Source organism: Pseudophryne corroboree, chromosome 1 (assembly GCF_028390025.1).
Source record: "Pseudophryne corroboree isolate aPseCor3 chromosome 1, aPseCor3.hap2, whole genome shotgun sequence".
Classification (NCBI taxonomy): domain Eukaryota; kingdom Metazoa; phylum Chordata; class Amphibia; order Anura; family Myobatrachidae; genus Pseudophryne; species Pseudophryne corroboree.
In genome coordinates, this window is record NC_086444.1 from 553,893,240 (window position 1) to 553,965,328 (window position 72,089).

The window sequence follows — 72,089 nt, forward strand, 5'->3', positions numbered from 1 at the left end:
ATGGCTATCAGCCCGGCACCCACCGCCCAGGGGTGCTGGGGACAGCCTCGGGCTTCACCTCTGGCCCTTGGGTGCCTGGAGGGGGGGGGACCTCTTGATTTAAGGGGTCCCCACTCCTCCAGGGAACCCCGGCCAGGGGTGACTAGTTGGGGGGGTAATGCCATGGCCGCAAGGACCTACATGAATGTGTCCCCCGGCTGTGGCATTATGTCCCTGGCTAGTGGAGCCCGGTGCTGGTTTTAAAAATATGGGGGACCCCTACATCTTTTGTCCCCCATGTTTTTGGAACCAGGACCGGACTGAGCCCGGTGCTGGTTGTCTAAATACGGGGAACCCCTGTCCAATTTTTGTTCCCTGTATTTAAACAACCAGGACCGGCTCAAAGAGCCCGAGGCTGGTTATACTTAGGAGGGGGGACCTCACGCATTTTTTTTCCCATTTTTTAAATCATTCAGACCCTTTTCCATTAAGTTAATGGAAGCCCTGGACAGCAAAATTGCATTCATGTCCTCCTCCCACTCCCTTCCCAGTCCCAAACACTAATTTTATTTTTTTTCTATAAAAAAGTACAATATATCACAAGTATGATGAGCAGGCAGGCAGCGGGCATTGGCGTCATCAGACTGAGATGCAAATTAGTGGCGGAGGGCTGGGTCAGTTGATGGTGGGCGAGTTTGTAAGCCATTGGTGGTGGCAGCGGGCATCGGCTCAGGGGCAGTAGTGGGCATTGGCTCGACGGCGGTAGGGGTCATCGACAGGATTTGGCGGACATTATGGCTGTAGTGCCTCACCAGCCACTGACCTCACCGCACGCCACTGCTAGAAACGGAATGGACTTGACTTCAAAGACGCATTTCTCTAATTTGCAATAGAGATGATTGACACGGAGACGGGACAGAACCTCTTTAACCCAAAAACGATGTTCCTCTAAATCGTTGGCAAAAATGAGGATATCGTCTAGATAGACCACGACATGACGGTATAGAATGTCTCTGAAGATCTCATTGACAAAATGCTGGAAGACAGCTGGAGCATTGCTCAATCCGAAGGGCATGACGAGGTACTCATAATGTCCGTCACGGGTGTTAAAGGCGGTCTTCCACTCGTCCCCCTCACGGATCCGGATGAGATTGTATGCACCTCTCAAGTCCAGCTTTGTAAAGATGGTAGCTCCGCTAACTCTGTCAAAGAGCTCAGTAATCAGGGGTAAAGGATAACGGTTCTTGATGGTAATGTCGTTCAAACCTCTGTAGTCGATGCACGGCCGCAGACCACCATCTTTCTTTTTTACAAAAAAGAAGCCTGCGCCGGCTGGGGAAGAAGAAGGTCGAATGAACCCCTTTGCTAGGTTCTCTTTAATGTATTCCTCCATAGAATGCGTCTCAGGCAGAGACAACGGATAAGTTCGGCCTCGAGGTGGAACCTTCCCTGGAACGAGATCAATCGGGCAGTCCCATTCTCTATGAGGAGGAAGGATATCAGCAGAAGCTTTACTGAACACATCCGTGAAATCTTGATATGGAGGAGGTGGAACATCAGACGACCTGTGGGAGGAAGAACAGACAGGCAATACTTTAAACAAACATGTCTCAGCACAGGAGGAACCCCATGCCAGGATTTGCGTAGTCGTCCAATCAATTGTAGGATTGTGAAGACGGAGCCATGGAAGGCCCAGGACCACAGGATGTGTGGCTCTTGGAATCACTAAAAAAGAAATAAGTTCGGAATGAAGAACTCCCACTCTCAGACGAACTGGTAGAGTCCTTAAAGAAATAACTGCATCAAAAATTTTTCTGCCATCCACGGCAGTTAAAGAAATGGACGAAGGAAGTCTCTCGGTGGGTAGGGACCACCGTTTAACATAGGCTTCGGTAATAAAGTTCCCAGCTGCTCCGGAATCAAGGAGGGCAATGACGTTCCGATAACGTTGAGCAACTTGAAGCGAGACTGGGAGATTACAATCTTGAGGAGATGGAGAGGAGATCATTACTCCTAGCCGGCCCTCTCCTTGGCGAGCTAGGATTTGGAGTTTCCCGGACGTTTGGGACAGGCAATAATGGTGTGAGACGGAGCTGCACAATAAAGACAGAGAGACTCGGAGAGACGTCTTCGGCGCTCAGCAGGAGTTAAACGGGAACGGCCAATTTGCATGGGCTCATCTTTAGTTGGTGACAGTTGGCGAGGAGGAGGAGCAGAAGATTTTGGAGCAGATGATCTTCCACGCTCAGTTGCTCTCTCTCTGAAACGTAAATCAACTTTCGTGCAGAGTGAGATTAGCTCATCTAACTTAGAGGGTAAGTCTCTGGTAGCTAACTCATCTTTAATACGCTCAGATAAGCCATGCCAGAATGCAGCATACAGGGCCTCGTCGTTCCATGCCAGTTCGGATGCCAGGATCTGGAACTGTATCAGATATTGTCCTACAGTACGTGACCCCTGGCGTAAACGGAGAATCTCGGATGAAGCTGAGGTTACCCGGCCTGGCTCGTCGAAGATGCGCCTGAATGTTGACACGAAGGCAGTGTAGGAAGATAGCAGGGTGTCGGACCTCTCCCATAACGGTGATGCCCAATCAAGGGCTGAGCCACTGACAAGAGAAATAATGCAGGCAATTTTTGTACGGTCACTGGGAAAATTGCCAGGTTGTAGCTCAAACTGAATCTCACACTGGTTGAGAAATCCCCTGCAGAATCTTGGAGATCCGTCAAATTTTGCTGGCGTTGGAAGATGAAGACATGGAGCAGAAATGGGTAAGGTGGGTGGGGTTATAGCTGGAGTCACTGTGGTTGACGCACCAGACGCGCCTGATCCACGGAGAGTTGTCTGAATCCCATCCACCCGAGTAGAGAAATCCTGGAGACAGCGGATGATGTGGCCCTGTGCAGCCTCCTGATGTTCTAGTCGGGCTGCCAGTTCTTGCATCGGCCTGGCCGCTTGATCCTGGTCTCCGGCTGGATTCATTAGGTCAGTGCTTACTGTCACAACTGAGGGCCTGAGCTGACGGGAGGCAGCCTCAGTTGTAGGGGCTGAGATGTACCGGAACCTGGGAGGTTGTATCAGACCCCTGGACATGTAAGTAACATGAATAATAACTGCCCGAAGGCGTGACCACGACAACTTGGATAAAAGTCAATGATGTTTATTATGACAACTCCGCAACACAGCAGCAGTAAAAGAAAACATAAAAGTCAGCAAAGAATAAATACAGTTCCTGGGTACTACAGGGTGGCAGGAGCCACAGGGCACTGGTAGTGTGAGATAGTTCTTATAATCTTCTAGATGGAAAGTCCTTACCAGGCCCGACTGTAGCAATGGAGATAACCCAGGATTGTACCAGCTGGTGTTCCAGGAAAAGCTGGGTTGCTGAAGATAAAACGGCTGCTGTGGATACTGGCTGGAACCAGACTGTTGTTAGCACGGAGTGGATACTGGCTGGAACCAGTTAAATAATAAATGAAGCTTGAGAGCGATGCAATATGAATGAAATGTAGAACTTGAGAGCGGAGAAATAATAATACCGGTGGAGAGTGGTAAAGTGTAGAAAGGACACCGGCCCTTTAAGAGAAGCTGTACTCTGCTGGAAGCTGGGCTGGAAGCAGGTAATGTTGTAGCTGGAAACAGATGAATCCACAATGGATCGGAGAGTCAGGCTACACCGCAGGTGGAATGCTGGTGCGGGTCTCTATGGTGGAAGTCTTGAGACAGGAGCTGGAACCTGGAAGACAATCACAGGAGAGAGACAAACAGGAACTAGGTTTGACAACCAAAGCACTGACGCCTTCCTTGCTCAGGCACAATGTATTTATACCTGCAGCAAGGAAGGGATTGGCTAGGCAATTATGCAGATTAACAATACTGACAACAGATTGGAGGAAATGATCAGCTGACAGAATCCAAGATGGCTGCGCCCATGCAGACACTTGGAGGGAAGTTTGGTTTGTAATCCATGTGGTAATGAAAACAGTAATGGCGGCGCCGGCCACTGGAGACAGGAGACGCCAGGCTGACAAGTGCACATCCAACCACGCGGACACAGCGGAGGCCGCGGCTGACGTAATCGCCACTCTGACACTCTGCATGCAGAAGCTCAGGGACGGCGGCGGAGGCCGCGGGAGACGCCATGCCAGATGTAATAAGGCGTTACTGTGACAGCGTCTCAGAGAGACAGGAGAGGATGCAGGAATGTGAACATTAGGATAACAGATGGGATCCGGTCCTGGAGCGCTGAGCCAGCCTTAGGAGGCATCTGATGGGTAAGAAATGGCGTCCAGATACCCGGATCGTGACACAGTGGTATACGCTGCTGCTATATGTCCACTGCTGCCATATAATAATAATAACAACAACAAGTCCCTTACAGTGTTGCTGTGTTGTGCTGCATCAGACCAGTGGTAGTGTCGTGGCCATCAGTCATTCCAGTGACCAGGCAGTCACAGTGGTGTACGCTGCTGCTATATGTCCGCTGCTGCTGTATAATAATAATACCAACAACAACAAGTCCCTTACAGTGTTGCTGTGTTGTGCTGCAGCAGACCAGTGGTAGTATCCTGTGCATCAGCCATCAGTCATTCCTGTGCTGCATATTGTGTTATATAACTCCAGAAAAATAAGGGAGAACAAAAATTTGGAGGATAAAATAGGGAAAGATCAAGAACTACTTCCTCCTAGTGCTGAAGCTGCTGCCACTAGCCATGACATAGATGATGAAATGCCATCGTCGTCTGCCAAGGTCGATGCCCAATGTGATAGTAAAGGGCATGTAAAATCCAAAGAGCCAAAGTTCAGTAAAAAGACCCAAAAAAAGATATGTAAATGGTCTGAGGAGAAATGTAAACTTGCCAATATGCCATTTACGACACGGAGTGGCAAGGAACGGCTGAGGCCCTGGCCTATGTTCATAACTAGTGGTTCAGCTTCACATGACGATGGAAGACCTCATAACTGAGGCCTTGACACTTATGTTGGTGTTAGACGTGCATCCGGTATCCACCATTAGTGCAGTGGGATTTAGACAATTGATGGAGGTATTGTGTCCCCGGTACCAAATCCCATCTAGATTCCACTTCACTAGGCAGGCGATACAGAGATTTTACCATTTAATTTAAGTGATTTGGATGTATAATTCCAGTGATTTTGCAATTTGATTCCAGTGATTTTGCCATTTAATTCCAGCAGGGGCGGATTGGGAACAAAAAGCGGCCCTGGAAAAATTTGTACTAGTGGCCCCACATGGGTAAGGTCTAGCCATGGGCCATGACAGCAGCACCCTCCCCCCAAGACTTTCTAGATGGTGGGCATGTCCAGCATCAAGGGGGAAGTTAAAAATAAATAAAATTAAATATTATGAGCACATTGGCCCTCATTCCGAGTTGTTCGCTCGCTAGCTGCTTTTAGCAGCATTGCACCCGCTAGGCCGCCGCCCTCTCGGAGTGTATCTTAGCATAGCAGAATTGCGAACGAAAGATTAGCAAAACTGCTACTAAATAATTATTTGCTGTTTCTGAGTAGCTCCAGACCTACTCACAGATTGCGATCAGCTCAGTTCGTTTAGTTCCTGGTTTGAAGTCAGAAATACGCCCTGCATTTCCCCGTTTCTCCAGACACTCCCGCGTTTTTCCCTGACACACCTGCGTTTTTTAGCCAACGCCGTAAAAACGCTGAGTTGCCGCCCAGAAACGCCCCTTTCCTGTCAATCATTTACCGAACAGCAGTGTTAGGGGTGTCACGATCTGGGTAACTAGACGCCGTTTCTTACCGGTTAGGTGCCTCCTGGGGTTGGCTCAGTGAGCCAGGGCCGGGCTGTAGCTACGTTTGGCCTGTAGCGCTGGTTTTAGCAGGCCTCTTCAGTGTTTGCACTTGCGGTGATACGGCGCTCTCAGTCCCATCGCGGCTGTCACTGCCGCGCCTGTGGTTTCCTGCTGCCTGTGGTCCTCTGTGTATCCTGGCCGCTGCTTCCATCCCCGTGTCCACTGTGCGCATCTGGGCGCATGGAATTCTGCTGCTGCAGCCTCTGCCGCCATTGTTGTTCGACACATGGTGCTTAATTCCCCTTCAGTCTCTATCGGCGTCCACCAATCCCTGCCATCCTACTGCTATAAATATCTGGTTCCAGCACTTAGAAGTTGTCAGTGCTTCAATTGTCTCCAGCGATTCAAGTGTGACTCTCCCTGCATTAGCCTGACTCCCTGGTGCATTTCCTCTCTGGTGGTATTCTAGTTTGCTTTGTCCATTGCCTGTGGTGCAACCCGTTTCCATTATTCCTGCACCCAGCACTAACAGCATTTCATGCTCCGGCTTCCCAGCAGCCACTTCTCAGTGTTTCACAGTTTTCCAGCGAACCCCAGCTTCACTTACAGTTTTCCAGCAAACCCCAGCTTCACTTACAGTTTTACAGCGAACCCCAGCTTCACTTACAGTTTTCCAGCGAACCCCAGCTTCACTTACAGTTTTCCAGCGAACCCCAGCTTCACTTACAGTTTTACAGTGAACCCCAGCTTCACTTACAGTTTTCCAGCGAACCCCAGCTTCACTTACAGTTTTACAGCGAACCCCAGCTTCACTTACAGTTTTCCAGTGAACCCCAGCTTCATTTATTGTTTATCCACAAACCCCAGTATTGTTGACAGTTTCACCTACTATTCCCAGCATCACATTATTTCCTCACGTGGGTCCCCAGGCGTTATACAGAACTTTCCCTCACATTCCGGATTACTGGTCCCAACCAGTTGTGCTTTTAATAATCACTTGTGACGTTTATTATTCTTTTTGCAGCTTAAATGACTTTTATTTAATAAAACTCCAGAAAGATACTTCCAGTTGTCGTGGTCACGCCTTCGGGCATTTCTTTGCTACTGTCTTAGCGCATGTCTATGAGTCTACTCACACCACCCAAATTGCGGTATCCCTTAGCCCCTACAACTGAGGCTTCCAGATACCCTCACCAGCGCTCAGTTGTGACAAGGGGCTTCTTTAGCATCCACCCAAAAGCGTTAGTTGAGAATGAGTGTACCTTTAAAGAATATATTGTACGAATATTCTGATATATCTTCCGGTCACTGACTGCGCTGTGATATAGATATATAGATATAGATATATAGATATATATACTAGTCCAGTGCAGCTTTATTGTGATAATAATTTCTGCATTGCCTGTGACTGTGTGCCTGTATCTGCTGTGTGGTTTCACTCTCAGTGTTTCCCAGATGTCACTATATTCTGTAACTCGGGCTCGGTGCATCTGGGTCTTGTAATATAGTATTGCATAGTATTTATCTACTAAGTATATTCTACTGTGTTACTGTCATGTAATACCAGGTTTTATCCGCAGGTATTGTTTTGTCTGGCTTAATTGTACTATAATTGCCCTGTTGTTGCATATATATCATAATGTCTAACAGAAAGGGAAGTAAATCTGTGGAAGATCCTGCTTCATACAGAGCATGCTCCAAGGATTTACAAGAGGGGGAAGCATTATATGATGGTCTGTGTATTACCTGTCATGCATCTCCCAATCAGTCCGCAGCTCTTGCACCCACACAGGAGCCACCCTGGGCTGCATTCACCACCATGCAGGGTACTCTGGTGGAACCCCTATGGGACCACCGGTGCCACTACCACCACAAATTGTCCCTATGGTTAATCCACCTTGGGCGGAAATTTTGTCTAACTAAATGCAGCAACTAAATAAGTCTCTGGTTGGACAGACATCTACCTCAAGTCACTCCCATGCCCCTGGGCCCTCTAAGCGAACTGCTTCCTTGTCACAATCTACAAACCTCTCTCATGTTTCATCTGAAGAGGAGGGAGAGAATATGGTCCTGTTAGACACTGAATCCTGTGTTACTGATGAGGATTCTCCCTTGCAAATTGATGTCCCAGCCTTGGTGGTTGCCCTTAAGTATATCCTGCAAATAACTGATGAGGATGATTCCACTATCGTGGCTAAGAAAACTGATAAGTTTAAACAGCAGAAGATGGTGATCATCTAGTGGACAATCAGGCGGGAACCCTGGTCTAAACAAGGAAAAAAAATCCCTCTGCCTAAACAGGCCTTGGCTCGCTATCCTTTCCCTGCAGAGTTGTGTAACAAATGGGAGACTCCACTGCCGGTGGACTCTCATGTCACCCGCCTTGTGGTGTCGCCCACTCTACCTGTCACCACTGTCACCTCGCTGAAGGAACTGACAGATAAGCATGTGGAGGGATGCCTGAACTCTATATACTACCTTACAGGGGCTGTTCATATACCCACTATTGCTGCATCTAGGGCAGCGAAAGATATTGAGGCGTGGGTTCAGGCATTAGAGGAAGAGCTGCCCGAGGATATTTCTGACAATGCCAGACAATGCCTGTCTCACATTACCACTGCTTCCTATTACATTCAGGAGGCATCCACTGAGGTGGGCATATTGGCAGCCAAGGCATCATCTATGTCTGTCCTGGCTCGTCACATACTGTGGTTGAGGTCGTGGAAAGTGGACCTGAACTACAAAAAAACTTTGGAGTTACTCCCCTTCAGTGGGGACATTTTATTTGGGAAAGACCTAAATAAAATTGTGTCTGAATTGGCTGCTGCTAAGACAGCTTTTCTCCCTACTGCTAATCCTTCTGCACAGAAAGCAAACGGTGCTACTTTTCGTTCCTTTTGGCCTCAAGGGAAAGCAAAGGGTCAGTCATACCCAAACAATCTTGTGCTCCCAAAACCATCAAGCCCAAGATGAAACAGTCCTGGGCAGCCCGTCAGCCTGCTTCAAAACATGACAAGCCTGCTGTATGATGGGGCGGGTCTTCCCCTGGGGGACCCCAGGGTGGGAGGCACACTTCTACAGGGTCGCCCAGGTTTGGTTAAAGACCACTTCAGATGCATGGGTACTAGAAGTTGTCTCTCATGGGTATGCTGTCGCCTTCAAGAGATGTCCCCCTAGCCAGTTCTACACTACAGCTCTCCCTTCGGATCTGTTAAAGGCGCAAGTTCTACAAACGGCTGTAGGTTTTCTCCTGAGTACAGAAGTGGTTGTGCTGGTTCCTCAGTCCCAGAGGGGCAGAGCTTACAGCTCAACTCTGTTTCTGGTCCCGAAACCCAATGAATCCTTCTGGCCTATACTCAACCTCAAATCTCTAAACAAATTTGTCAGAGTATCCAGGTTTCATAGGGAAACACTGCGCTCAATTGTGCTGACTTTGAAACTCGATGACAATATGGTATCTCTGGATATACAGGATGCATATCTGCATATTCTTATTGCCATGTCACATCAGCAGTTCCTGCAGTTTGCAATTGGCAACCTTCACTACCAATTCCAGGCTCTGCCATTTGGACTAGCTACTGCTCCTTGGATCTTCACCAAGGTCATGGCCATGATGACGGCCCATCTCCGTCACAAAGGAGTCAGAATTCTGCTGTACTTGGATGACCTACTGATTCTGGCAAATTCCCACAAAGTCCTCCTCAGTCATCTGCAACTGACGGTGAGGTTTCTACAAGCCTATGGGTGGCTAATGAATTGGAAGAAGTCCTCGCTGGTCCCAGCTCAGAGAATGGTGCACCTTGGAGCACTCTTGAACACACAAAGTCAAAGACTGTTCCTGTTCCAGACAAAGTGCTGAAGGTTTTGGCCAGGATAAGATGCTTCCTTTCTCGCCCCAGAGTGTCGATACACTTGGCGATGAAAGTACTTGGCCTGATGGTGTTGGCCTTCGACATTTCATTCCTGCTCTCTGCAGCAGTTAATCCTTTCCAAGTGGGATGGCCTACCTCATCAGATCAGATCTCAAATTATGTCTTTGACTCCGGAGGTTCATCTGTTACTGACCAGGTGGCTCCAGGACCAGCAAATGAGCGGGGAAGGGGCCGTCCCTTCTGGATCCCCAACTGGGTTCTACTGATAATGGATGCCAGTCTGAGGGGATGGGGAGTTGTGATAGAACAACACTCTTTTCAGGGTCGTTGGACCAGGAGGAATCACTGCTCCTGATAAACATTTTAGAGCTGAGGGCAGTGTACTGCCTCTGATATGGAACAGGCCTGTTCAGATATGATCAGACAATGCCACCACAGTGGCATACATAAACCATCAAACTATACATAAACCATCAAGGCGGCACTTGATGCTGCATGGCAATGATGGAAGTATCAAAACCCATTATTGGGCGGAACGCCACTTGCCAGCCATATCGGTAGTGTTCATGCCGGGCATCCTAAACTGAGAAGTGGATTTCCTCAGTCGCCAGGACGTGCATGTCAGAGAGTTGAGTCTTCATCCAGAAGTCTTTCAATTCCTAGTGGACAGCTGGGGTCTACCGGACGTAGACCTCATGGCGTCTCAACACAATTACAAGGTTCTGGCAGTTCCATGGAACTTTCGGCTGCCCTACATATTCCCTCCGGTGTCACTCCTGCCCAGGCTCCTACGGAAGTTCAAACAAGAAGGAGGAATGCTACTTCTAATCGCTCCTACATGGCACAGGCGGTATTGGTTCTCAGACCTGCAGGGTCTGTCGACAGGGTGCCCCTTCTACTTCCTCCTCAGCAACCAGACCTCTTTGTACAGGGCCCTTGTCTCTACCCACACCTGGCCAGACTGGCTTTGATAGTGTTGCTCTTGAAGCATCACTCCTGAGGGCCAAAGGATTTCCAGAGGCGGTTATTCAAACTATGCTGAAGGCCCTCAAACCAGCCTTTTCCTGGATTTATTACAGGGTTTGAAATTCTTGCTTCACTTGGTGTGCAGATAAGAATTACGATGCCTATAGAACTTCTAGGATTCTGGCTTTTTCTGCCTGGACTTAGGTCTTCGTCTGACCTCCCTCAAGGTTCACATTTTTGCCTTGTCGGTATGGTTTCAGAAAAAACTTGCGTCTATACCTAACATTTATACTTTCATTAAGGGTATCCTACGGATTCAGCCTCTCTATGTTCCTCCTGTGGCTCCATGGGATCTGTCTGTTGTACTGAGTGCCCTGCAAGAGTCTCCATTTGAACCTCTTGAATTGGTGGGACTTAAATGTCTCACAGCCAAGGTCCTGTTCTTACTGGCTATTGCCCCTGCAAGACGGGTGTCTGCGCTTTGTCCTGTCGTCCACCCTTTCTGATATTCCAACGTGACCAGGCGGTTCTACGAACTCGACCATGTTATTTGCCTAAGGTGGTGTCATCTTTTCACCTTAGCCAAGAGATTGTGGTCCCGGCCTTTATCACTTGGGCTTGTCTCCCAAAAGACCGTTCTTTGGATATGGTTAGGGCTCTCCATATCTATGTGGACAGGACTGCCTTTATCAAGAGGTCGTATACCCTTTTTGTACAGTTTGGTTTCCACAAACGTGGCTGGCCTGCGAACAAGCAAACCTTGGCCAGATGGATTAGAATGGTGATTGCACAAGCTTATGCACAGGCTGGACTCCCAGCTTCTGCTGCTATTAAAGTCCATTCTACTCGGTCTGTTGGACCTTCTTGGGCGGCCCGCCGTGGCGCGACTGCAGAACTATTATTCAAGGTAGCTACGTGGTCCTCAGTGAACATGTTTCGTAGGTTCTATGCCTTTGATACCTTCGCTCCCAGGATGCTTCCTTTGGATGCCGGATTCTCACATCCACTAAAGTGCATCCCCTCCCTTGAGGAACTGCTTTAGGACATCCCCAATGTTTTCCCTGTGGAAACCAATGTAACCTGCTGCAGAAAAGGAGAGTTATGGTAGACTTACCATTCTTAACTCTTTTTCTGCAAGGTACATTGGGTTCCACAGGGCGCCCACCCTGACGCACCTAGCTTCTTTGGGTTGTATGGAATTTGCCGCTGGTACCTTCTCCTGTCATGAGAATGCGGTTCTATGTGACTAACATTTGCCTTCTCTCTTGCCTGCTCCTGCATTGGACTGGTTAATGAAACTGAGCTCTCAGTGCCTTGAGGCGGGGTTATAGAGGAGACCCCTATGCATCCTAGGACAGCTAAAGCTTTAGCCTGTTGGTGCCATTGAATCAAGATCCACTCCATACCCCTGATGTTTTCCCTGTGGAACCCTATGTACCTCACTAAAAGAGAGTGTCCTGATGAGGGTGGAGAGTGCCCCAGAAATGTTGAAGTAAAGCGCTTTATTTTCACCAAGTATACAGTCCTGGAGTGCCGCCTCTGTTGTTTGTACAGTATATCGGATGGGGTTTGCTGGCCTGTGGAGGGCACCCTGGCAGGTTATATATATATTATGTATGTATGTATATGTGTGTATATATATATATATATATATATATATATAAATATTGCATGTGTGTGACTGTGTGTGTGTATATATATATATATTGTGATGAGAGAGACACCAGACGTTGTGAAGTGGAGTACCAGACCAGTCGAAAGGAGCCTCGCAAAAAGGAAATGGGATCCGCAGACTATAGATAAACCCCAGGAAGACAGCAGGAACTATTTTATCTCCTGTAGTTTGGTTTTGTAGAGAACCTTAAGGGTCCCTTGGGGTGGATGTGAGAAGAGGGCGGGCCCCATCCACAAAGGTCAGTCCAGGTCTTGTGAATTCTGCAGCCAGGGTGGCTGAGTAATTGTGCACCTGTAGGATACCTAGAAAGGGCTGAAGCTTTCACAGGCACAGGACCTCTGATGCTGACTAGCAGCCAGAAGCTAGGGCCTGTAAGGGGGCTAGTGTCAGGGGTCTGGAAGACTGCGTATGTCTGAAGGGACTTCAGTATCAGTGGTTCCTGTCAGGACGCATTTCCACTGAAACAGGACGCTGCACCATACTTACCTACATTGTAAGTCTCCTCTCCGGGAGACGCTGCATGTGTCTTTGGGGGGCGGGGCAGGACTGTGACATCACTAAGCCCCGCGATTTGCGTCATTTTAACCCCTTCTCCACCAGACGGACCCGCGAATGCGGGAGGTTATCTCTCTATCCTGCTCGCATCACTAGGGTGCGATCAGGATGCGGGAGACCTGCCCACTCTTCCTGGGGTGCGGGGGGCTACGCATTAGTGACTATAACCCAGGATACTGTGTTGTGAATGTTTATTTGTAGTGCTGTAGTGCTGTAAGCAAAAAGCTTTACACTGCTTGATTCATTGTTTTGGTAGACTGTATGCTGTGTCTATAACCACCTGATGGCTGTGTGATGTTAAACAGCCAGGGAGATTGTTGCTACCCCAAGTTGTGGTGTGAACAACTTGGTTTTGTTTTATGTAGTAAAGACCCTGTGGTCTAGTAAAACTGTTGCTGACACTCATTCACGCATATGAGGAGTGTTTCACAAATATAATTTAAGCGTATCACTCTCTGAGTAGAGGTTAAAAACACTGCTTATTTACACTGTGTACTGGTGACAAACTTGAGCGCTCCTTTCAATATTATATATATATATATATATATATATATATCCACGGTGATCCTGCACTCTCATCCCATAAACTCCAACGTTGCGGGTGCTCCTAATGAACCCTTGCAGATCCACTCGAACAGTAAAATTTCCACTAGGTGGAAGGTGCACTCTCGCAGTAATAAATGAAGTCCGTGTATAAAAAGACTTTTATTAAGAAAGTCCAAAAGCCTTATATGTCGACGTTTCGGTCCGTGTGACGAACCTTTCTCAAGACTATTAGCTTTTAAATTAACATCTTGCATCAAATTATTGTCATGTGTCTGTGAAAAGAATAAAGTGTAGACAAATTCACATATACAGGGAACTACGCCTCCCAGGCCAAGTACCATCTGATAACCTTCCAATAATATAATCACCTAATTAAATATTCCATCTCACCAATTACTAATGTATGTGACCATGCTACTTTTACATGAATCTCACCACCTTCACCTGTGACAGAGCCACCCAAACTCATAGTACCACGTGAAACAGCTCACCTAAGATCAGATCATAGTCATCAACAAATTCCTAGCACAAAAAGGAATAGCATATCCGGACACAGTCTTAAAAATCATAGATGTAGAGGAACGTACATCTAAAATAAAATATCAAACATGGATTATACTCATGGAAAAAATCACTAACATAGTACTTCAGTGAAAACCATTCTCAAACATACCTGATCAAACAGATCCTGCTACCATGATGCAGCTGCAGGGTCACGGTATGCACGGCGTGCTGCATGAATAACAACAAAAACTACATCTATATTGTGCTTCAGTCTGCGTTCAGTGAAAGGTCAATGATACAAAGCAAAAACACTTACAGTGGTTGGGAGGAGAGTAACGCGTCCCTGAGCTGCATGCCAAATGACAGCAACGGGACTGCTATTTAAATATCCAGGACCGGAAGTGGCCGGATACATCATGCGCAACTCTCTAAGGCTTCCCGCCAGTAGGTATTCACGGCTAATACTCTACAAAGTACTCTAACTTCTACATAGATGCGGCTCCCAGGTCGCGCATCACAACAGCCATCAAGGGCCCCTTGCACCAACATCCGCAGCACCTACAACGCGCCCCGGCAGGTCACGGAGCTCCTGCGTTCCACCTGCCGGAAGTGCGTTCCACCGGACCGGAAATGTGCTCACTGACATTTTATGTGATCGTGACATTTTTATGTATTAAACACTGAAGTTGAACTTTTAATGTGTTGAGTATATACCAAATTGATGTGATACACAGTACCATTGTTAAGCGCACTTAGATCTGTATTTTATATTGTTTTCCATTGAGCCTCATCTAACAGGAGGTTCTTCTAAGTTGCAGCTCAGTCCTTTTCCACATAGCGCCTTAGGGTGCCCCCTTTCTTTCGGTATATATATATATATATATATATATATATAATACAGATGTGTCCACCTACACCTAGCCTCCCTGCACGTTAAACAACCTCTGAAGTCACGCCATGCAAGACTTGGTAGTGCCAAGCATATTTTTGTGCACCATCAGTGGGTAAAACTATTGATGGTTCCCTTACAGATGGTTTTACACTATCAAGTTTATCCATCAATGGTACCATCGATGGATGATCAACTGATAGCCATCCTTAGTGCTTCCCTCCCACCAATTCCCCTCATTCATATTCCACTAAGCCCTGCCCTCTTACAGAAAGGGGTGGGGATTCATAGCAGGGGCACCCATCTGGGAATTACCCGAATTCCCAGCTTGCCAATCTCAGCCTGCACACACACATACAACATACATACACATAAACACAAATGCGCAGGAGCAGGAGGTCATTGATGGGGGACTTGACGGGCACTTTTCAACATTAAGTGGGGTTCCGATCACAGGCTGTGGGACTGCATCTGACTTTAAAAAAACTTGCTCTATTAGGGAGGGGATTTCTGGGTACTCATAGCCCCCCCCCCCCCCCCCTCCACCACCACTGCATGAGCAACTGAAACTGTCCATTTCTTGTGCATATTAAACCCATCTTTTTCTCTCCACTGTCAGTCACCTGTTGTGCATATACCCTCCATTGCCATTCAACTTTTGCACAATTACTCCCCTTTGCTACTCACCTGTTCATAGATACCTACTACCATCTGTCAGCAATCTCCTGCAGAGCTGCCAGTAACCTGGTATACAGGCTATCCCTGCTGCACCAGCATTTTACAAAGAAAATAACTACGTTAAGCAGAATGATGAAATTAATGTGCTTTCTTGGAAAATATTTAACAAATTCAAGTGGAAAAAAAACCAGAAGTAGAAATGAATACGGAAATCACAGAGAGAAACTGTAATGAATGAGATGGCAAAAATGTAATTCCATTTGTAACACATGATAATAAAACCATACTATTGCATACTTCACACTTCTTTTTTTTTTTTTTTTTTTTTTCCATTTTGTACAACATTCAACGGATAACAAGTTCTGTGAATAATTAACTGGAGGATGTCCACCCACACTCCGTTCTTTTGTGGTCAATTTCAGTTCCTGAGTTCCTGCCTCCTACGCTCTCCTGATTTGTTTTTATCAATGCCAATGTGACTGCATAATGTTATTTCTTAGTCTCGTAATATACTTTAACACCATCTCAAAAACATTATACATGTATGTCTTTCTTTATTCCTAATAGTAATTATCTATTGTGTTGTGTGAGAACAAGGTTCTTTTATAATATGTGTGAGACTACCTGTACTAATTTACAAACACATTTGGCCATATTAAATGCAAATAGCGTTGATTTCCATCCTAATCTGTGCTGCAGTGCACATGACAATATGCAGACAGACAGCTGAACAATGTATATTATCTTACATACAAAACAACAATAAGTCAGCGCTAGCTGAGATGGATTGTCTGGTTATCAATTCAATAAAATGTAATAAATTTGTAAAAATAACAAAATGATGAATAAAATCAATTAAAAATGAACTAGTCACACTGCGACATATACCCTCTGATCACCATACTTTTGTATCACTTGCTGCTTGTTCCAATATCTCCATAGGACCCGCACAACTGAATGTCAATTATCCTGGGGCTGTAGCACAGTCCCTGGACCGGAAAATGCAGTTTCAACGTTGGAGGATTGTCAGTCCCAATTTTATGGCAGTAAATAGGAAAGTCCTCACCAGTGATGCGTGATTTTGGTAGAAATTCGGACCTTAGTGCATGGATGTTGGTTCAGTGTTGGCGCTTTTGCAGAGTCCACAGTGGTCCAAGCGGTGGTTGATAAGTAGTAGAAAAGGTGACAGGGAGGCTCCCACCTGACGCATTTCACAGCTGACTGCTGCTTTATCAAAGGTCCTAGGTTGGTTATTAATGTCAGAGCCGGCCTTAGGCATAGGCAAACTAGGCAAATGCCTAGGGCATTTGGAATGCTTAGGGGCACCAGCAGCTTCTGCTGATTAAAATGATATGTGGCATGCCTATATTCTGTGTGTGTGTCTGAGGCTGTATCTGCATACGTTACAGTGTATTCCTGGAAATCACTGTAATGTAGCATTTCGTATGCAGATACCGCCGCAGTCGCACACAGAATATAGGCATGCCGCATATCATTTTAATCAGCAGAAGCTGCTTGTGCATCTTAGCCACAAATAATAGGCATTGTCATAAACAAAAGGCGCCCGACGTTAGCAGAGCTGCCACCTGACTCATGCCAGGCATCTCCTGCAGAACTAGCGGCGGTACTAGGGGGCACCAGCCAAAATCTTGCCTAGGGCATCATATTAGTTAGGGCCGGCTCTGATTAATGTATATTATCTGCTTGAAAAAAATGTGCCCATTCCAGATCTGAATACAAACGTGTATAGTTACTACAGAGTAGTCACGATGTGTGTAATCATAGTCTTAAAGTTGATCTGCTATACCAGTCTTAAATTGAGTCATTTTATTTATTTAATTATTACTGTTAAATTACGGTGCTCAACCATATAGTGTAGTTCTGTACAGAGGATATTTAATCATTCAGTTAAGTCCATGCATTTTTTTATTATTAAAGATACTAGTGCTAAATGCACAAAACTATAACTATAATATTAATATAAAGGATATTCCACAGAAATATAAATCCTATATAATAAAAGGCTAGCGTTGCTTCTCACTTCTATGGGGGGAATTCAAGCTTTTCACGCACCAGTGGCCACTAGATGGAGCAATTCAAGTTTTGCTCCATATGGGCGCACAAAGCCGCGGGCACTGACATTACTGTTGTGTTGTGCTGTCATTTTGATGGGCTGGTAATTAATATAATATAAATAACTAGGTACAATCAGGGGTGGGGCAGGGGTGGACGAGCCACAAGTCAGAAATGGCAACCGCCTAGGGCCCAGTGGGTCCTAGTGGACCATCTGCACACTGCCATGGGGATGTATAGAACACAGCGTGTATTTTTTTCTTATAGTAGTTGGTAATGGCAATGAGGAGGATGGTGGTTATACAGTCGTTGCACATATAGTTGTACTGAATTACTACGTCTGCATTGAACTTTCACCAGTCTCCTGGATGTTTATCTAAAATGACACATTCTTGCATGACTGTATTTATTCACAGGGAGGACAACAATTAAGTGGTGACATGCTTAGGACTCCAGCCTGCCAATTCAACAATAGGTAAGTACTGTACCTAGGAAGGGAGCGATTAGTGTTATCTGCGAAGAAGGTGTAAAGTAATGTTATTTGGGAGCTGATATGGGGTGTATTAATGTTGCTAATTACAAACCCTCCAACATGACCCATTCCATTAGGTACAAAATGCTCTGTTCCTGGACTTCCTTTCCAGTGGCAGTTACAGAGGTGGAGCAGCAGCACAGTCCAAAATTCAACTAGGGAAGCCACACCAACTGCTACCCCAAACACTGCCAAACATCACCAGCCAGGACTCAATGGCAGTTGGTGTGGCTCCCCTATTTGAATTTTGGACTGTGCTGCAGCCCCACCTCTGCAACTGCCACTGGCAAAGAAGTCCAGGAACAGAGCATTTTGTACCTAATGGAGCGGGTCATGTTGGAGTGTATGTAATTATACTGAATACAGAACACTGAACAGGTAGAAGCTGGAGTCTAGGGCAGTGGTTTCCAAACTGGGTGCCTTGGCCCAGGAAATTTATAGAAGTAGCCCTAATGGAGGTAGGTGCAACTATGAGTAAATGAGGATCTCATATGGGTAGTCTATAAAGTAATAAATGTCAATATTCTCACTCAGGTTGGTATCCTATTAGCTCCCTCAGGCACGCCAAGCAGATTTCCTGATAGGCAGCCCCAGGAGACCCATTTTTCAGCCGGTCTGGAAACTTATCCTGGAACTCATGTGTTATCGAACGAAAACAGATCATTTACCGCACGGTAAAAATGGGCTATAATTTGATAGCCCTATGTTACTATCAGGCTAATAAACCAGTTTTTACAATACAGTAAATTACTGCATGCAATAGCAGTGCTGTTTTTAGGGCCATGGCCATTGTTTCTTTCAGACAGTATTCTATGTGGTCTGGCTGTTCACATAGAATACTGTTGAAAAAGTCCCACCCAAAATGGCTACCGCTTCAGAAGAGACACTTAAGAAGGTTGCTAGAGGAGACAGCAGCCACGCTATCTATTCTCCCTCCAGGGGGATTGTGGGAGGAGAAGAGGGAGAAAAGGTGTCGGGATTACGGTGCCGGTATACTGTGTGCCGGGATCCCAACAACTGGTATACTGATGTAGCGCCCTAACATAGGAAGACCATGGGAGTTTATTTAGAGGTATGACAAGTTACTATGACCCATTGAATTATACTATGTAATGGTGTATATAAATGAATTCCTGTATTTTCCATTATATATATATTTAACTATGTATGTGGCTGGTAACAATTACATGGTGTACAGGGCTGATACTACTTATGGGACAGCTGGAGAGATTGCTCCAGAAACTGACCCTCACGCTGCTATAACGGTCAAATGGCAGAGACCGCATGAGGAGGAGAGCAGGTGCACAAAAGTCAGTTGGTGCTGGTGACTCAGGAGACTGGATGCAGCTGGGAACTGCTGAACACAGCCAGCCCCGGGAGCAGTGAGAGGAGACAAGTGACAGCCGCTAGGGAGAACCAGCAGATCTTTACAAGGGGGAGCGCGGTGAGAGTGTGACGCAGCCCAGAGAAGATGTGGTCGAGAGCCCGGAGTCTGCACGGTACCTGCCAGCTATCCTTCCAGGCATTGGGAGGAGAGGAGATCACACTGAGGTATGGTGCCGCTGCACGCTGCCCCCGCAAAGTCTTCCAGGCAGGCAGGGGAAGTTGGTGTGACCCGGCGGAGAGCCATCTTAGAGTCCTCTGAGCGGCAGAAGCAGCGGGAGGGGAAGCGGAGGTGGCCAGCGCTATAACAACATAGACGCCAGTAGCAGCCTAGCAACAGCCACACACACCCTAACCCCAGGCCGAGCCACAGAGTGAGGCACCTATAAGCAGTGAAGCGGCCTATGCAAATGGGAGAGGAGGAGTAGGGAGAGCCCCTTACTGCAGCATCAATGGGCGGAGGTGTAAGTGTATTTAAGCAGATATTCATTGTACACTGTATACCAGCAGTACTATCGCTCTAGTCTATGACAGGACTGGGACTGATTATACTAGCGCTAGACAACAGATATAGAGGAGCTGTCTATAGTACAGAGGAATCAAATTTTATTGCATCATTAGTCCAGTGTGGATTGTACAGTATCGGTTCCTGCTCCATCATAAGAAATTAAGAAAGCTGGAAAGTGCTAGAGGGCTATGTATATGTACCTGTGGAACTGTGCCCAAGGACTATAGTAGCGCTGCATAAATATTTCTAGCAGTGTCAGTTACCAGTGTTTCACAGCATCAAATTAGCACTGGTGCAGGCGAATCGGAACATTAAGCAGCCCTGAGGATTAATTTTTGAAGGATAGGACCTGCTAGGTATACAAAGGGTGTCGTTCTGCTTAGGAAACAGTAAGAGCGGAGACCAAGACATTAAGCGCAGCATTTTTTAAAGACAGCAAATAAAAGCAGAGTCAATAGTAAAGAGATAGTCCAAATTAGTCTGCATTTTATAAATAGTTGCTGAACAATTCACCTGTTCCATAAGTACAAGGTGAATAGACTGGTAGTCAGCATATAAAAGAATCTACTGTTATGAGCCAAACTACTTCAAGTACCCCAAGACTGTGATTATATTTCATATATTGCTTCTAACCCGGATATCGCCTAAGGGACAGCTTAAACACTTAAACTCTGCAGGAACATAGAGGACCCCTGTGTTACAAAATACACAGGAATACAGTTGGTTAAGGAGGTACAGCCGCCAGGGATCAGATATACTAACATCCCAAGGAGTACCATGTAAAATACACATCTACTGTGAAGGGAAAAAGCCGATTGTTAGTGTTTGATACATATAAGTTAAGAAGTACCTTCTACTCAGCAGACCACAGAGAAACATTTGTAACATTATATAGGATAGTAACTGTTGCAATAATTTTCCAGACTGAGCCAAGAGGCCTGTCACTAGCTAAAGGGAGAATTGAAGGTTATGGTTTAGTAATGATGTTACATAGTCTGTACTAAATGCTGATGTTTTTATAGGTTTATGGGCCCTATAGTGCACTATCACCCTAAGACTACCCGGGTCACTCAAACACCTATAGGTGTTATTTCAAAGAGTATTTTTTTTTGTAATGCATGCAGTTGGAAATGTATAGTATAGAGTATATAGGATATTCTATGATATAAAGAGATAATCTGAGATAAAGATTTATTACAATATAATTGCAAAGTTATAAGTGAGAGAAGTGGTTGTGTTTTATTTGCCATAAATACTTACCAATAGGGTTAATCGAGAATCCAGTTGATGACCGTTGGAGTGAATCTGAAACACAAGGAAGAACAGACCGTTGTGAAGGTACAGGTCAAAGTGCAACCTAGGGGAAGGGTATTAATACATGCTCTTCATTGGCTTTCCCAAGCAAGCCTAAACTACATAAGTGCTTGAGTGGAGGCACGCCTTAGTAGTCACTGATAGTAACCCCCTCACTGCAGGGAAATAGTGGGTAGGAAAGGGTTACACTAAATACCACCCTTCTCCTCCACATCGTCTTGAATCCTGGACTCCCTATCTCTGAACCATGACTCTTTTAATGTAAGTCCAAGAATCGTAACACATACAAGTACTGTGACGCTACAGATTATACCGCAGTGTAATTTTCATACATGTATTGTGATGCTGCAGCAGTGGCGGAACTAGCGAGCGGTGGGCCCAGGTGCGACAAAATGCTTTGGGCCCCCCCCATCCCATCCAAGTCCACCCCACCCCCCACCCCTGGAGAGGATCTGGTGAGGGGGACCTGCTCAGGGACAGAGAAATGGATACCTAGCAACAGTGCTGTAACTAGACATTTTAGCACTGTGTGCAAGAAACGGCATCGAAGCCCCACCCCTGCATGCAAAACAGGGCCAGTGCGCACCGTAGGCGCGCGCAAAAATACATAGGGGCATGGCCTCTTGGGGAAGGGGTGTGGCCACAAAATAATACCAATTCATAAAACGGTGCACAGTAGTCTCCATTATTCAATTGACGCCGCACAGTAGCACCACTACGACAGATTCCCCTTTTTACACATTAGGGCAGACAGCGTCCCCTTTTTACACATTACGGCAGACAGCGTCCTCCTTTTTACACATAATGGCAGACAGCGTGCCCTTTTTACACATAGCGGCAGACAGCGTGCACTTTTTACACATAACGGCAGACAGCGTCCCCTTTTTACACATAACGGCAGATAGTGTGCCCTTGTTACACATAATGGCAGACAGTGTCCGCTTTTTACACATAACGGCAGACAGCGTACCCTTTTTACACATCACGGCAGACAGCGTCCCCTTTTTACACATCACGGCAGGCAGATTCCCCCTTTTTTACACATTATGTCAGGCAGATTCCCCCTTTTTTACACATTATGGCAAGAAAGAAAGAAAGAAAGAAAGAAAGAAAGAAAGAAAGAAGAAATAATGAATTATACTTACCCTCTCCGCTGGCTCAGTCTCCTCAGTGCAGCTTCTGGCAGATCACGATTCCCGGGCAGGAGAGAAGGAGGAGGAGGGAGCCGCAACAGCGCTGTGTTATTGGTGGAGGCGCTGCTGCTGCTGTCCCTCTGCTTCACTATAGGCTGTTCTGCCGCTGTAAATGCTGGGATGCGCTTCACAGCGGCGGAAGACAGCCTATAGTGAAGCAGAGGGACAGCAGCAGCAGCGCCTCAACCAATAACAGCACTGCTGCGGCTCCCTCCTCCTTCCCCCCGTACCGCTGCGCTCCTCTCCTCTCTCTCCGGGTGGCTATGTGCTGCAGGCAGCGATTGCCCGCAGCACACAGCGTCATGTAATAAGTCAGTTTGACTCATTACATGCTTTGGGCCCCTGGACAGAGGCGGGCCCCAGTGCAATGCACTGGTTGCACTGGCAGCTTAATATTTATTTATACATGTCTTGTGACACTGCAGGTCAGACCTCACTGTAATATTCATACACTTATTGTGACACTGCAGATCAGACCACAGCGTAATATTCAACCAAGTATTGCGATGCTGCAGGTCATACTGCGGTTTAGTATTTATACAAGTATTGGGGTGTTGCAAGTCGTACCACAGCTTAAAATTCATACACATACTGTGACGCTGCAGGCCATAGCCCAGTGTATACATAACAAGTACTGTGATGCTGCAGGCCATACCACAGTGTAATATTCATAGAAGTTCTGTGACACTGCAGGTCATACCCCAGTGTAATATTCATACAATTACTGTTATGTTGCAGGCCATACCGCAGTGTAATATTTATGGTTAATGATTATTTTATTGATAGCATCCAAATAGGCATGTCAGACAGTTCCTTTCACTACTGGCAGGGAAAAAAAAAGGTAATTTAGAGACCCTTGACTTTGCTTTACTTAAGTTGCCCACCTTCCTGTGTGTACTCAGAAAGAGTTTTCAGCGCAGCTGTGAAAGTGATTGGTTTGTTATACTCTGCATGTCTTGTTTAATATATACAACATAAGGGTGGGGGGGGGACGGACCCAAGGACAATTCCATCTTGCACTTCTTTTCTTTATGTGCAGTTTGGAGCATTGATGACTGTCTTCTTGTGTAGACGACAAACATTTTCATAGTTTATTAAACTGCCATCCTGGCTGCCACTGCAGTGCCATTATTTTTCCTAGATGTGCCATGTTGGAAGTTTAAGTGCCACATGTTTGTGCTGCCCACTGCTGTCTCTTAGCTTGCAAACCTTTGGCCTAAACTGAATGAAAATAATATTGTGAGCTGTGAGGTGGTCAAACTTGAATGGAAATGACTGGAAATTAATGTTTTTGAGGTTATTAATACAGTGGGAACAAAAACAGGCCCAAATTATGTGTCTGTTATGATTCCAGCACTCTGGTCAGAGGAGATCTTATGGCAAGGACCGGAGCACTGGAACGGAATGCTGGGGAAGGGAGCAGGACAGGAATATAGCCCCTGGCGCCCTAACTCTGTTGTCTCACCCGTGTTGTCAGAAATCCCCTGCGAGACTATGGTTTCTTGAGCCCTTGGCAGCCGCGTTTGAAGGGCGGATTATGTCTGCCCAACTTCGATGCCCCCCGGTCTTAATGAGAGACAAAGGGAAACCCGCGACAGGGTGATAACAAGAGGCCCTCTAACTAAACAACCAGGCCAGGGGCTAAGCAAACTCAAAACTATAATATGTGCGGAGAAACCGCCAGGGAAAAGGAAAACCAAAATATCCACTTGTCCAATTCTCCTACCCGGCACCGCCGAGTACCAGAGAGGACTTGTGGAAGCGGAACCCTCCGCAAATGCTCCAAACACAAAATATAAAAGGTAGAGCGGCTGAGCCGCAACACACGGCAGAGCCGCAACTCACGAACACCACTGGACATAAAACGGTGATCAGTCAGGACTCCAGGGAACCAAACAACCTCTTGGGATGAGATGACAACTCCCGAATACCGGACTGGAATGACCGGATACAGCAGGACTGGAAACAGACTCTCAGCAAACAAAGGCAGCATGCAGGAAGCTATTACCGGTGTCTGTGAGAAGCCCTGGGAGTGTATTAAACAAGGAGTCCTCCAATCAGCTGCTAAAGGCTGATTAGAATAAATGCCGTGCAGCTGCCTTGTTGCACGGCCAGAGAGCAGGTGAATATCTTAATTTCCTAAAGCCTAGCAATGGGGAACGCGGTCCGCCAGTGGCGTCCCCGTTGCTAGGGTCCGTGCGGCTCAGCACGCCCGGCGTCTAGCGTTGCTAGGGAGCCGGCGGCTGTACGCGCACGGCGTCTCTAGTTGCTAGGCGCCGGGCCGCGCAGACAAGCGGACCCCGGCGCCTAACAGTACCCCCCCCCCCCTTGAGGAGGGGTCAAGGAACCCCTAAAGCCAGGGTTCTGAGGAAATTCCCGAAAAAATGCCCTCTTGAGCTTCGGGGCATGAAGATCCTTATCCAGGACCCAAGACCTTTCCTCCGGACCATAGCCTTTCCAGTGAACTAGAAAATACAGCCGACCCCGGGACAATTTGGAATCGAGAACCTTCTCTACCAAGAACTCCTGTTGTCCCTGTACATCCACTGGAGATCTACCCTGAGAGATCTTCCGAGGAAATCTACTGGAAGAAACGTATTGTTTCAACAGGGAACAATGAAACGTATTTCCAATCCTGAGAGATCTTGGTAAACGTAACCGAAAGGCAACTGGGTTGACTCTTTTAATAATAAGAAATGGCCCAATAAATTTGGGTCCCAGTCTAGCCGAAGATTGTCGAAGCCTGATGTTGCGAGTCGACAACCACACCCTATCTCCCACCTTAAAAGTGCAAGGACGTCGGAGCCTGTCAGAAAATTTCTTCTCTCGAAAGGCCGCTTTTCTGAGAGCAAGGTGCACCTTTTTCCAAATGGCTCTGAGATGGGAGGTTAAGGTTAGCGAGGAGACTGAGGAAAGATGAAAAAAAGAATTAGCTCTGGGGTGAAAACCAAAAACTGAAAAGAATGGAGACTCTTTAGTGGAGGAATGACAAGAATTATTGTAAGCAAATTCAGCCAACGGAAGAAACTCGGATCAATCATTCTGGAGTTTGGCTGAATACAAGCGCAAATATTGTTTCAATGATTGGTTAACTCGTTCGGTTTGCCCGTTGGATTGTGGGTGGTAACCGGATGTTAACGACAATTTCATCTTCAATGAGGCACAAATACATTTCCAGAATTGTGCGATGAATTGTGGACCCCGATCAGAAACAATATCAGTAGGCAACCCATGAAGCCTGAATACATGGCGGAGAAACAAAACTGCCAACCCTTGGGCAGAAGGCAATCGGGGAAGAGCAATAAAATGAGCCATTTTACTAAAACGGTCCACTACCACCCATATGACTCGGAATCCGGCTGAAAGGGGAAGGTCAACCACAAAATCCATGGAAATATGAGACCACGGCCTGAGAGGAACATTTAAGGGCATAAGTTGCCCGATGGGCAAGGAACGGGGAACCTTATGCTGTGCACAAACCTGACATGAATAAACAAATTCCTTGACGTCTTTAGAAAGACCAGGCCACCATACTGAGCGAGAGACTAACTCCAATGTCTTAGAGACTCCTGGATGCCCTGAAACTTTGTTATCATGGAATTCCGTTAAAACAGTAGCTCTCAAAAACTCAGGGACGTAAAGACGACCAGCAGGAGTAATTCTAGGAGCTTGATGTTGAAGCTGTTTTAACTGGGTAAATAAATCTTGTGTGAGGCCCGCCCAGATGACCGAAGATGGAAGTATGGGGGTGACAGGATTGTTATTGTGAACCGGAAGAAAGCTACGTGACAGGGCATCAGCCTTAGTATTCTTGGAACCAGGCCTGAAAGTGATTATAAATTTGAAACGCGTAAAAAATAATGCCCAACGTGCCTGCCGGGCATTAAGCCGCTTAGCCGATTCAATGTATTGCAGGTTCTTATGGTCAGTCAATACCGAAATAGTATGTTTTGCTCCCTCCAGCCAATGCCTCCACTCCTCGAAAGCCCACTTTACCGCCAGTAACTCCCGATTACCAACGTCATAGTTGGATTCAGCGGATGAGAATTTCCTGGACATAAAGGCACAAGGATGTAACTCCAGAGACTCCGGATCCTTTTGAGAAAGGATAGCCCCCACTCCAACCTCCGAGGCATCAACCTCCACCACAAAGGGCAATTCCGGATTAGGATGTCTGAGGACTGGAGCCGAGACAAAGGCTTGTTTCAAGGCCCGGAAGGACAACTCAGCTTCACGCGACCAGTTGGTAGGATCCGCTCCTTTCTTTGTCAGAGCTACAATGGGAGCAACCAGGTCAGAAAAAGAATGAATGAACCTCCTATAATAATTCGCAAACCCTAAAAAGCGCTGAATTGCTTTTAAATTGGTGGGTTGCGCCCAACTAAGGATGGCCTGGAGTTTCTTTGGTTCCATGGAAAATCCCTGAGGGGAAATTATGTACCCTAAAAAAGATACTTCCGTGACATGAAACTCACACTTCTCCAGCTTGGCATATAAATGATTCTCGCGTAACTTTTGAAGAACCAGACGCACCTGGGTAACATGTTGTTCCATTGATTCAGAAAAAATCAGGATGTCGTCTAAGTAAACGACCACGAATTTCCCTAGGAAGTCACGGAGCACATCGTTAATGAGGTCTTGAAAAACTGCTGGAGCATTGGACAGGCCGAACGGCATCACCAGGTATTCGTAGTGACCCGACTGAGTACTGAAGGCCGTTTTCCACTCATCTCCAGATTTAATTCAGATGAGGTTGTACGCTCCTCTAAGGTCAATTTTAGAAAAAATCACAGCAGAACGTAACTGATCAAAGAGTACAGAAATCAACGGCAAAGGATAGGTGTTTTTAACTGAGATCTTATTCAGGGCTCTAAAATCAATGCAAGGTCTAAGCGAGCCATCCTTTTTCTCCACAAAGAAGAAGCCTGCACTTAAAGGAGATTTTGATGGTCTAATAAATCCATTCTCAAGGCTCTCCTTTACATAATCATTCATAGCCGCAGTTTCTGGCCCGGATAATGCATATAATCTTCCCTTTGGCAATGCGGCACCAGGAATTAACTCAATAGCACAATCATAAGGCCGATGGGGAGGCAGAATGTCCGCATAGCCTTTGGAGAAAACATCAGCAAACTCCTGGTATTCCACCGGAATGAGTTCTAGAATGATAGCTGCTACTCTGACTGGAAACGTGATACATTTCTTATCAAAAAAAGTACCCCATTGTGAAATCTCCCCCGACCGCCAATCAATGGTGGGATTATGAAAGGCCAGCCAAGGGTGACCCAGAACAACTGGAACTGCTGGGCAATGTGTAAGAAAGAACTCGATTTTCTCGGAATGTAGAGCTCCTACTGTAAGTAGTACAGGGGGTGTATGGAGAGAAATAATCCCATTAGACAGCGGACTCCCATCTAAGCCATGCATGGTGACACACCTACCCAAAGGTAACTGAGGAATGCCTAAGGCCTTAGCCCAAGTTAAATCCATAAAGTTTCCTGCAGCTCCACTGTCAACAAAAGCCGACACCGAAGAACTGAGGCTGCCAAAGGAAACTTTAACTGGGACTAAAAGGGAGTTATTCGAGGAGATAAGCTGCAGACCTAGGTGAACCCCCTCACAATTCACCTGGTCAAAGCGTTTCCCGACTTGTTCGGACAATTACGAGCAAAATGTCCCTTACCCCCACAGTACAGACAAAGACCAGAATTTTGCCTTCTGGCTCTTTCTTCAGGAGACAGCCGGGAGAGACCCATCTGCATGGGCTCCTCTACGTCTTCAGGAATGGAATATACACACGGACTTGACCTTACAGGTGCTCCTTTTTCAGCCCTCCGCTCTCTGAGACGACGATCAATCTTAATAGAAAGCTCCATGAGTTTATCGAGAGTCTCAGGAGCGGGGTACTGAAGGAGACTGTCTTTTATAGACTCTGATAAGCCGAGGCGAAACTGACTGCGCAGGGCTGGGTCATTCCAGCCACAGTCGTTTGACCAACGGCGAAACTCCGTACAATAAACCTCCGCAGGATTTCTACCCTGTCTGAGAGCGCACAACTGACTTTCAGCGGACGCCTCTCTATCAGGGTCATCATACAAGAGCCCTAAAGACTCAAAAAAAGCGTCAACTGACAACAATGCCGGATCCTCTGCTCTTAAACCAAATGCCCAGGTCTGAGGATCCCCCAGGAGCAAAGAAATAATAATCCCGACCCGCTGAGATTCAGTACCCGAGGAAGTCGGTCTTAAACGAAAATAAAGCTTACAGGAGTCTTTAAAATTAAAAAACTCTTTTCTATCACCAGAAAAACGGTCAGGCAAATGCATCTTTGGTTCAGGGACTACCCTTGGGGAAGCTCGCAAAAGATCATCCTGCGACTTCACCCGAAGAGAAAGATCCTGAACCATCTGAGTAAGTTCTTGAATCTGGCTGACTAAGAGCTGACCAGGATTTGGCCCTAAACCTGTTGGATTCATGAGGCCGATAAACTCTCACAAAACTGAATGAGAAAAAATTAAACCCCGTTTAATTTTAAGTTTTGGTATGGCCGGTAATAATGTTATGATTCCAGCACTCTGGTCAGAGGAGATCTTATGGCAAGGACCGGAGCACTGGAACGGAATGCTGGGGAAGGGAGCAGGACAGGAAAATAGCCCCTGGCGCCCTAACTCTGTTGTCTCACCCGTGTTGTCAGAAATCCCCTGCGAGACTATGGTTTCTTGAGCCCTTGGCAGCCGCGTTTGAAGGGCGGATTATGTCTGCCCAACTTCGATGCCCCCCGGTCTTAATGAGAGACAAAGGGAAACCCGAGACAGGGTGATAACAAGAGGCCCTCTAACTAAACAACCAGGCCAGGGGCTAAGCAAACTCAAAACTATAATATGTGCAGAGAAACCGCCAGGGAAAAGGACAACCAAAATATCCACTTGTCCAATTCTCCTACCCGGCACCGCCGAGTACCAGAGAGGACTTGTGGAAGCGGAACCCTCCGCAAATGCTCCAAACACAAAATATAAAAGGTAAAGCGGCTGAGCCGCAACACACGGCAGAGCCGCAACTCACGAACACCACTGGATATAAAACGGTGATCAGTCAGGACTCCAGGGAACCAAACGACCTCTTGGGATGAGATGACAACTCCCGAATACCGGACTTCTGAGGACTGGAATGACCGGATACAGCAGGACTGGAAACAGACTCTCAGCAAACAAAGGCAGCATGCAGGAAGCTATTACCGGCGTCTGTGAGAAGCCCTGGGAGTGTATTAAACAAGGAGTCCTCCATTCAGCTGCTAAAGGCTGATTAGAATAAATGCCGTGCAGCTGCCTTGCTGCACGGCCAGAGAGCAGGTGAATATCTTAATTTCCTAAAGCCTAGCAACGGGGAACGCGGTCCGCCTGTGGCGTCCCCGTTGCTAGGGTCCGTGCGGCTCAGCGCGCCCGGCGTCTAGCATTGCTAGGGAGCCGGCGGCTGTACGCGCACGGCGTCTCTAGTTGCTAGGCGCCGGGCCGCGCAGACAAGCGGACCCCGGCGCCTAACAGTGTCTTTAGCTGATTTTATGAATTTTTGGAAAAAAATATACAGATCCAAAACCAAAATATGCAAACATTAGTTTGGGCAAAACCAAACACAGATGCAAAACATGAAGGCGAAACAGATCCAAAACTAAAACCAAAACAAAGGGGTCAGTGCACATCTCTAGGAAGAGAAGCTTGTGATCACCCATAAAAATCTTGGTTTCCTAAAGGTGTGTATACACTAGACGATATATCGTACAATCTGGCTGATATTGGCTGGATCTGCAAGTGTGTATGCACTATGTCGCTGATGATGCGTGCTCCTGCGCATCGTCAGCGACATCCTTTGTCGGACCTGCTGTAGGTATTGGGCAACATACCTAGGCATCATGGCCCCTGCTCTCCCCCTTCCACTCGTCACTGCCGGCTTCGGCAAGTCTCGTCATTGACGACATTGCTTCGTTTGCGAGTCATCTAGTGCGTACCCAGCATAAGAGATTATTCCAAAAATGGCCCATTCCTCTATTAAAAGGAAAGAGTGAACAAAAAAAATAACTAGTGAATTTCCAGATGCTGATCCAGAACCTTATGGCTGACAGGCAGTCCCAAAAGCAGTGAAATAAATCCATCATGGGAAAACCACACATTGGACAGGAGTGGATTGATGAGAGACCCATCTCGAAATCTGATAGGGTGAGGTATGCCCTATGAAAATTTCAGAAACATTTAAATTTAAATTTACCCCAATTACTTTGACACAGACTGCATGTCTATGTTATGTGTTACAGTAATAAGAGTGTCTGGATCTGTAACATATTTGTCTTCCGTGCTAATAAGCAGTTAATCTTTCTGTTTTCTAATATATAATGTAAATACTAAAAAAATCACTACATAGCATTATTGTTTAAATTTTTCATTGTTTTAAATAAATACCTGTACAGATCATTGTCTAAGCCTCGCATCGCCCAACAGAATGATTCATCTTTACTTTCTTCCAGCAAAATTACTTTACAGGATAATGAAAACTTTATCTGATGACACAGGAATTCCTCCTAAAGGAACTGAGCATTAATTCCACTTCAGATTAACTTCCGTCTGATTAAAACGGTTTCATCTATCAACAGCAGTAATATTGTTCTATCAGCGTCCCAGTCATTTATACGTATTTGTCTGCTCTAAAATATCTCAAGTAATTTTACATAATTGAAAGTTTCCTGACAAAATTCTTGGACATTTAAGAAATAACTTATTAGTGGTGAATATACTGTAAGTATTTTGTTTAGTAATAAAGTTGTCAATCCCTAATCACATACTGATAAGTTTATAGAAGTTATATTTAATAAAGTTAGTTAAATTGAATCTTTAATTAGGATAGGGACTAATACAGAAATGTATGCAAACTAGATGATCTGTGAATGCACAGGATCTATACTGCACATATGCAAATCTGATTCTTCATGGACGGTCGCAGTGCTGCCTAAGCGCTGCGGCTTATTACACAGCCACAATATTGCAGCGGCTGTGCAATCGCATATATCTCTGAATCAGGCACCTAGACTGCAGAGGAGACTGTGCTCTTCATAACATCTATTGTTCCTGATGTTTACTCAACTGATTTTTGCATCCAGGCCCGGCGATACCCGCTCAGCAAAGGGATGCAGAGCAGGTAGGCGCCAGGATGGAGAGGCGCTCTCCCTGCCCTGCATCACCGCTGCTGCTGCGCCGCCTGTCCCCCTGCTGCTGCTGGCTGCTGTGCCTTTCACACTGTGACAGACAGTGGCACCAGCAGCTTTAAGCGTCCTCTCCCCCTCCCTGACTGTGTGACAGGCAGCGCGGAGTGTTCAAGTTCACTCTGCAGGAAGACCTGAAAACGGGGCGGGGTTACATGTAATGGAGGGGCATAGCTACAAAGGACCATGCTGATCATGAGGAGGAACAGCCTGGAGGATGGACAGCTCCAGCCAGCCAGACTTCTTTTTGGTAAGAAGATGTAAAGAGAGTGAGTGAGTGTGCTTGAGAAAGTGTATGTGTGTATATATGCGTGTGTGTGTGTGTGTGTGTGTGTGTGTGTGTGTGTGTGTGTGTGTGTATCTGTGTGTGTGTGTGTATCTGTTTGTGTATGTGTGACTGGGTGGGCAAAATGTGTGTAAGCGGCAGGGCCGTAACTACATATGTGCGAAGTGTGCCTTGCACACAGCGTACTTCAGCTGAGGGCGCATCATGCGCTGTCTGCTGTAGGCAGCGGCAGAGACGCATTTTTAAATGTTATTCATTATGCATCAAGCCCGCCCTCCTGCCCGTCACCAAGTCCGCCTCCTCCTACCCATAAACACTCATACCGGCTCACACTGCTAGGACTCCACTACCTTTAATTGCCGGGTGCCCGCATGTCACTTGCGTGGCGCCCGGCTCCCATCATGCAGCTCAGAAATACTTCCGCCTCCCAGACAGATCTCCGGCCAATGGTGGTGGGGGTGGGCGCGCCAATGACTGACCGATGTACGGCAGGGATAGGAGGAGCGTGAGTGCGGGACCCGGCAATCGTCAGGACAAAGGAAGACGGACCTCACCAAACAGGCTTCAGCTGTGCAGGTAACCCCCGCGATCAACCCCCCTCCCCCCCCCCCAAGCAGCAGCACCATCAGTATCACACTCCCACCAAACACACACAGATCAGCAGCACTTTCCTCGTCCCCATAACGATCCCACTCCCTTTGATCACCCCCCCCACACACACACACACACACACACACTTTCTGTGATCACACAGAAACTATGTGCCACAGATAATACAGTTTAGGTACACATGTAGCTGCTTATGATAACTTTGTCTGCCGTAATGTGTGACATGTGGCTCTGCCTGCCGTAATGTGTGACATGGGGTGCTGTCTGCCGTAATGTGTGACATGGGACGCTGTCTGCCATAATGTGTGACATGGGGCGCTGTCTGCCGTAATGTGTGACATGGGACACTGTCTGCCATAATGTGTGACATGGGACGCTGTCTGCCGTAATGTGTGACATGTGGCTCTGCCTGCTGTAATGTGTGACATGGGACTCTGTCTGCCGTCATGTGTGACATGGGACGCTGCCTGCCGTAATGTGTGACATGTGGCTCTGTCTGCCGTAATGTGTGACATGTGGCTCTGTCTGCCGTAATGTGTGACATGGGGGGCTGTCTGCCATAATGTGTGACATGGGACGGAGTCTGCCGTAATGTGTGACATGGGACTCTGTCTGCCGTAATGTGTAACATGGGGTGCTGTCTGCCGTAATGTGTAACATGGGGCGCTGTCTGCCGTAATGTGTGACATGGGGATCTGTCTGCCGTAATTTGTGACATGGGACAGAGTCTGTCGTAATGTGTGACATGGGACTCTGTCTGCCATAATGTGTGACATGGGACTCTGTTTGCCGTAATGTGTGACATGGGACTCTGTCTGCCGTAATGTGTGTAATCGGCTCTATTGTGCAGCGTAATATGAATAATGGAGACTACTGTGCAGCGTAATATAAATAAGAGACTACTGTGCAGCGTAATATGATTTATGGAGACTACTGTGCGGCGTAATGTGAATAATGAAGACTACTGAGCGGCGTAATATAATTTATGTAGACTACTGTGCAGCGTAATATGAAAAAATGGAGACTACTGTGCGGTGTAATATGAATAACGGAGACTACTGTGCAGCGTAATATGAATAATGGAGACGACTGTGCGGCGTAATATGAACTGGTATTATTTTATGGCCATGTCCCTTCCCCATGAAGATACGCCCCTATATTTTTCACGCGCCCAATTTTAATTATCAGGGGGGGGGGGGCCGATGCAGTTTCTTGCACACAGCGCTAAAATGTCTAGTTACGGCGCTGGTAAGCGGCACTACCACAGGTGGATTTTTGTGTAAGCAGCACTAAGAGGGCACTTTGTGTAAGCAGCACTACTACAGGGGGCATTTTGTGTAAGCGGCACTACTACAGGGGGGACTTTGTGTAAGTGGCACTACTAAGGGGACTTTGTGTAAGTGGCACTACTTCAGGGGTGATTTTGTGTAATCGGCACTACTGCAGGGGGATTTTGTGTAAGCGGCACTACTACAGGGAGGATTTTGTGTAAGCGGCACTACTACAGGGGGGATTTTGTGTATAAGAAGCACTACTACGTGCGGTGTTATGTGAATAAGATTGTGCTACTGTGGCGTAATTTGACATGGGGGTACTATTGTATGGCCATGTCCCTTCCGTGAAAGACCACATCCTTTTTTGGAGTGCACCAAAGGCGTGCACTGTCCCTTTGTAAAGTATGGGAGGGCACAAATTTATAGTTTGCTGGGGGGCGCCGAACACCCTAGCACAGGGGTGTCAAACACAAGGCCCGCGGGCCAAATCCGGCCCGCCAGACCTCGTCTGATGGCCCGCGGACTCACATTTCAAACATGGGTGGGTCCGTGGGACGCGCTTCGCTGCAGCCAATCCCTAGCCTGCCAGATTGATTGATGGCTCTGTGGCCCGGCTGCAAACTTTAAAAATAGGAGGTGGAGCCTTGCCAGTGCGGACTTGATGGCGCAGCTCTCCTCGATTTGGTGAGTTGTGCTTCGGACAGTGGATAACCTGCGGCTGGAGGAGGGTGTTGGGGTCTGAGAGCTGCCAGTGTTCCGCAGCCGGGGATCGGGGCTGGGTACTCCGTGATCCCGCGGCCAGCTCCGGGTGGTGATGCTGCTTTAGCTCTGAGCTGTTACAATCAGCGGTGACAGGGGGGCTGACTGTTCCCGCGGTGGGGGCTGGTTCAGGTCCCCGAGCTTCCGGCATTACAATGAGTCTCACTGACTCATTTAATGCCGCCACCAACGCTGCGCCTGTCTGCCCACCACCAGTGCCCCGGAGCCCTGTGCATTAAGACAGTCACTGCACAGTCAGTGACTCGGGTCCCGACTCCCGGCCGGAGGGGGAGAAGGAGATGCTCTGCTTTCAGCTCCTCCACCATAGACTCAAATGCTGCATGTGCCCGACTTGTTTAACTATTCCAAGTCCCTCTCTCTATTGCTGTTCACACGGACACCTGGCTGTTACACCCCGGTCCTGATTGTCACCAGCGCCAAAAGTTCATGGGAGGGATGCATAGAGTCACTGGCAGCCATCTCCATGCACAGTGACAGCCCCTGATTGTAAGCACTACTGATGCCAGGCAGGAAAATGCAATACTATTGTTGTACAAGTGGAAAGTGCTGCTCCTCCTCTCTCTCGCTCCTCTGCCCCCCCTCTCTCTTCATGTATCCCCCTCTATGCATCTCCTTCCTCTCTGTCTCCCCCCACTCTCCGTCTCTCCTCCTTTCTCGCTCTCTGTCTGTCTCCCCCCTTTCTCTCTCCGTCTCTCCCCCCTCTCTATCCCTATCTCCTCACATAGACCTACAGATACAACCGGCCCTTTGATGGGGACCAAACTGCTGATGCGGCCCCCGATGAATTTGAGTTTGACACCCCTGCCCTAGCACCAGCCCTATTTGCATCATTTCTCAATTACACTTTTCCAGCTGTACCCTCTGCATTGGAATATAAATTGAGTTGATGCTTCAGTATTATATTTTAGAGATGAGCGGGTTCGGTTTCTCTGAATCCGAACCCGCCAGAACTTCATGTTTTTTTTCACGGGTCCGAGCGACTCGGATCTTCCCACCTTGCTCGGTTAACCCGAGCGCGCCCGAACGTCATCATGACGCTGTCGGATTCTCGCGAGGCTCGGATTCTATCGCGAGACTCGGATTCTATATAAGGAGCCGCGCGTCGCCGCCATTTTCACACGTGCATTGAGATTGATAGGGAGAGGACGTGGCTGGCGTCCTCTCCATTTAGATTATAAGAGACTGAGAGAGATTTACTGGAGCTGACTAGGCGGAGTACTGTTACTGTAGAAGTGTAGAGACTGAGTGGAGAGAGTTTACTAGTGAGGACAGTGCAGTTTACTTTATAATCCGTTCTCTGCCTGAAAAAAGCGATACACAGCACACAGTGACTCAGTCACATACCATATCTGTGTGCACTGCTCAGGCTCAGGCCAGTGTGCTGCATCATCTATTATCTATATATAATATTATATATATCTGTCTGACTGCTCAGCTCACACAGCTTATAATTGTGGGGGAGACTGGGGAGCACTACTGCAGTGCCAGTTATAGGTTATAGCAGGAGCCAGGAGTACATAATATATTATATAGTGAGTGACCACCAGACACACAGTGCAGTTTATTTAATATATCCGTTCTCTGCCTGAAAAAAGCGATACACACAGTGACTCAGTCAGTCACATACCATATCTGTGTGCACTGCTCAGGCTCAGGCCAGTGTGCTGCATCATCTATTATCTATATATAATATTATATATATCTGTCTGACTGCTCAGCTCACACAGCTTATAATTGTGGGGGAGACTGGGGAGCACTACTGCAGTGCCAGTTATAGGTTATAGCAGGAGCCAGGAGTACATAATATATTATATAGTGAGTGACCACCAGACACACAGTGCAGTTTATTTAATATATCCGTTCTCTGCCTGAAAAAAGCGATACACACAGTGACTCAGTCAGTCACATACCATATCTGTGTGCACTGCTCAGGCTCAGGCCAGTGTGCTGCATCATCTATTATCTATATATAATATTATATATATATCTGTCTGACTGCTCAGCTCACACAGCTTATAATTGTGGGGGAGACTGGGGAGCACTACTGCAGTGCCAGTTATAGGTTATAGCAGGAGCCAGGAGTACATAATATATTATATAGTGAGTGACCACCAGACACACAGTGCAGTTTATTTAATATATCCGTTCTCTGCCTGAAAAAAGCGATACACACAGTGACTCAGTCAGTCACATACCATATCTGTGTGCACTGCTCAGGCTCAGGCCAGTGTGCTGCATCATCTATTATCTATATATAATATTATATATATCTGTCTGACTGCTCAGCTCACACAGCTTATAATTGTGGGGGAGACTGGGGAGCACTACTGCAGTGCCAGTTATAGGTTATAGCAGGAGCCAGGAGTACATAATATATTATATAGTGAGTGACCACCAGACACACAGTGCAGTTTATTTAATATATCCGTTCTCTGCCTGAAAAAAGCGATACACACAGTGACTCAGTCAGTCACATACCATATCTGTGTGCACTGCTCAGGCTCAGGCCAGTGTGCTGCATCATCTATTATCTATATATAATATTATATATATCTGTCTGACTGCTCAGCTCACACAGCTTATAATTGTGGGGGAGACTGGGGAGCACTACTGCAGTGCCAGTTATAGGTTATAGCAGGAGCCAGGAGTACATATTATATTAAAATTAAACAGTGCACACTTTTGCTGCAGGAGTGCCACTGCCAGTGTGACTGACCAGTGACCTGACCACACTGACCACCAGTATAGTTAGTAGTATACTTATATTGTGATTGCCTGAAAAAGTTAAACACTCGTCGTGTGACTTCACTTGTGTGTTTTTTTTTTTTTTATTCTATAAAAATAAAACTCATTCTGCTGACAGACAGTGTCCAGCAGGTCCGTCATTATATAATATATAATATATACCTGTCCGGCTGCAGTAGTGATATATATATATTTTTTATATCATTTATCATCCAGTCGCAGCAGACACAGTACGGTAGTTCACGGCTGTGGCTACCTCTGTGTCTCTGCACTCGGCAGGCAGTCCGTCCATAATTGTAATACCACCTAACCGTGGATTTTTTTCATTCTTCTTTATACATACATAGTTACATAGACATCTTCTCTTTATCAACCAGTCTATATTAGCTGCAGACACAGTACAGTACGGTAGTTCATGGCTGTGGCTACCTCTGTGTCTGCACTCGGCAGGCAGTCCGTCCATAATTGTATACCACCTAACCGTGGTTTTTTTTCATTCTTCTTTATACATACATAGTTACATAGACATCTTCTCTTTATCAACCAGTCTATATTAGCTGCAGACACAGTACAGTACGGTAGTTCACGGCTGTGGCTACCTCTGTGTCTGCACTCGGCAGGCAGTCCGTCCATAATTGTATACCACCTAACCGTGGATTTTTTTCAGTCTTCTTTATACATACATAGTTACATAGACATCTTCTCTTTATCAACCAGTCTATATTAGCTGCAGACACAGTACAGTACGGTAGTTCACGGCTGTGGCTACCTCTGTGTCTGCAGTCGGCAGGCAGTCCATAATTGTATACTAGTATCCATCTCCATTGTTTACCTGAGGTGCCTTTTAGTTGTGCCTATTAAAATATGGAGAACAAAAATGTTGAGGTTCCAAAATTAGGGAAAGATCAAGATCCACTTCCACCTCGTGCTGAAGCTGCTGCCACTAGTCATGGCCGAGACGATGAAATGCCAGCAACGTCGTCTGCCAAGGCCGATGCCCAATGTCATAGTACAGAGCATGTCAAATCCAAAACACCAAATATCAGAAAAAAAGGACTCCAAAACCTAAAATAAAATTGTCGGAGGAGAAGCGTAAACTTGCCAATATGCCATTTACCACACGGAGTGGCAAGGAACGGCTGAGGCCCTGGCCTATGTTCATGGCTAGTGGTTCAGCTTCACATGAGGATGGAAGCACTCAGCCTCTCGCTAGAAAAATGAAAAGACTCAAGCTGGCAAAAGCAGCACAGCAAAGAACTGTGCATTCTTCGAAATCCCAAATCCACAAGGAGAGTCCAATTGTGTCGGTTGCGATGCCTGACCTTCCCAACACTGGACGTGAAGAGCATGCGCCTTCCACCATTTGCACGCCCCCTGCAAGTGCTGGAAGGAGCACCCACAGTCCAGTTCCTGATAGTCAGATTGAAGATGTCAGTGTTGAAGTACACCAGGATGAGGAGGATATGGGTGTTGCTGGCGCTGGGGAGGAAATTGACCAGGAGGATTCTGATGGTGAGGTGGTTTGTTTAAGTCAGGCACCCGGGGAGACACCTGTTGTCCGTGGGAGGAATATGGCCGTTGACATGCCAGGTGAAAATACCAAAAAAATCAGCTCTTCGGTGTGGAGGTATTTCACCAGAAATGCGGACAACAGGTGTCAAGCCGTGTGTTCCCTTTGTCAAGCTGTAATAAGTAGGGGTAAGGACGTTAACCACCTCGGAACATCCTCCCTTATACGTCACCTGCAGCGCATTCATAATAAGTCAGTGACAAGTTCAAAAACTTTGGGTGACAGCGGAAGCAGTCCACTGACCAGTAAATCCCTTCCTCTTGTAACCAAGCTCACGCAAACCACCCCACCAACTCCCTCAGTGTCAATTTCCTCCTTCCCCAGGAATGCCAATAGTCCTGCAGGCCATGTCACTGGCAATTCTGACGAGTCCTCTCCTGCCTGGGATTCCTCCGATGCATCCTTGCGTGTAACGCCTACTGCTGCTGGCGCTGCTGTTGTTGCCGCTGGGAGTCGATGGTCATCCCAGAGGGGAAGTCGTAAGCCCACTTGTACTACTTCCAGTAAGCAATTGACTGTTCAACAGTCCTTTGCGAGGAAGATGAAATATCACAGCAGTCATCCTACTGCAAAGCGGATAACTGAGGCCTTGACAACTATGTTGGTGTTAGACGTGCGTCCGGTATCCGCCGTTAGTTCACAGGGAACTAGACAATTTATTGAGGCAGTGTGCCCCCGTTACCAAATACCATCTAGGTTCCACTTCTCTAGGCAGGCGATACCGAGAATGTACACGGACGTCAGAAAAAGACTCACCAGTGTCCTAAAAAATGCAGTTGTACCCAATGTCCACTTAACCACGGACATGTGGACAAGTGGAGCAGGGCAGGGTCAGGACTATATGACTGTGACAGCCCACTGGGTAGATGTATGGACTCCCGCCGCAAGAACAGCAGCGGCGGCACCAGTAGCAGCATCTCGCAAACGCCAACTCTTTCCTAGGCAGGCTACGCTTTGTATCACCGGTTTCCAGAATACGCACACAGCTGAAAACCTCTTACGGCAACTGAGGAAGATCATCGCGGAATGGCTTACCCCAATTGGACTCTCCTGTGGATTTGTGGCATCGGACAACGCCAGCAATATTGTGTGTGCATTAAATATGGGCAAATTCCAGCACGTCCCATGTTTTGCACATACCTTGAATTTGGTGGTGCAGAATTTTTTAAAAAACGACAGGGGCGTGCAAGAGATGCTGTCGGTGGCCAGAAAAATTGCGGGACACTTTCGGCGTACAGGCACCACGTACAGAAGACTGGAGCACCACCAAAAACTACTGAACCTGCCCTGCCATCATCTGAAGCAAGAAGTGGTAACGAGGTGGAATTCAACCCTCTATATGCTTCAGAGGTTGGAGGAGCAGCAAAAGGCCATTCAAGCCTATACAATTGAGCACGATATAGGAGGTGGAATGCACCTGTCTCAAGTGCAGTGGAGAATGATTTCAACGTTGTGCAAGGTTCTGATGCCCTTTGAACTTGCCACACGTGAAGTCAGTTCAGACACTGCCAGCCTGAGTCAGGTCATTCCCCTCATCAGGCTTTTGCAGAAGAAGCTGGAGGCATTGAAGAAGGAGCTAAAAGGGAGCGATTCCGCTAGGCATGTGGGACTTGTGGATGCAGCCCTTAATTCGCTTAACAAGGATTCACGGGTGGTCAATCTGTTGAAATCAGAGCACTACATTTTGGCCACCGTGCTCGATCCTAGATTTAAAGCCTACCTTGGATCTCTCTTTCCGGCAGACACAAGTCTGCTGGGGTTGAAAGACCTGCTGGTGACAAAATTGTCAAGTCAAGCGGAACGCGACCTGTCAACATCTCCTCCTTCACATTCTCCCGCAACTGGGGGTGCGAGGAAAAGGCTCAGAATTCCGAGCCCACCCGCTGGCGGTGATGCAGGGCAGTCTGGAGCGACTGCTGATGCTGACATCTGGTCCGGACTGAAGGACCTGACAACGATTACGGACATGTCGTCTACTGTCACTGCATATGATTCTCTCAACATTGATAGAATGGTGGAGGATTATATGAGTGACCGCATCCAAGTAGGCACGTCACACAGTCCGTACTTATACTGGCAGGAAAAAGAGGCAATTTGGAGGCCCTTGCACAAACTGGCTTTATTCTACCTAAGTTGCCCTCCCACAAGTGTGTACTCCGAAAGAGTGTTTAGTGCCGCCGCTCACCTTGTCAGCAATCGGCGTACGAGGTTACATCCAGAAAATGTGGAGAAGATGATGTTCATTAAAATGAATTATAATCAATTCCTCCGCGGAGACATTGACCAGCAGCAATTGCCTCCACAAAGTACACAGGGAGCTGAGATGGTGGATTCCAGTGGGGACGAATTGATAATCTGTGAGGAGGGGGATGTACACGGTGATATATCGGAGGGTGAAGATGAGGTGGACATCTTGCCTCTGTAGAGCCAGTTTGTGCAAGGAGAGATTAATTGCTTCTTTTTTGGGGGGGGTCCAAACCAACCCGTCATATCAGTCACAGTCGTGTGGCAGACCCTGTCACTGAAATGATGGGTTGGTTAAAGTGTGCATGTCCTGTTTTGTTTATACAACATAAGGGTGGGTGGGAGGGCCCAAGGACAATTCCATCTTGCACCTCTTTTTTCTTTTCTTTTTCTTTGCATCATGTGCTGATTGGGGAGGGTTTTTTGGAAGGGACATCCTGCGTGACACTGCAGTGCCACTCCTAGATGGGCCCGGTGTTTGTGTCGGCCACTAGGGTCGCTAATCTTACTCACACAGTCAGCTACCTCATTGCGCCTCTTTTTTTCTTTGCGTCATGTGCTGTTTGGGGAGGGTTTTTTGGAAGGGACATCCTGCGTGACACTGCAGTGCCACTCCTAGATGGGCCCGGTGTTTGTGTCGGCCACTAGGGTCGCTAATCTTACTCACACAGCTACCTCATTGCGCCTCTTTTTTTCTTTGCGTCATGTGCTGTTTGGGGAGGGTTTTTTGGAAGGGCCATCCTGCGTGACACTGCAGTGCCACTCCTAGATGGGCCCGGTGTTTGTGTCGGCCACTAGGGTCGCTAATCTTACTCACACAGCTACCTCATTGCGCCTCTTTTTTTCTTTGCGTCATGTGCTGTTTGGGGAGGGTTTTTTGGAAGGGACATCCTGCGTGACACTGCAGTGCCACTCCTAGATGGGCCCGGTGTTTGTGTCGGCCACTAGGGTCGCTTATCTTACTCACACAGCGACCTCGGTGCAAATTTTAGGACTAAAAATAATATTGTGAGGTGTGAGGTATTCAGAATAGACTGAAAATGAGTGTAAATTATGGTTTTTGAGGTTAATAATACTTTGGGATCAAAATGACCCCCAAATTCTATGATTTAAGCTGTTTTTTAGTGTTTTTTGAAAAAAACACCCGAATCCAAAACACACCCGAATCCGACAAAAAAAATTCGGTGAGGTTTTGCCAAAACGCGTTCGAACCCAAAACACGGCCGCGGAACCGAACCCAAAACCAAAACACAAAACCCGAAAAATTTCAGGCGCTCATCTCTCATACTTACTTGTACCAGGTTTTAAAAAAATGGGAATTCGTTTAGAAAACAAGTTGGAGATTAAGATTTCAGCTACAAATATTTCAAATATGAAGGTGAATTGGATATTTACAGTGTGTAAAAACAAAAGAGACAGATACCAGGAGAAATGGAGACAATAAATGACCAGCATTGGGTAAGAAGACTGCATGACAGATATTTGCTTGCTATAATGTGACCTAAAAAATAATGTTGTCTTAACTAATCATCACATATCAATAAATGATTATTTCTATCTTTAACTTACTGCGGGGATTTATTCAGCTCACAATCAGGCCATGTAAATGCTAGTACACACTTTCTATACATGTTTTGAATCTTCAACCTGAAAACTGTGTAGAGTACAATGAATAAATAATAAAGGAAATCAGAAAGGGTGTAGATGCCTTTTCATGGCACTACCTTATATATCATCATTAAGTACAACAACAATGGTTAATATCAAAACTACTGTACACATCCCACCTAACATGAGTGAAGGTTTTTGTGGAATTGAGTAAAATAATTTTTTCTTACTGTCTTCCATATTAAAAAAAAAAATTTAAATGGTAATTTCTCTACCTTGGTCAGTGGCATTGTAAACCTTCAATGGGCTATGAACACTAGGGGTATAGTTACTAAAGTGCGGGTTTTTAGAAGTGGAGATGTTGCCAATAGCAACCAATCAGATTCTACATATCATTTATGTAACACCTTCTAGAAGGTAATAGCTAGAATCGGATTGGTTTCTATGGGCAAAAGCTCCATTCCTAAAAACCCACACTTTAGTAAATACACATCTAGGATGAACACTTCCAGCAGAATGCATTTCTTTGAACAATTCACTGGCATCAGTAACTGAGCTAAGATTGAGTTGTGGTCTTATGAATAGTATTGGTGGAGACACTGATTGCTCTTCCTTCACCTGTAGTATCCTTCACCTGTAGTAGAACGTTGCTGATTTTTGATAATTATTACTTACCTTTTTGCCCTTCTTCCACCTCTGAAAAGAAATTGGACAATTTTTGACCAGCACTTGTGATACTCCATAGCAGGGAAGATACAGATGGTGTTGTGCAGGTGTCAGCTAGAGTTACCTCTGTGGTGGGCCAGTCTTGTAATTTCTTCCCACAGTGGCATTGTTAACCATGCCACGCCAGAGAGGCAAGGATTCTTCCCTCATGAGCAGACAAAACTGAAGAAAAAAACGTTATGCAAAAGTATTTTTGTATCTATTACTAATGACCATAATTGATGACTCGAATGGGTCAGTTTGATTTAAATTGGTAAATGGCCAGTGATTTACATATTACATTCAATATAGAATAGAAAAAAATGCAATATCACATTAGCTAATACTAGAGTTGAGCGGGTTCGGTTCGTTGAGATCCGAACCCCCCCGAACTTCACAGGGTTTACACGGGTCCGAGGCAGCCTCGGTTCTTCCCGCCTTACACGCAAAACCCGAACGGGGGAAAACGTCATCATCCCGCTGTCGGATTCTTGCGAGATTCGGATTCCATATAAAGAGCCGCACGTCGCCGCCATTTTCACTCGTGCATTGTCAAGATAGCGAGAGGACGTGGCTATGTTCTCTGCCTGAATAGCCCAATATCAGCTAAATCTCAGCTCAATATCTGTGCTCAGTATCAGTGCTGCATTGTGGTGACCAGTATATATATATATAGCAGTACAGTACAGTACAGTAGTACAGACCACTGACCAGTATATAGTAGTACAGTACAGTAGTCCATTGCTGTATTTTGCTGCTCCATGTCAGTTCTATTATCCAGAACAGTGCTCAGTATCTGTGCTCATTATTATCATTGCTGCATTGTGGTGACCACTGACCAGTATGTAGTAGTACAGTTCAGTAGTCCATTGCTGTATTTTGCTGCCCCGTGTTAGTTCTATTATCCTGAACAGTGCTCAGTATCTGTGCTCATTATTATCATTGCTGCATTGTGGTGACCACTGACCAGTATATAGTAGTACAGTACAGTACAGTAGTCAATTGCTGTATTTTGCTACTCCGTGTCAGTTCTATTATCCTGAACAGTTCTCAGAATCTGTGCTCATTATTATCATTGCTGCATTGTGGTGACCACTGACCAGTATATAGTAGTATAGTACAGTAGTCCATTGCTGTATTTTGCTGCTCCATGTCAGTTCTATTATCCTGAACAGTGCTCAGTATATGTGCTCATTATTATCATTGCTGCATTGTGGTGACCACTGACCAGTATATAGTAGTACAGTACAGTACAGTAGTCAATTGCTGTATTTTGCTACTCCGTGTCAGTTCTATTATCCTGAACAGTGCTCAGAATCTGTGCTCATTATTATCATTGATGCATTGTGGTGGCCACTGACCAGTATATAGTAGTACAGTACAGTAGTCCATTGCTGTCTTTTGCTGCTCCATGTCAGTTCTATTTTCCTGAACAGTGCTCAGTATCTGTGCTCATTATTATCATTGCTGCATTGTGGTGACCACTGACCAGTATATAGTAGTACAGTACAGTAGTCCATTGCTGTATTTTGCTGCTCCGTGTCAGTTCTATTATCCAGGAGATATTATTAATATCTTCAAATATGTAAAGGGACATCACAAAGAGTTATCAGAGGAATTATTTATTAAAAGAACACAGTTTAGTACACGTGGGCACTTGCTGCGACTGGAGGAGAGAAAGTTCCGAACGCAACGGATGAAAGGGTTCTTCACTGTTAGGGCAATCAGGATGTGGAATTCCCTGCCAGGGAAGGTGGTAATAGCGGACTCTGTAATTGGATTTAAAAAAGGAATGGATACATTTCTGAATGAAAAATCTATCCAAGGTTATAATACTTAAAATATCAACGTGGTTAATTTGGGGGTAACATGAGTTATAGTAGCTAACTAGTCATAAAACATTATTTAGCAAGTATGTAGAATTATCACAACTTAAAAAAGGTTGAACCTGATGGGCAATTTGCCTCTATTCAACCTCAAATACTATGTTACTATATTGTGGTGACCACTGACCAGTATATAGTAGTACAGTACAGTAGTCCATTGCTGTATATTGCTGCTCTGTGTCAGTTCTATTATCCAGAACAGTGCTCAGTATCTGTGCTCATTATTATCATTGCTGCATTGTGGTGACCACTGACCAGTATACAGTAGTACAGTACAGTAGTCCATTGCTGTATTTTGCTGCTCCATGTCAGTTCTATTATCCTGAACAGTGCTCAGTATATGTGCTCATTATTATCATTGCTGCATTGTGGTGACCACTGACCAGTATATAGTAGTACAGTACAGTAGTCCATTGCTGTAGTTTGCTGCCCCGTGTCAGTTCTATTATCCAGAACAGTGCTCAGTATCTGTGCTCATTATTATCATTGCTGCATTGTGGTGACCACTGACCAGTATATAGTAGTACAGTACAGTAGTCCATTGCTGTATTTTGCTGCCCCGTGTCAGTTCTATTATCCTGAACAGTGCTCAGTATCTGTGCTCATTATTATCATTGCTGCATTGTGGTGACCACTGACCAGTATATAGTAGTACAGTACAGTAGTCCATTGCTGTATTTTTCTGCTCCGTGTCAGTTCTATTATCCAGAACAGTGCTCAGTATTTGTGCTCATTATTATCATTGCTGCATTGTGGTGACCACTGACCAGTATGTAGTAGTACAGTTCAGTAGTCCATTGCTGTATTTTGCTGCCCCGTGTTAGTTCTATTATCCTGAACAGTGCTCAGTATCTGTGCTCATTATTATCATTGCTGCATTGTGGTGACCACTGACCAGTATATAGTAGTACAGTACAGTACAGTAGTCAATTGCTGTATTTTGCTACTCCGTGTCAGTTCTATTATCCTGAACAGTTCTCAGAATCTGTGCTCATTATTATCATTGCTGCATTGTGGTGACCACTGACCAGTATATAGTAGTACAGTACAGTAGTCCATTGCTGTATTTTGCTGCTCCATGTCAGTTATATTATCCTGAACAGTGCTCAGTATATGTGCTCATTATTATCATTGCTGCATTGTGGTGACCACTGATCAGTATATAGTAGTACAGTACAGTACAGTAGTCAATTGCTGTATTTTGCTACTCCGTGTCAGTTCTATTATCCTGAACAGTGCTCAGAATCTGTGCTCATTATTATCATTGCTGCATTGTGGTGACCACTGATCAGTATATAGTAGTACAGTACAGTAGTCCATTGCTGTCTTTTGCTGCTCCATGTCAGTTCTATTTTCCTGAACAGTGCTCAGTATCTGAGCTCATTATTATCATTGCTGCATTGTGGTGACCACTGACCAGTATATAGTAGTACAGTACAGTAGTCCATTGCTGTATTTTGCTGCTCCGTGTCAGTTCTATTATCCAGAACAGTGCTCAGTATCTGTGGTCATTATTATCATTGCTGCATTGTGGTGACCACTGACCAGTATATAGTAGTATAGTACAGTAGTCCATTGCTGTGTTTTGCTGCCCAGTGTCAGTTCTATTATCCTGAACAGTGCTCAGTATCTGTGCTCATTATTATCATTGCTGCATTGTTTATTAGCAAGAACCAGCATGGGTTTGTGAGGGACAGGTCATGTCAGACTAACTTAATTAGCTTCTACGAGGAAGTGAGCAATAATCTTGATCAAGGAAAAGCAGTGGATGTGGTCTTCCTAGATTTTGCAAAAACCTTTGATACAGTTCCTAACAGGAGACTGATGATCAAATTAAAGGAGATTGGCCTAGGAAAAACTATTTGCATATGGATAAGCAGCTGGTTGGATAGCAGGGTACAGCGAGTAGTGGTCAACAGGAAGTCCTCAACCTGGTCCCCCGTAGTCAGCGGAATACCACAAGGGTTCATACTCGGACCACTACTGTTCAACATATTTATCAATGACCTAGAAATAGGCCTGGAAAGCTCAGTGTCAATCTTTGCAGATGATACTAAACTGTGTAAGGTAATTAATTCAGAATTGGATGTGGAGTCCTTGCAGAATGATCTATCTAAACTTGAACTCTGGGCGTCTAAATGGAAAATGAGGTTCAATACAGACAAATGCAAGGTTATGCATTTTGGGACTAAAAACAAACTTGCATCCTACATATTAAATGGGGAACACCTAGGGGAAACAGAGTTGGAAAAAGATTTGAGGGAATTCATTGATAATAGGCTTAATAACCGTACACAATGTCAAAACGCAGTAAAGAAGGCAAGTAAGGTGCTAGCGTGCATAAAAAGGGGAATTGAGACAAGGGACTCGGATGTAATCATGCCGCTGTATAAGGCATTGGTACGTCCGCACCTGGAATATTGTGTTCAGTTTTGGGCACCATTGTACAAAAAAGACATCAGTGAACTCGAAAGTGTTCAAAGGCAAGCTACTAAATTGATTAAAGGCCTAGAAGGACTGGACTATAAGGAAAGACTTATTAGGCTGAATATGTATACACTAGAAAAGAGGTGCCTAAGAGGAGATATTATTAATATCTTCAAATATGTAAAGGGACATCACAAAGAGTTATCAGAGGAATTATTTATTAAAAGAACACAGTTTAGTACACGTGGGCACTTGCTGCGACTGGAGGAGAGAAAGTTCCGAACGCAACGGATGAAAGGGTTCTTCACTGTTAGGGCAATCAGGATGTGGAATTCCCTGCCAGGGAAGGTGGTAATAGCGGACTCTGTAATTGGATTTAAAAAAGGAATGGATACATTTCTGAATGAAAAAGCTATCCAAGGTTATAATACTTAAAATATCAACGTGGTTAATTTGGGGGTAACATGAGTTATAGTAGCTAACTAGTCATAAAACATTATTTATCAAGTATGTAGAATTATCACAACTTAAAAAAGGTTGAACCTGATGGGCAATTTGCCTCTATTCAACCTCAAATACTATGTTACTATATTGCGGTGACCACTGACCAGTATATAGTAGTACAGTACAGTAGTCCATTGCTGTATATTGCTGCTCTGTGTCAGTTCTATTATCCAGAACAGTGCTCAGTATCTGTGCTCATTATTATCATTGCTGCATTGTGGTGACCACTGACCAGTATACAGTAGTACAGTACAGTAGTCCATTGCTGTATTTTGCTGCTCCATGTCAGTTCTATTATCCTGAACAGTGCTCAGTATATGTGCTCATTATTATCATTGCTGCATTGTGGTGACCACTGACCAGTATATAGTAGTACAGTACAGTAGTCCATTGCTGTAGTTTGCTGCCCCGTGTCAGTTCTATTATCCAGAACAGTGCTCAGTATATGTGCTCATTATTATCATTGCTGCGTTGTGGTGACCACTGACCAGTATATAGTAGTACAGTACAGTAGTCCATTGCTGTATTTTGCTGCTCCATGTCAGTACTATTATCCAGAACAGTGCTCAGTATCTGTGCTCATTATTATCATTGCTGCATTGTGGTGACCACTGACCAGTATATAGTAGTACAGTACAGTAGTCCATTGCTGTATTTTCCTGCCCCGTGTCAGTACTATTATCCTGAACAGTGCTCAGTATCTGTGCTCATTATTATCATTGCTGCATTGTGGTGACCACTGACCAGTATATAGTAGTACAGTACAGTAGTCCATTGCTGTATTTTGCTGCTCCGTGTCAGTTCTATTATCCTGAACAGTGCTCAGTATCTGTGCTCATTATTATCATTGCTGCATTGTGGTGACCACTGACCAGTATATAGTAGTACAGTACAGTAGTGAATTACTGTATTTTGCTGCTCCGTGTCAGCTCTATTATCCAGAACATTGCTCAGTATCTGTGCTCATTATTATCATTGCTGCATTGTGGTGACCACTGACCAGTATATAGTAGTACAGTACAGTAGTCCATTGCTGTATTTTGCTGTCCCGTGTCAGTTCTTTTATCCTTAACAGTGCTCAGTAAATGTGCTCATTATTATCATTGCTGCATTTTGGTAACCACTGACCAGTATATAGTAGTACAGTACAGTAGTGAATTGCTGTATTTTGCTGCCCCGTGTCAGTTCTATTATCCTGATCAGTGCTCAGTATCTGTGCTCATTATTATCATTGCTGCGTTGTGGTGACCACTGACCAGTATATAGTAGTACAGTACAGTAGTCCATTGCTGTATTTTGCTGCCCAATGTACATTCTATTATCCTGAACAGTGCTCAATATCTGTGCTCAGTATCAGTGCTGCATTGTGGTGACTAAAAGTCCAGTGTCTTGTGCTGCATCTTGCTGCTGTAGGGTGCTGTGGTAGTGTCCTGTCACTGTGCATAGGTAATCATCTTTCCAGTCACAGTGGTATCTGGTATCTATCTAGTGGCATCTAATTCCTGATATATTACTGGCATATAATTCCACACATTAAAAAAATGGAGAACAAAAATGTGGAGGGTAAAATAGGGAAAGATCAAGATCCACTTCCACCTCGTGCTGAAGCTGCTGCCACTAGTCATGGCAGAGATGAAGAAATGCCATCAACGTCATCTGCCAAGGCCGATCCCCAATGTCATAGTAGAGAGCATGTAAAATCCAAAAACAAACGTTCAGTAAAATGACCCAAAAATCTAAATTAACAGCATCTGAGGAGAAGCGTAAATTTGCCAATATGACATTTATGACACGGAGTGGCAAGGAATAGCTGAGGCCCTGGCCTATGTTCATGGCTAGTGGTTCAGCTTCACATGAGGATGGAAACACTCATCCTCCCGCTAGAAAAATGAAGAGTTAAGCTTGCAAAAGCCCAGCAAAGAACTGTGCGTTCTTCTAAATCACAAATCCCCAAGGAGAGTCCAATTGTGTCGGTTGCGATGTCTGACCTTCCCAACACTGGACGGGAAGAGGTGGCTCCTTCCATCATTTACATGCCCCCTGCAAGTGCTGGAAGGAGCACCCACAGTCCAGTTCCTGATAGTCAAATTGAAGATGTCACTGTTGAAGTACACAAGGGTGAGGATATGGGTGTTGCTGGCACTCAGGAGGAAATTGACAAGGAGGATTCTGATGGAGAGGTGGTTTGTTTAAGTCAGGCACCCGGGGAGACACCTGTTGTCCGTTGGATGAGTAAGACCATTGACATGCTTGGTCAAAATACAAAAAAAAATCACCTCTTCGGTGTGGAATTATTTCAACAGAAATGCGGACAACTGGTGTCAAGCTGAGTGTTGCCTTTGTCAAGCTGTAATAAGTAGGGGTAAGGACGTTAACCACCTAGGAACATCCTCCCTTATACGTCACATGGAGCACATTCATCAGAAGTCATTGACAAGTTCAAAAACTTTGGGTGACAGCGGAAACAGTCCACTGACAACTAAATCCCTTCTTCCTCTTTTACCCAAGCTCCTGCAAACCACACCACCAACTCCCTCAGTGTCAATTTCCTCCTTAGACAAGAACGCCAATAATCCTGCAGGCCATGTCACTGGCAAGTCTGATGAGTCCTCTACTAACTGGGATTCCTCCGATGGATCCTTAAGTGTAACGCCTACTGCTGCTGGCGCTGCTGTTGTTGCTGCTGGGAGTCGATCGTCATCCCAGAGGGGAAGTCGGAAGACCACTTGTACTACTTCCAGTAAGCAATTGACTGGCCAACAGTCCTTTGCGAGGAAGATGAAATATCACAGCAGTTATCCTGTTGCAAAGCGGATAACTCAGGCCTTGACAACTATGTTGGTGTTAGACGTGCATCCGGTATCCGCCGTTAGTTCACAGGGACTTAGAGAATTGCTTGAGGTAGTGTGTCCACAGTACCAAATACCATCTAGGTTCCACTTCTCTAGGCAGGCGATACCGAGAATGTACACAGACATCAGAAATAGAGTTACCAGTGTCCTAAAAAATGCAGTTGTACCCAATGTCCACTTAACCACAGACATGTGGACAAGTGGAGCAGGGCAGACTAAGGACTATATGACTGTGACAGCCCACTGGGTAGATGTATTGCCTCCAGCAGCAACAACAGCAGCGGCAGCACCAGTAGCAGCATCTCGCAAACGCCAACTCGTTCCTAGGCAGGCTACGCTTTGTATCACCGCTTTCCATAAGAGGCACACTGCTGACAACCTCTTACGGAAACTGAGGAACATCATCGCAGATTGGCTTACCCCAATTGGACTCTCCTGGGGATTTGTGACATCGGACAACGCCACCAATATTGTGCGTGCATTACATTTGGGCAAATTCCAGCACGTCCCATGTTTTGCACATACAATGAATTTGGTGGTATGTAAGGGAAATGGGGGGAAGGGATGTCTCCTGCACCAGACAAAATTTATGAAATTTTTCAATAACGTGATCCCCAATTTATATTATTGCATAACAAATTCTGCTTGCTTCAATAGGGGGTGCTACCATAGACAACAAAAGTAGAGAACGAAAATGGACAGAAAAAGGATTGTCTCTTCGTTGGCGCACATTAGAGGAAGAAAAAATTTTTGTTTAAAATATAACTTTTATTCTTATTCAATAAAAATTGCCTAGCAAATGAGAAACATATCAGTGAAAAAAATGTGTAAATAAATTGTGCACTGTGAGTAATTATATTGTGTGCTTGAAAAATTAAAAGCTGATTCACTGTGCTCAAATAGTTGTTCCGCTCTGTTTATTATTCTAATTAAATATCACTGGAATTGTACGTATTTATTTTATTAATCTTTATTTATATTGTCATTATACTTGGTACTTGTTATGTATTGAACAAAAGATCAAGACAGCATATCTTACACAGTGGTGAGCAACCATAATATAACGCAGACCTCAGAGGTAAAAATTAAGTTCAAGTATTCCTTGGACATAATCAGTCCTTTTGTAAGCACTCAGATGTCACAATATAGACTATCAGTTCCATAAGATAGGATTACTTGCAGGCAAGCCGTATCGTAAATAGTTCCTTTAAAGGAACTCCATTGTCAAGAGGCCCTGGTGTATGCACTGTTGATTAATTTTTCATATGCATCAAGATCATGTTCATTATATGGGTCTAGATGCTGCATGCATCATAACTTCATTGACAATGATCCTTAGATATTGGATTTGTTTCAGGCTGTTATACACCAATTAGATCAGGTCTATTGTATAGTGAAGCCCATTATAATTAATTCAATTTCAAGTAAGAATGTTGATAAATTAGGGCTATCTATTGCCGTCAATGGCTTTCCAGGACTATTATAGGTATTCACGGCTATTTACTGCACTTACGTCACCTTCAGTGGTTTAAGGTGTTAATGCAGACAGTATGTGGTTAAAAGCTTCTCAAGCTTTATTTATTACCACATTCAGTACTGCTGTATCCTACCTAGTTTTCTGTTGTATTTAGTGCTGACAATTGTCCTCCCTACTGGTCTACTCGCATTAATATTCCCTAGGCATTTAAATAAATATTGTTAGTTTCGTTCATTCTGATCTTGCCTATTTGCCTGCTATATTGTTAGTCTAGGTTACTACACCAGCCCGCTGAGCGCTGAAGAGGCTTATGAATGAATGCACATTCCAATCCCTTTTGCTTAACTATGTTATATATTGTTCTTAACAAATGACAGTAGTGAGCATTGGTATACTTCCACAATTCTAGTGGTAGTATAGGTAATTTAGGTACCACCCGTTAATACAGGTGTGTCCGTTCTATACTACTTGTTGTTATCTTTTGCTGAAAAAAACACCTTACCACCTATGACCGTGTTATAATTGCACACGTTTCTCAAGATAGGTGGATATGTTTGACAGCACGTCTCACACTGAATTTGGTGGTGCAGAATTTAAAAAAAAACGACAGGGGCGTGCAAGAGATGCTGTCAGTGGCCCGAAGAATTGCGGGCCACTTTCGACATTCAGTCACCACGTGCCGAAGACTGGAGCACCATCAAACACTCCTGAACATGCCCTGCCATCAGCTGAAGCATGAGGTGGTAACGAGGTGGAATTCAACCCTCTATATGCTTCAAAGGATGGAGGAGCAGCAAAAGGCCATTCAAGCCTATACATCTGCCTACGATATAGGCAAAGGAGGGAGAATGCACCTGACTCAAGCGCAGTGGAGAATGATTTCAACGTTGTGCAAGGCTCTGCAACCATTTGAACTTGCCACACGTGAAGTCAGTTCAGACTAGTGATGTGCACCGGAAATTTTTCGGGTTTTGTGTTTTGGTTTTGGATTCGGTTCCGCGGCCGTGTTTTGGATTCGGACGCGTTTTGGCAAAACTTTCCTGAAATTTTTTTTGGGCGGATTCGGGTGTGTTTTGGATTCATTTTTTTTTACAAAAAACCCTCAAAAACAGCTTAAATCATAGAATGTGGGGGTCATTTTGATCCCATAGTATTATTAACCTCAATAACCATAATTTCCATTCATTTCCAGTCTATTCTGAACACCTCACACCTCACAATATTATTTTTAGTCCTAAAATTTGCACAGAGGTCGCTGGATGACTAAGCTAAGCGACCCAAGTGGCCGACACAAACACCTGGCCCATCTAGGAGTGGCACTGCAGTGTCAGACAGGATGGCCGATTTAAAAAATAGTCCCCAAACAGCACATGATGCAAAGAAAAAAAGAGGTGCACCAAGGTCGCTGGATGGCTAAGCTAAGTGACCCAAGTGGCCGACACAAACACCTGGCCCACCTAGGAGTGGCACTGCAGTTTTATAGCGAGAAGATAAGTGCTTCCATCCTCATGTGAATCTGAACCACTAGCCATGAACATAGGCCAGGGCCTCAGCCGTTCCTTGCCACTCCGTGTCGTAAATGGCATATTGGCAAGTTTAAGCTTCTCATCAGATGCTTTTAATTTAGATTTTTGGGTAATTTTACTGAACTTTTGTAGTATACTTGACGACACAGAGGTAGAGCAATGGACTACTGTACCATACTGCTATATATATACTGGTGGTCAGCAAAATTCTGCACTGTCCTCCTACTATATATACTGCGCACAACTAAAATGCACCACAGGTATGGATGGATAGTATACTTGACGACACAGAGGTAGGTAGAGCAGTGGACTACTGTACCGTACTGCAATATATTATATACTGGTGGTCAGCAAAATTCTGCACTGTCCTCCGACTATATATACTGCGTACAACTAAAATGCACCACAGGTATGGATGGATAGTATACTTGATGACACAAAGGTAGGTAGAGCAGTGCCTACTTTACCGTAATGCTATATACTATATACTGGTGGTCAGCAAAATTCTGCACTGTCCTCCTACTATATATACTGTGCACAACTAAAATGCACCACAGGTATGGATGGATAGCATACTTGACGACACAGAGGTAGGTAGAGCAGTGGACTACTGTACCGTACTGCTATATAATACTGGTGGTCACTGGTCAGCAAAATTCTGCACTGTCCTCCTACTATATATACTGCGCACAACTAAAATGCACCACAGGTATGGATGGATCGTATACTTGACGACACAGAGGTAGGTAGAGCAGTGGCCTACTGTACCGTACTGCTATATATTATATACTGGTGGTCAGCAAAATTCTGCACTGTCCTCCTACTATATATACTGCGCACAACTAAAATGCACCACAGGTATGGATGGATAGTATACTTGATGACACAGAGGTAGGTAGAGCAGTGGACTACTTTACCGTACTGCTATATATTATATACTGGTGGTCAGCAAAATTCTGCACTGTCCTCCTACTATATATACTGCACACAACTAAAATGCACCACAGGTATGGATGGATAGTATACTTGACGACACAGAGGGAGGTAGAGCAGTGGACTACTGTATCATACTGCTATATATTATATACTGGTGGTCAGCAAAATTCTGCACAGTCCTCCTACTATATATACTGCGCACAACTAAAATGCACCACAGGTATGGATGGATAGTATACTTGACGACACAGAGGTAGGTAGAGCAGTGGACTACTGTACCGTACTGCTATATATTATATACTGGTGGTCAGCAAAATTCTGCACAGTCCTCCTACTATATATACTGCGCACAACTAAAATGCACCACAGGTATGGATGGATAGTATACTTGACGACACAGAGGTAGGTAGAGCAGTGGCCTACTGTTCCGTACTGCTATACATTATATACTGGTGGTCAGCAAAATTCTACACCGTCCTCCTACTATATATACTGCGCACAACTAAAATGCATAACAGGTATGGATGGATAGTATACTTGATGACACAGAGGTAGGTAGAGCAGTGGACTACTGTACCGTACTGCTATATAATACTGGTGGTCACTGGTCAGCAAAATTCTGCACTGTCCTCCTACTATATAATACAATGCAGCACAGATATGGAGCGTTTTTCAGGCAGAGAACGTAGATATTTTCAGCACACTGAGCACAGATATTTGCAAGCACACTGAGCACAGATATTTGCAGCACACTGAGCACAGATATTTGCAGCACACTGAACACAGAAACTGAGAGAACGCTGCACGTACTCTCCCTATCATCTCCAATGCACGAGTGAAAATGGCGGCGACGCACGGCTCCTTATATAGAATACGAATCTCGCGAGAATCCGACAGCGGGATGATGACGTTCGGGTGCGCTCGGGTTAACCGAGCAAGGCGGGAAGATCCGAGTCTGCCTCGGACCCATGTAAAATGGGTGAAGTTCGGGGGGGTTCGGATTCCGAGGAACCGAACCCGCTCATCACTAGTTCAGACACTGCCAGCCTGAGTCAGGTCATTCCCCTCATCAGGCTTTTGCAGAAGCAGCTAGAGAGATTGAAGGAGGAGCTAAAACTGAGCGATTCCGCTAGGCATGTGGGACTTGTGGATGGAGCCCTTCATTTGCTTAACCAGGATTCACGGGTGGTCATTCTGTTGAAATCAGAGCACTACATTTTGGCCACCGTGCTCGATCCTAGGTTCAAAGCCTACGTTGTATCTCTCTTTCCGGCAGACACAAGTCTGCAGATGTTCAAAGACCTGCTTGTGAGACAATTGTCAAGTCAAGCGGAACGTGACCCGCCAACAGCTCCTCCTTAATTTTCTCCCACCACTAGAGCTGCCAGGAAAAGGATAAAATTTCCAAAACCACCCGCTGGCGGTGATGCAGGGCAGTCTGTAGCGAGTGCTGACATCTGGTCCGGACTGAAGGACCTGCCAACGATTACGGACATGTCCTCTACTGTCACTGCATATGATTCTGTCACCATTGAAAGAATGGTGGAGGATTATATGAGTGACAGCATCCAAGTAGGCATGTCAGACAGTCCGTGCATATACTGGCAGGAAAAAGAGGCAATTCGGAGGCCCTTGCACAAACTGGCTTTATTTTACCTAAGTTGCCCCCCCTCCAGTGTGCACTCCAAAAGAGTGTTTAGTGCAGCCGGTAACCTTGTCAGCGATCGGCGTAGGAGGTTACTTCCAGAAAATGTAGAGAAGATGATGTTCATCAAAATAAATTATAATCAATTCCTCCGTGGAGACATTTACCAGCAATTGCCTCCAGAAAGTATACAGGGACCTGTGATGGTGGATTCCAGTGAAGACGATCACAGTGAAAGGGGTGAGGAATCGGACGATGAGGAGGAGGTGGACATCTTGCCTCTGTAGAGCCAGTTTGTGCAAGGAGAGATTGATTGCTTCTTTTTTGGTGGAGGCCCAAACCAACCAGTCATTTCAGCCACAGTCGTGTGGCAGACCCTGTCGCTGAAATTATGGGTTTGTTAAAGTGTGCATGTCCTGTTTATACAACATAAGGGTGGGTGGGAGGGCCCTAGGACAATTCCATCTTGCACCTCTTTTTTTATTTTATTTTTCTTTGCATCATGTGATGTTTGGGGCCAATTTTTTTAAGTGCCATCCTGTCTGACACTGCAGTGCCACTCCTAGATGGGCCAGGTGTTTGTGCCACCCACTTGGGTCGCTTAGCTTAGTCATCCAGTGACCTCGGTGCAAATTTTAGGACTAAAAATAATATTGTGAGGTGTGAGGTGTTCAGAATAGACTGGAAATGAGTGGAAATTATGGTTATTGAGGTTAATAATACTATAGGATCAAAATTACCCCCAAATTCTATGATTTAAGCTGTTTTTGAGGGGTTTTTGAAAAAAAAACACCCCAATCCAAAACACACCCGAATCCGACAAACATTTTTAAGGGATGTTTTGCCAAAACGCGTCCGAATCCAAAACAAGGCCGCGGAACCGAATCCAAAACCAAAACACAAAACCCCAAAAATGTCTGGTGCACATCTCTAGCTAATACATAGCTAATCACATAGCTAATGCTTTACATTCATTGGCACTGTATATAATAACTGTCTTTCCACATTTAAATACAATTTACCAAATAATCCTACAGATCTATTTAATATTCTGAAGACTAAACCTACAAATCTAAACCTAGAATAGACATTTACAGAAATATTTAATACACAGTGATACACTCAAAATACTGCTTTGTTACTGAATCTTCTCAATAACTATATGTCTCAATAGAGGTCTCTTTAAACTATATGATTAACATCCAAAACAGTGCAATGTATATCACTGACACTCAGGGGTCAAGTCAATCAGGGGCGACTTGGGCAAAATACCACTATCTTGGTGTGGAAACACTGCCAACATCATCTCATCTCACCTCACCCCTTCTCACGCCCATTTCACCCTGAACTTGTGGATTTTTGTATGACACTTTCAACAGGGGTCAATTTCCTACCAAAGAATTTCCCTTCGCACACCTTTCCATTTGTTAATGATACAAATAAGTGTGACCGTACCTAGAACAATTTTATTGGTGCTGGTAAGACCAAATGCTACGAAAGGTGCTGCTCTGGCAGGAGAATGGACTTGTGTCACTATATATGTCCCAAACTATACCCCACTTTATGTTGCTCATATTCACCATGTAGCAGAAGGTGCCAGTTAATAGAGATGTGAGTTCATCTCTCACAGGTATAAGTGGCAAACTTCCACAAACAAATCTTGATGTTCTGCCTGCATCCCCCATACATAATATGATGTGTATCTATCTTATAAGTAGCTAAGGTTTAGGTCATACTCGTTATATATGTGAGTTGTGTAGGAAATCTGTTAGTAAAAATAGGTGGAAAACAATGACTGTATTTGTGCATGCATTTTGAAAACCAAGTGGAAACTGGAAATTATTGGGCCTAATTCTGAGTTGCACTCTGTCAATGTCATGTGTAGCTGAGCGATGTTTTTTGGCTGTGCATGCATCTAAGTCACACATTCCTGGTTGGTGACTAAGGGGGTCATTCCGACCGATCGCACGCTGCAGTTTTTTGCAGCCGTGCGATCGGGTGTCAACTACGCATGCGTGCGGGCCACAATGCGCAGGTGCGTTGTCGCCGGGCAGCAATGAGAATAACGAAGAAAGCGTTCTTAGAGGCGAACCCAAGAAGATTTACAGGAAGAGGCTGGCCGTGGGTGTCCACTCACTGTTTTCTGGGAGTGACGAAGAAAACGCAGGCATGTCCGGCCATTTGTAGGGAGGGATCCTGATATCAGCTCCTAGAAGAATCTTTGCAGCGGCTGGAGCTTTGCAGAGACTGCACAAACTTTTTGTTTGTGCAGCTTTCTGCACAAGCGATCGCTCCCCTGCACAGCCCTAACCCCCTCCCTTGTAGGCGGCGATTACCTGGTCGCAGTAGTGCAAAAAACGGACTGCGTGCGACCAGGTCGGAATGAGGGCCTAAGGGCCTAATTCAGACCTGATCGCAGCAGTAAAACTTTTAGCAAAATTTGCAATCCTTACTGAATAAGGTCCAAAATTTCCTTACAAAACACCAAACATTTCCTCAGTTGTCTTTGTAAAAAAAATCATAGCACGGTTGCAGGTAGACGTTTTGTCACAGTTTTTTCCTTAACTATTGAGAGTCATGTCCATCTTCCAGTGCAAAGTTGGTACATTGTACAACAGAATTCAGAGTCATTTAATATATGACGGCCTTGAGTTTTGCACAGCTTTCCGTTACGCCTGTCCATTGTAAAATGCTCTATTTTTGGGTAGACCTTCATGATAATACATCCCAACAAAAAAATACATTTTGTTTAGTTTGCAAAGAGATTTGAACAAATTTAGGGCATTGTGGGGTTGCTGAATTCAAAAATGAAAGTAGTTTTTTTTTTAAATTGGCTCTAGTTCATGTAATAATGGATACTCACAATTATCCGTGGTTATGGATATTAACCAGAACATTCTAGAAGGTGAGACACAAATATTCTAGGTGTTCATTCTGTGATCATTCTAGAATATTTCCTCTCCATATATAAGTTATTGACCACTGTCAGTTGACAGTTGGCAGTTGAGTGGTTTACATTGTCTACTTTGTTTTTCTTGTTTCTTGTCCTTGTATCTCAGAAAATTAGAGCCAATCTACTAAAATTAGTTATGTGCACCGGAAATTTTTCGGGTTTTGTGTTTTGGTTTTGGATTCGGTTCCGCGGCCGTGTTTTGGATTCGGACGCGTTTTGGCAAAATCTCCCTGAAAATTTTTTGTCGGATTCTGGTGTTTTTTGGATTGGGGTGTTTTTTTTACAAAAAACCCTCAAAAACAGCTTAAATCATAGAATTTGGGGGTAATTTTGATCATATAGTATTATTAACCTCAATAACCATAATTTCCACTCATTTCCAGTCTATTCTGAACACCTCACACCTCACAATATTATTTTTAGTCCTAACATTTGCACCGAGGTCGCTGGATGACTAAGCTAAGCGACACTAGTGGCCGACACAAACACCTGGCCCATCTAGGAGTGGCACTGCAGTGTCAGACAGGATGGCACTTCAAAAAAATTGTCCCCAAACAGCACATGATGTAAAGAAAAAAAGAGGCGCACCAAAGTCGCTGTGTGACTAAGCTAAGCGACACAAGTGGCCGACACAAACACCTGGCCCATCTAGGAGTGGCACTGCAGTGTCAAGCAGGATGGCACTTCAAAAAAATTGTCCCCAAACAGCACATGATGCAAAGAAAAAAAGAGGCACACCAAGGTCGCTGTGTGACTAAGCTAAGCGACACAAGTGGCCGAGACAAACACCTGGCCCATCTAGGAGTGGCACTGCAGTGTCAGACAGGATGGCACTTCAAAAAAATTGTCCCCAAACAGCACATGATGCAAAGAAAAAAAGAGGCGCACCAAGGTCGCTGTGTGACTAAGCTAAGCGACACAAGTGGCCGACACAAACACCTGGCCCATCTAGGAGTGGCACTGCAGTGTCAGGACAGGATGGCACTTCAAAAAAATTGTCCCCAAACAGCACATGATGCAAAGAAAAAAAGAGGCGCACCAAGGTCGCTGTGTGACTAAGCTAAGCGACACAAGTGGCCGACACAAACACCTGGCCCATCTAGGAGTGGCACTGCAGTGTCAGACAGGATGGCACTTCAAAATAATTGTCCCCAAACAGCACATGATGCAAAGAAAAAAAGAGGCGCACCAAGGTCGCTGTGTGACTAAGCTAAGCGACACAAGTGGCCGACACAAACACCTGGCCCATCTAGGAGTGGCACTGCAGTGTCAGGCAGGATGGCACTTCAAAAAAATTGTTTCAATGGTGACAGAATCATATGCAGTGACAGTAGACGACATGTCAGTAATCGTTGCCAGGTCCTTCAGTCCGGACCAGATGTCAGCACTCGCTCCAGACTGCCCTGCATCACCGCCAGCGGGTGGGCTCGGAATTCTAAGCCTTTTCCTCGCACCCCCAGTTGCGGGAAAATGTGAAGGAGGAGCTGTTGACGGGTCACGTTCCGCTTGACTTGACAATTTTCTCACCAGCAGGTAGGTTTTAAATCTAGGATCGAGCACGGTGGCCAAAATGTAGTGCTCTGATTTCAACAGATTGACCACCCGTGAATCCTGGTTAAGCGAATTAAGGGCTCCATCCCCAAGTCCCACATGCCTAGCGGAATCGCTCTGTTTTAGCTCCTCCTTCAATGTCTCCAGCTTCTTCTGCAAAAGCCTGATGAGGGGAATGACCTGACTCAGGCTGGCAGTGTCTGAACTGACTTCACGTGTGGCAAGTTCAAAGGGTTGCAGAACCTTGCACAACGTTGAAATCATTCTCCACTGCGCTTGAAGAGATACTGAAAGGAAAAGGATTGTCTCTTTGTTGGCGCACTTTATGAGAGAAAGATATGTATACTTAAAATATAACTTTTAATTACGATTTGTTAAAAATGCCAGAGAACGTGAAAAATTATAAGACAACAGTCACAAACAATACATAAATTGAAACAAAATGTAATAAAAGATAAGAATATTATCCAATCTTGCCTATGTGTCCATATTATGTTTATACCTTTAATAATTACTTGAATATATCTCACTGCAGTTTAAGATAAACCACAAATTGTCAGTTGCTCAAAACAATTCTTAATTTATTAGAATACTTTTATCAATTCGAATCATGAGCAAGTATGGTTTTATAACCAGTAATCATACCGTGGTTAAATCTTTATTTGGTTTTGCACATATCATGGGACCAAACTGCATCTATCCTGCACCAAGGATCAATGAGCATTCATTGCCACATGTAATTTGACAAATATTTGTCAAATTACATGTGGCAATGAATGCTCATTGATCCTGGGTGCAGGATAGATGCAGTTTGGTCCCATGATATGTGCAAAACCAAATAAAGATTTAACCACGGTATGATTACTGGTTATAAAACCATACTTGCTCATGATTCGAATTGATAAAAGTATTCTAATAAATTAAGAATTGTTTTGAGCAACTGACAATTTGTGGTTTATCTTAAACTGCAGTGAGATATATTCAAGTAATTATTAAAGGTATAAACATAATATGGACACATAGGCAAGATTGGATAATATTCTTATCTTTTATTACATTTTGTTTCAATTTATGTATTCTTTGTGATTGTTGTCTTATAATTTTTCACGTTCTCAGGCATTTTTAACAAATCGTAATTAAAAGTTATATTTTAAGTATACATATCTTTCTCTCATAAAGTGCGCCAACAAAGAGACAATCCTTTTCCTTTCAGTATCTCTTCTTCAACTTATTGTCTATGGCGGCACCCCCACAAAATATTATAAATTAATTAATAATATGGAAATTGGGGCTTCTCTTGTTATTTGATTATCAGTACTACCAACTCAAATACAAGTCCAGTGCAGAGGATTATATCCCTTTCCCATTATCCTTGAATCCACTGCGCTTGAGTCAGGTACATTCCCCCTCCTTTGCCTATATCGTGGGCAGATGTATAGGCTTGAATGGCCTTTTGCTGCTCCTCCATCCTCTGAAGCATATAGAGGGTTGAATTCCACCTCGTTACCACCTCTTGCTGCAGATGAAGGCAGGGCAGGTTCAGGAGTGTTTGCTGGTGCTCCAGTCTTCGGCACACGGTGGCTGAATGCCGAAAGTGGCCCGCAATTCTTCGGGCCACCGACAGCATCTCTTGCACGCCCCTGTGGTTTTTTAAATAATTCTGCACCACCAAATTCAATGTATGTGCAAAACATGGGACGTGCTGGAATTTGCCCAGATGTAATGCACGCACAATATTAGTAGCGTTGTCCGATTTCACAAATCCCCAGGAGAGTCCAATTGGGGTAAGCCATTCTGCGATGATGTTCCTCAGTTTCCGTACGAGGTTGTCAGCTGTGTGCCTCTTATGGAAAGCGGTGTTACAAAGCGTAGCCTGCCTAGGAACGAGTTGGCGTTTGCGAGATGCTGCTACTGGTGCCGCCGCTGGTGTTCTTGCTGCGGGAGGCAATACATCTACCCAGTGGGCTGTCACAGTCATATAGTCCTGAGTCTGCCCTGCTCCACTTGTCCACATGTCCGTGGTTAAGTGGACATTGGGTACAACTGCATTTTTTAGGACACTGGTGAGTCTTTTTCTGAGGTCTGTGTACATTTTCGGTATCGCCTGCCTAGAGAAATGGAACCTAGATGGTATTTGGTACCGGGGACACAGTACCTCAAACAAGTCTCTAGTTGCCTCTGAATTAACGGTGGATACCGGAACCACGTTTCTCACCACCCAGGCTGACAAGACCTGAGTTATCCGCTTTGCAGCAGGATGACTGCTGTGATATTTCATCTTCCTCGCAAAGGACTGTTGGACAGTCAATTGCTTACTGGAAGTAGTGCAAGTGGTCTTCCGACTTCCCCTCTGGGATGACGATCGACTCCCAGCAGCAACAACAGCAGCACCAGCAGCAGTAGGCGTTACACTCAAGGATGCATCGGAGGAATCCCAGGCAGGAGAGGACTCGTCAGACTTGCCAGTGACATGGCCTGCAGGACTATTGGCTTTCCTGTGTAAGGTGGAAATTGACACTGAGGGAGTTGGTGGTGTGGTTTGCAGGAGCTTGGTTACAAGAGGAAGGGATTTAGTGGTCAGTGGACTGCTTCCGCTGTCATCCAAAGTTTTTGAACTTGTCACTGACTTCTGATGAATGCGGACCATGTGACGTATAAGGGAGGATGTTCCTAGGTGGTTAACATCCTTACCCCTACTTATTACAGCTTGACAAAGGAAACACACGGTTTGATACCTGTTGTCCGCATTTGTGTTGAAATAATTCCACACTGAAGAGGTGATTTTTTTTGTATTTTGACCAGGCATGTCAATGGCCATATTCGTCCCACGGACAACAGGTGTCTCCCCGGGTGCCTGACTTAAACAAACCACCTCACCATCAGAATCCTCCTTGTCAATTTCCTCCCCAGCGCCAGCAACACCCATATCCTCATCCTGGTGTACTTCAACAGTGACATCTTCAATTTGACTATCAGGAACTGGACTGCGGGTGCTCCTTCCAGCACTTGCAGGGGGCGTGCAAATGGTGGAAGGCGCAAGCTCTTCCCGTGCAGTGTTGGGAAGGTCAGGCATCGCAACCGACACAATTGGACTCTCCTTGGGGATTTGTGATTTAGAAGAACGCACAGTTCTTTGCTGTGCTTTTGCCAGCTTAAGTCTTTTCATTTTTCTTGCGAGAGGATGAGTGCTTCCATCCTCATGTGAATCTGAACCACTAGCCATGAACATAGGCCAGGGCCTCAGCCGTTCCTTGCCACACCGTGTCATAAATGGCATATTGGCAAGTTTACGCTTCTCATCAGACGCTTTCAATTTTGATTTTTGGGTCATTTTACTGAACTTTTGTTTTTTGGATTTTACATGCTCTCTACTATGACATTGGGCATCGGCCTTGGCAGACGACGTTGATGGCATTTCATCGTCTCGGCCATGACTAGTGGCAGCAGCTTCAGCACGAGGTGGAAGTGGATCTTGATCTTTCCCTATATTAACCTCCACATTTTTGTTCTCCATTTTTTAATGTGTGGAATTATATGCCAGTATCAATAGCAATGGCCTACTACTATATATACTGCGCACAACTGAAATGCACCACAGGTATGGATGGATAGTATACTTGACGACACAGAGGTAGGTAGAGCAGTGGCCTTCCGTACCGTACTGCTATATATACTGGTGGTCACTGTCAGCAAAACTCTGCACTGTACTCCTCCTATATAATATACTGGTGGTCCCCAGTCCCCACAATAAAGCAGTGTGAGCACAGATATATGCAGCACACTGAGCACAGATATGGAGTGTTTTTCAGGCAGACAATGTATACTGGTGGTCACTGTCAGCAAAACTCTGCACTGTACTCCTCCTATATAATACAGCTGCTCCCCAGTCCCCACAATTAAGCAGTGTGAGCACAGATATATGCAGCACACTGAGCACAGATATGGAGTGTTTTTCAGGCAGACAACGTATACTGGTGGTCACTGTCAGCAAAACTCTGCACTGTACTCCTCCTATATAATACAGCTGCTCCCCAGTCCCCACAATTAAGCAGTGTGAGCACAGATATATGCAGCACACTGAGCACAGATATGGAGTGTTTTTCAGGCAGACAATGTATACTGGTGCTGGTGGTCACTGGTCAGCAAAACTCTGCACTGTACTCCTCCTATATAATATACTGGTGGTACCCAGTGCCCACAATAAAGCAGTGTGAGCACAGATATATGCAGCACACTGAGCACAGATATGGAGTGTTTTTCAGGCAGACAACGTATACTGGTGGTCACTGTCAGCAAAACTCTGCACTGTACTCCTCCTATGTAATACAGCTGCTCCCCAGTCCCCACAATTAAGCAGTGTGAGCACAGATATATGCAGCACACTGAGCACAGATATGGAGTGTTTTTCAGGCAGACAACGTATACTGGTGGTCACTGGTCAGCAAAACTCTGCACTGTACTCCTCCTATATAATATACTGGTGGTCCCCAGTGCCCACAATAAAGCAGTGGGAGCACAGATATATGCAGCACACTGAGCACAGATATGGAGTGTTTTTAGGCAGACAACGTATACTGGTGGTCACTGTCAGCAAAACTCTGCACTGTACTCCTCGTATATAATACAGCTGCTCCCCAGTCCCCACAATTAAGCAGTGTGAGCACAGATATATGCAGCACACTGAGCACAGATATGGAGTGTTTTTCAGGCAGGTATACTGGTGGTCACTGGTCAGCAAAACTCTGCACTGTACACCTCCTATATAATATACTGGTGGTCCCCAGTGCCCACAATAAAGCAGTGTGAGCACAGATATATGCAGCACACTGAGCACAGATATGGAGTGTTTTTCAGGCAGACAACGTATACTGGTGGTCACTGTCAGCAAAACCCTGCACTGTACTCCTCCTATATAATACAGCTGCTCCCCAGTCCCCACAATTAAGCAGTGTGAGCACAGATATATGCAGCACACTGAGCACAGATATGGAGTGTTTTTCAGGCAGAAAACGTATACTGGTGCTGGTGGTCACTGGTCAGCAAAACTCTGCACTGTACTCCTCCTATATAATATACTGGTGGTCCCCAGTGCCCACAATAAAGCAGTGTGAGCACAGATATATGCAGCACACTGAGCACAGATATGGAGTGTTTTTCAGGCAGACTACATATACTGGTGGTCACTGTCAGCAAAACTCTGCACTGTACTCCTCCTATATAATACAGCTGCTCCCCAGTCCCCACAATTAAGCAATAAGCACAATTATTATTAATAAACGGAGAGGACGCCAGCCACGTCCTCTCCCTAACATTTCCAATGCACGAGTGAAAATGGCGGCGACGCGCGGCTGCTTATATAGAATCCGAATCTCGCGAGAATCCGACAGCGGGATGATGACGTTCGGGCGCGCTCGGGTTAACCGAGCCATACGGGAGAATCCGAGTATGCCTCGGACCCGTGTAAAATGGGTGAAGTTCGGGGGGGTTCGGTTTCCGAGGAACCGAACCCGCTCATCACTAACTAAAACTGATGCTATATTCAGAATCAGCACCACAAAGTTGCCCCAAAATCACTTGAATATGAATGGCAATAAAATGGGTTTGATCAGTGATATTGGCTGTTAAAAGTCCATGAGAAAACACTTCTGAAAATGTATTTAAATTGTAATGAGGCAACAACAGGAACAGTGTTCATGTAATCTTGCAAGTGGAAACAAGCCTTACATAACTAGGAAAGGAATTTCATAAACCTACATCATTGTCCATCTTTCGCCTTTGCTGTGTTGTGAGACAATAGATTATTTTCCGTCTAAATTTTGCTTTGTTCAAGATCACCACGTTCTGACCTCAAACTTATTTTGGAAAAAAAAAATGTTCAAAGCTAATGAGATTGTTATTTTTTCAAATACCACATAGTAAATTCAGCTGTTCTTTCACAGATCTATTAAAAACCTGACTGCTCTTAAATTCCTGTGGTTTCATACATATTTTGTGTATCACTTAATATATGAAACTAATGGAATGCTTGAAAACCATTTTTAGAAATACCGACCGTATTACTACACAAAGTAATGTGCTATGGCAAGCAATTATTTTACTGGTAATGATTTATTACGTAAAATGATTGCTTAATATTACTGCAATGCTTTTTTTGGGTATTTGAAAAATATGGAAAGGATTTTTTATTTATTTTACGGAATTAGCAAAATACACACCTGAGCCTTCAAGCAACTTCAAAAGGAAAATGGGTAAAGATCAAAATCTACTTTTATATCTGGTGCTTGTTAAGTATACAGAAACCTCTTAAATCATGACCTCCTCCTTCCATTCATGTCATCCCAGGGATTCAGTTATGTTATGGGAACAGGGAGCTAGCACTTCTGAGCATTTCCCTATTCTGACAGCTTGTAAAGGAGGATGGCCGACTGCCAAATGCAACATCTCCTACTGTCTGGCTTAATGTACACATACTGCATACTTCAGCAGACCAGCTTCATTGGCACAGATGACTTCATCTGGGTGCAGTGTGCAATGCATGCTTATAGGAGGCTGTAAAAGGGGAGTCAGTAAAGGCAGAGCCGCCCATAGGCATAGGCAAACTAGGCAATTGCCTAGGGCATTTGATATGCCTAGGAGCATCAGCAGCTTCTGCTGATTAAAATGATATGTGGCATGCCTATATTCTGTGTGTAGCATTTCATATGCAGATACAGCCACAGTCTCACACAGTATATAGGCATGCTGCATATCATTTTAATCAGCAGAAGCTGCTTGTGCATCCTAGCCACATAGCAATGCAAATAAGATGCATTTTCATTAAAAAAATGTGCCCGACGTTAGCATTGAGGCAAGATTTATGAGGACACATCTGTATTCAAGCACAGGTAGAGGTCACAGGGTTAGTGGCAGTGTGAGTGTTGTGTGCATGTGAGTAGGTTGGTTGTGCAGTTGTGTTCAGAATATGTGTAAGGAGCATTATGTGTGTCATGTAAAAATGCATTAATAATGTGCAACATATGTGTAGGGGGCACTATGTGTGTCATTATGTGTATAAGGGCATTAATGTGTAAGGGACATTACGTGTAAAAGGGCATTCATAAAGGTTGTCATAATGTGTAAGGCGCATTATGTTTATAAGGACATTAATAATGTGTCTCATATGTGTAAGGGACATTACTGTGTGGCATTATGTGTATAAGGTGCTCTACTATGTGGCGTTGCATATAAAAAGGGCACTACAGTGTCGTCTAATGTGAATAAAGAGCAATAAGGTCTGGTGTAATGTGAATAAGGAGCAATTCAGTGTGATGTAATGTGAATAAGGGGCTCTACTGTGAGGAGTAACGTTTATAAGGTAAAGCGATACTACTGTGGGATGTAATATGAATTATGGACACTATCGCATGTGAATAAAGTTGCAGTACTGTGTGGCGTAATTGGAATTGGGGTTACTATTGTGTGGCCATGCCCCTTGCCAGCAAAAACACACCTCTTTTTGGGCTGTGCGCCAAATGTGCGAACTGTTCCTATTTAAAATATAGGGGGTACAAACCCCAAAATAAGGACTGCTATGGATGAGGGGTGATGGTGCTGGGAAAGAGGTGCAAAGTCAGAGGCGGAACCAGCGGTGGTGCTAGGGGGCACCAGCCAATATCTTGCCTAGGGCTTCATATTGGTTAGGGCCGGCACTGAGTAAAGGTCCTGATGAACCATACTGCACTTTTTTTGGAATAATGTGTAACCATAGTTGTAATACAACTTTGACAGTGTAGATGGGGATACGGTCATTAGGTCAACAAGACTTAGGTCGACAGTCATTAAGTCGACCACTATTGGTCGACATGGTCACTAGGTCAACATGAGCTAGGTCGACATGGAAAAAGACTGACATGAGTTTTTCAGATTTATTTATTTTAACTTTTTCATACTTAATAATCGACGTGGATTACGATTGGGAACAGTAACCTTACCTGAAGCATGGGAGGGGACATGGTGCACTAATTAAGGTTCCCCATCACTTTACAAAGAAAACGACACCAAAAAAAGTTTAAAAAAAATAATATCGACCTTTTTCCATGTCGACCTTGTTCACGTCGACCTTTTGACCATGTCAACCTAATGCATGTTGACCAATAATGGTCGACATAATGACTGTTGACCTAAGTCTTGTCGACCTAATGACCCATACCCGTGTAGACAGAGGCGGATCGGCCATAGGGTTTACAGGGAAGATTCCCAGTAGGCCGACGCACCCGCGGGGCCTGTTTTGTTTGAGGACATGTGGTCCTTTTTATAGACAAAATGAATAAGATGCAAAATAATTTGCATATATGAAAATGACTTTGCCACTTAGCCTGTGATTGCAGATGATCTAGTGTATGCTCTGTCTGCCTGCTTGGCTGACATATAAGATTGAGTGAATAGTGATTGGGATACAGTTGGTGTAATAAGCAAGAAAATATATCTTTCTAAAGAATTATATAGTTTCCTAAATTCTAAAGGTGTATCATATAATGTGCTCATAATATTTAATTTTATTTATTTTTAACTTCCCCCTTGATGCTGGACATGCCCACTATCTGGAAAGTCTTGGGGGGAGGGTGCTGCTGCCATGGCCCATGGCTAGACCTTACACCTCTGGTGCTGCCTATGTGGGGCCACTAGTACAAATTTTTCCAGGGCCGCTTTTTGTTCCCAATCCACCCCTGCGTGTAGATGTGATCAAAATGCATGCAACTTTTTGAGTTTTGCAAATGGGAGTACATAGCAACTATGGGGGTAATTCAGACCTGATCGCAGCAGCAAATTTATTAGCTAATGGGCAAAACCATGTGCACTGCAGGTGGGGCAAATATAACATTTGCAGAGAGAGTTAGATTTGGGTGGATTATTTTGTTTCTGTGCAGGGTAAATACTGGCTGCTTTATTTTTACACTGCAATTTAGATTTCAGTTTGAATACACCCCACTGAAATCTAACTCTCTCTCTGCACATGTTATATCTGCCCCCCCCCACCCCCACCCCCCTGCAGTGCACATGGTTTTGCCCAACTGCTAACAAATTTGCTGCTGTGATCAACTCTGAATTAGGCCCTATGCATCAGACTTTTAAGGGCCCTACACATTTAGCGATCTGCCGCCGAGCTGCCCGATGGTGGATACGGCCAACGGGTGACCCGGCGGCGCGCGGGGGGGGGGGTGACGGGGGAAGTGAAGTTTATTCACTCCCCCCATGACCCGGCTCCATAGCAGCGCAGGCAAATATGGACGAGATCGTCCATATTGGCCTGCATGCACAGGCGATGTGGCACCAGCGATGAATGAGCGCGGGGCCCGCTTCGTTCATCGCTTGTGCCTCCACACTGAAAGATATGAACGGTATCTCATTCATTAATGAACGAGAACATTCATATCATTGACTATTATCGCACAGTGGGGGTAATTCCAAGTTGATCGCAGCAGGAAATTTTTTAGCAGTTGGGCAAAACCATGTGCACTGCAGGGGGGGCAGATATCACATTTGCAGAGAGAGTTAGAGTTGGGTGGGTTATTTTGTTTCTGTACAGGGTAAATACTGCCTGCTTTATTTTTACACTGCAATTTAGATTGCAGATTGAACTCACCACACCCAAATCTAACTCTCTCTGCACATGTTATATCTGCCCCCCCCCCCCCTGCACTGCACATGGTTTTGCCCAACTGTTAAAAAATTTCCTGCTGCGATCAGCTTGGAATTACCCCCAGTGTGTAGGGCCTATTAGTGTTTAACACATGTTTATAACATAGGGCCCAATTCAGACTGGAACGCTGCAGAGGCAGCGTTTGCAGTCTGATGCCCGGTGAAGTTTGCGCACGTGCAGAAGCCAAAATGCCATCACACTTGTGCGATCGCCTCTGCCTGATTGACAAGCAGAGGCGGTCGCAGGGCGTGAGGGGGCGCGTTGGTGGATTTGCGGCAGTGTTAGGGGGGCGCGGTCCGGACAACACAGGCGTGTCAAGACCGTTTGCAGGGAGGGCAGCGGCGGCTGCGTGACATCACACGCAGTCACTGCAACCCTAAATATGGCGTGTAGCCAAATGCCTTCGCAGCTAGGCTGCATAGGCTGAGGGCTACTCGACAGATGCGAAAGCATCGCTGCCGTGTCATGCTTTCACAAGTCTGTGGGGGGCTGGATCCAGCATGCGGGTGGACTCGCCCTGTGCTGGGCGTCCCCCCTGCATGTCTGAGAAAATGATCATAGATGTGCGTCTTTTCATGCATCTGCGATCAGGTCTGAATCACACCTATAATCTTTGGTGTCTACATGACATGGGGGGGTCATTCAGACCTGATTGCTAGGCAGCGATTTTTGCTGTCCATAGATCAGATAGTCACCGCCTACAGGGGGAGGGTATTTGAGCTGTGCAAGTGTGCAATTGCATGTGTAGCATAGCTGCACAAACTGATTTTGTGCAGTCTCTGCGCAGCCCAGGACTTACTCAGCCGCTGCGATCACATCAGCCTGTTCAGGACCAGATTTGACGTCAGACAACCTCCCTGGAAACGCTTGATCCTGCCAGCGTTTTTCCAGACACTCCCTGAAAACGTCAGTTGCCACCCACAAATGTCCTCTTCCTGTCAATCTCATTGCAAACGCCCGTGTGAATGGATCCTTCGCACAATCCCGCCCCTGACCGGCAATCTCCATTGCAGCCGTCCATCACGCCTGCACATTGCGGTGCACATGCATGCGCAGTTCAGATTTGATCACCCTCTCTGCGAACACGCACAACAGCGATCATATCTGAATGACCCCCATTTTTTTAACTTGTTAAACTTGTTATTATATT

General features: G+C 45.3%; 1 long non-coding RNA gene across 1 annotated transcript; it reads left to right on the plus strand.

The window, feature by feature from the left end:
* The first annotated feature begins 19,297 nt into the window (after positions 1 to 19,297).
* LOC134898848 (uncharacterized) lies at positions 19,298 to 52,072 on the plus strand. Its single transcript, XR_010172542.1, has 3 exons — positions 19,298 to 19,588; positions 21,195 to 21,266; positions 51,830 to 52,072. It is a non-coding gene; the product is annotated as an uncharacterized LOC134898848 (long non-coding RNA).
* The last annotated feature ends 20,017 nt before the right edge of the window (positions 52,073 to 72,089 follow it).